This window comes from Bufo bufo, chromosome 1, assembly GCF_905171765.1.
Source record: "Bufo bufo chromosome 1, aBufBuf1.1, whole genome shotgun sequence".
In the NCBI taxonomy this organism is placed as follows: Eukaryota; Metazoa; Chordata; class Amphibia; order Anura; family Bufonidae; genus Bufo; species Bufo bufo.
Window position 1 is genome coordinate 705331773 of NC_053389.1, and position 72089 is coordinate 705403861.

The following is a 72089-nucleotide window of genomic DNA, read 5'->3' on the forward strand; positions in this document are numbered from 1 at the left end:
AGTTAGGCGCACACTGATTGGCCCTGTCAGCAAGGATGTCCATGTAATAGACAAATATTGGACTTCTGAATACGATGAGTTCATCCCACTCCAGCAGACTGAGTCATTCTCCCAATTTATGAATTGAAATAAAAAATGTAAGATTTCCTATGCTTATTTTACTAATAATCCAAATTCTTTTCTGAACACCATGTAGAATTTTTGTGGTATGTCTCCCTTCTAAAAAATCCCTTTATCTTTTTGTTATTTAAATATAATTCTTTCTAATTATGCTTAAATTCACGGCCTCCCTTGGAACCATGAAATCAGCTAAGCCATTTTGCACAAAGCAGGCCATTGTGATATTAATGCCACTTAAAAGTTATTCAATGCTTCATCCAGAATTATTCAAATCACTTCTGACCATATTTTTAACTTTCTTGAGCATAGTTTAAGTACTGTGAGCATAAAAAATAATTCATACTATCATTTTATTTTAAAAAAAAAGATGAACTTTCCTACAATTAATTAAAAATACTAAATCCAAAGGCTGAAGCTTCTTTCCCAGTTGAGTGTAGTGCATTCCATAAGCATGTCAATGAACTATTGGAGAGAGGCCCTAGAGTGGAGGACCACACTATGAACTGATGCCGTCTTTGTGTTTGGGCCTCTTTCACCTTTGCGTCCTTCAGTCATAATAGTTGCCTGTTACTTGTTATGAAGAGCTAGGAGCCTGTGTGTCATCTGAATGCTTCGGTTTCTTCATTCACCAAGAACAGACCTAAAGTGTTAAGTTTGGGTCTTGATTAAGATTTCTTCCAACTGTTTGTGTGCATGAAACAAGCTCTCAGCATGTTGGGGAGAAGTGGTCTTTTACCCAGATTACATCCAACTCTCTCTATAGTGCTCTTTTTAGCATAGGGTGTGAAAGGTCAACCCATGAGATTGGATGGACCTACTCAACCAATTACAGTTCTACAGTGACTCAACAATGAAATCTTTTGGTTACTAACAAAAGATTTTACAGGCCTGGTGTAAAGACATGGAAGAGGCATTGAAACACACACAAAAAAACCTACAAGAACTAGCCTAGATTTAAAAGGTCTATTCTTATATTAATTTAACCCATTCTGGGGTGAATAAAATAAATGTAACATAATTATTAAGTTGTGACATTAGTAAAAGTCAATAATAAGAATATTTTTTGCTGTTAAATTTGTCTTTCAAATTAAATTACATTTTTTTAATTTGTTAACTTTGCAAACTTCATAATTTAATTTTTGTTCCGTTTTTTTTTTTTTATATCATGAGTCAATTATATTCACACTCATTGATATTAAGTAATTATGTCATTACTTTTACACAAAGGACCTCTTTGCTGGCTGTAAAATAAATAAAACAATCTCATAAAAAAATGAGCATTAGGCTCAGGCATTAAATGTAAATCCCATAAGTAAATTAGAATAGAGGGCTAATGTGCAGACATGACACAACAATTCGAAAACACGCTAAAGCACAAAAATAATTATGTTGACTTGAAAAGTCTTCTGGTACTTCCATAAAATCATCAACAAATGCTATGTTTAATGTGGATCAATCATAAGAAAAGAGATTAAACACATTTTTATTATTTCAGTGAAACATTCCTCATAGTGCTAGGAATAAAATAAAATACATTAAATATTTGTGGAGGGCTTTAGCTTCTTAAAATAGCAACTTTTTATTTAGTTGAATTTAATTAAGAGCCCACTTCAATCTCTCACTGTCTGAGCAGTAAAACAAACAAACAAAAAACACAGCGGGGGTGCCCTGCAACTCAGATGTAGATGAGGAGAACCCTACAAGTAAAGTGACACCAATTTTTTTAGCTAAGTAATGTAATAAGAATAGATAAGAACATAGAAAAAGCAGGGATCTACACTGTAAATTGAATGTTTAACCTGTTGTTCCCAGTGAGTAAAGTATAATATATATGGCTCCATGATGGCACTGTGCTTAGTAGTTCTGTTTGGGCTAGAGGCCTTGATATCCATGCCTGTGATATTCATTATCCCCTTAAAGGGTTTGTCTGCCCCAGTGGTACCTGTAAAAAAATTTACTGTATACTTACCTGTTTTACTACAGCTCAGTTCTGGCTTTGTGGCTTCACTGCACTTCCAGCCTTGTCTGTCAACTTCTTCATGGACTTGGTCACTTGCTCGGTTACTGTCCTCAGCAATGATGGGTCCACAAGTGGCACATGATAGCTGGCACATGTGCCACTTGGGGACATGTCACCACTGAAGCCAGTCATTGTCTGCAGAAGCACACATGACCCAAGAGCCACAGAGCCGGAACTGAGCAGAGGGGAGATATTTTCACAGTACCATTGGAAGGGGCAAGGGATTGAAAGAAATCCAGGATAACCACTTTAAGGATGGGATCTATTCGGACTCCAGGAGCGTGATTTTTTTTTATTCTCAGGAACGTTTTCATTTCTCCATTTGCATTACACAATTTTTTTATTTAGGCGGGTCAGTACAATTACAAAAGTACCAAATTTATATATTTTTTAAAATGTTTTGCATTGTATGGTATTGCAGTGTATTGTGTCAGTTAAAACTGACAGAATGCCTAATAAACATTTATATATGTCGGGTCTTGAGGGTTGTTGAAATACCCCTGGCTGATATTGCAATCGCTCTTGTTGCAGGTTGTCAATGGGGTGAGAGAAAATATTATTATTATTATTTATTATTAAAGCGCCATTTATTCCATAGCACTGTACATATGAAAAGAATCAGAATCAGAATTAGCTTTATTCGCCAAACACGACAGTCGATCGTGCTCGGAATTGGGTTAGGCACAGGTACAGGCATAGTACTAGGGGGTGGAAGGGGGGGGTTATGCAATGGGCACATCAGGGGCGAGGGATTATGGGCGGGAGATGGGGCGCGACGAGTTCAGCAGTCTGACGGCCGTTAGGAAGAAAGTGTTCAGCCTCCTCGATGTCCTTGCAGGGATGGCCTGATACCTGCGGCCGGACTTTAGACGTCTGAAGAGATGATGGCCCGGATGGGAGTGGGGTATACATACATAAGGGGTATACATACATAATACAGAGAATTGTACTAAGCATGAACAAGACTAATTACAGACTGGTACATAAGGAGAGAGGGCCCTGTCCTTGAGGGCTTACAATCTACCTGGTATGGGAGAAGGACACAGTAGGAGAGGGTAAAGTTGGTCAAGATATATACTGGAATTGGATTTTACTGATTTTAGCATTAAGATTGGAATGAGGGCTATGTAACACAGCTGGCACCCACATGAGATGGTGCGGGCACAGCTCTGGATCCCCTACTATCAGTGTACTGTAATAGTATCCCAGCTTATGGGAATTACCTTCCTGCTGTAACATTGCAGATGTATGGCGACAGTAACACTGAGGCAGGTGGTACAATTTAACCATTCTTTACTGAAGATAACAGTATGATTCAACAAATAACATGACAAATGCAAGCAGAACATAGCCTAAATGTCTTTTAGAAACACTATTTCATACCGCAGCAGGGGCGGGCTGGGCCGGGGGCAGGGAGGCAATTGCCCCCCAGGCCGCCCTAAATAAACGGCCGCTGGGCCACCCGTCTTTAAAAAAAAATTATTAAATTTTTTTATTCTTCAGTGCCGCACCGCCGATCACCACAGGCGTGTCCCTCCCCTGTTCTTCTGATAGGCCGCAGGCACTAATGCCTGCAGCCTATCAGAGGCCGGCTCAGGCAGCGCGATGACGTCATTTTCATCGCGATGCCTGACCGGGCAGCACACAGCAGGGACACAGGCCGGTAGAGGCTTGCATCGCTGCTGATGGAGGTAAGTATTAGTGTTTTTTTTTTCTTCTTTGCAGGGGGCTGGCACTATGGGGGGATTTTCTGGCACTATAGAGGGGGGGAACTGGCACTATGTGGGGGCTTGCACTATAGGGGGAGCTGGCACTATAGGGGGGGGCTGGCACTATGGACGGGATCTGGCACTATGGGGGGGAGCTGGCACTATGGGGGGGATATGGCACTATGGGGGGGATCTGGCACTATGGGGGGGAATCTGGCACTATAGCGGAGCTAGCACTATGGGGGGGCACTATAGGGGGAGCTGGCACTATAGGGGGGCTGGCACTATGGGGGAGCTGGCACTATGGGGGAGCTGGCACTATAGGGGGGCTGGCACTATGGGGGAGCGGGCACTATGGGGGGGCTTGCACTATAGGGGGAGCTGGCACTATGGAGGGGAGCTGGCACTATAGGGGGGGCTGGCACTATGGGGGGGCTGGCACTATGGGGGGGGCTGGTACTATGGGGGAGCTGGCACTATAGGGGGGTTGGCACTATGGGGGGTACTGGGGGGGGCTTGCAATATAGGGGGAGCTGGCACTATGGGGGGAGCTGGCACTATGGGGGGCTGGCACTATAAGGGGGCTGGCACTATGGGGGAGCTGGCACTATGGGAAGGGCCTGGCACTATGGGGGGAGCTGGCACTATGGGGGGGCTTGCACTATAGGGGGAGCTGGCACTATAGGGGGGGCTGGCACTATGGGGGAGCTAGCACTATGGGGGGCTGGCACTATGGGGGAGCTGGCACTATGGGGGGCTGGCACTATGGGGGGGCTGGCACTATGGGGGATCTGGCACTATAAGGGGGCTGGCACTATGGGGGAGGGCTGGCACTATGGGGGGGCTGGCACTATGGGGGAGCTGTCACTATGGGGGGGCTGGCACTATGGGGGGGAGCTGGCACTATGGGGGGGAGCTGGCACTATGGGGGGGAGCTGGCACTATGAGGGGAGCTGGCACTATTGGAGGAGCTGGCACTATGGGGCATTCCTTACTGGCACATTATGGGGGGGCACCATGGGAGAGAGGAGCACTATGGGGGGGCTCTAAAGGGGCTTTTTTTTAATTATTGGCACATTCTGGGGGCACTATAGGGGAGAGCAGCACTATGGGGCATCTGATGTTACTATAGGGGCATTATTTTGGGGCACTATGGGGAAGTGGGGGCTCTAAAGGGGCCTTTTGTATTGGAACATTATGGGGGGCACTATGGCATTTGGTGGCACTAAGGGGGCATTTTTTACTGGCACATTATGGGAGGCACTATAGGAGAGAGAGGCACTATGGGGAATTATTTGGGGGCACTATGGGGGAGTGTAGCACTATTGGGGCATATGGTGGCACTAAGAAGGGGCATTTTTTTTTACTGCCACATTGTGGGGGAGAGGAGCACTATAGGGGCATCTACTGGGGGCACTAAGGGGCATTTTTTTACTGCCATATTATAGGGGACACTATGGGGAAGGGGGAGAGGAGCAATATGAGGGCATTTACTGGGGCCCTATATAGGGGTATTTTATACTGGCATACATTATGGGGACATTAGCTCAACTGCGGGCACTAAGCGGGGGTATTTCATGTACTGTCATATTATAGGGAAAATTAGTACTACTAGGGGGTATTATGGGGAGCTTTACTACTACTGGGGGGCTATGAGGAACATGATTACTAGGGCACTATAGGGGCATTATTACTACTAAGTGTGATACTACTAGTATCAGCTTAGCACAATTATTTTTGAGGGACATTATCTTTATACTATTAGTGTCTGGGCGTAGTTATTTTTTAGAGCACTGTGTGCCAATAATTGTTTAAGGGGGCACTATCTGTGTGGTAGTAGTATTCCCAGGGGGACTGTTTCTGCAGTATAGTATTGGGGGTGGCAGGAAACTAATGTCTGTTTCTCAATCTCTGCAGAGACGGAAGATGGCAGAAAAATCATCATGGCGGTCTGGTCTGAATGGAGAAGATGAGGAAAGAGAACGTCTACATCAAAGGTGACATCACTGGATGTAAGAGGTATATGGTGCTATGTAGGAGAGGAGATGCTTCAGCCATTTTCAGAAGGAGGATTCAGAGCTGGGTGAGGACGACGAAAGGGGCCAGCAGGCCACGGGCGGGTGGCAGATGGTGGGGGGGACCACAAACCTTGAGCAGGATCAGGGGAGGGAGGAGAGCGGAGGAGCTTCCTGGCTGTAGCTTGTTATATAAGCAGGCAGTGCAGCCAGGACAGACCCTCCCCTCTCCGTATGATGTGTAGACAGGCCTCAACTATAGAATGTCAGCTGTACAGTGTGTGTTGGGAGAGGCCTATTATATGTAGGAGGGGCTTTTAATAATGAGCGGGGCTAAAAATGGGCCACTTGACTGGATTTGCCCCCCAGGACTAAGGCTGCCAGCCCTCCCCTGTTCCGCAGCAATGCAAATCAGTAAATATTCTCTCTAGGATATACAGTTGCCTTGCAAATGTATTCACCCCTCTTGACATTTTTTGTGTTTTGTTACATTACAGCCTTAAGTTCAATGTTTTGTTAATCTGAATTTTATGTGATGGATCAGAACACAATAGTCTAAGTTAGTGAAGTGAAATAAGAAAAATCTATAAATAAAACTATTGTTTAGAAATAGAAAACAGAAAATTGTCATGTGCGTATGTATTCACCCCCTTTGTTAGGAAACCCATAAAAAGCTCTGTTACAACCAATTACCTTCATAAGTCACATAATTAGTGAAATTATGTCCACCTGTGTGCAATCTAAGTGTCACATGATCTGTCATTACATATACACACCTTTTTTGAAAGGCCCCAGAGGCTGCAACACCTAAGCAAGAGGCATCACTAACCAAACACTGCCATGAAGACCAAGGAACTCTCCAAACAAGTAAGGGACAATGTTGATGAGAAGTATAAGTCAGGGTTAGGTTATAAAAAATATCCAAATCTTTGATGATCCCAAGGAGCACCATCAAATCTATCATAACCAAAAGGAAAAAACATGGTACAACAGCAAACCTGCCAAGAGATGGCCGCGCACCAAAGCTCATGGACCGGGCAAGGAGGGCATTAATCAGAGAAGCAGCACAGAGACCTAAGTTAACCCTGGAGGAGCTGCAGAGTTCCACAGCAGAGACTGGAGTATCTGTACATAGGGCGACAATAAGCCGCACACTCCATAGAGTTGGGCTTTATGGCAGAGTGGCCAGAAGAAAGCCATTACTTTCAGCTAAAAACTAAAAGGCATGCTGTGAGTTTGCGAAAAGGCATGTGGGAGACTCCCAAAATGTATGGAGGAAGGTGCTCTGGTCTAATGAGACTAAAATTGAACTTTTCGGCCATCAAAGAAAATGCTATGTCTGGCAAAAACTAATCATATCACCCAAAGAACATCATCCCCACAGTGAAACATGGTGGTGGCAGCATCATGCTGTGGGGATGTTTTTCAGCAGCCAGGACTAGGAAACCTGTACCACTCTGTATGTGATCTGAGGCTAGGATGGAGGTTCACCTTCGAGCAGGACAATGACCCCAAACACACTGCTAAAGCAACACTTGAGTAGTTTAAGGGGAAACGTGTAAATGTGTTGGAATGGCCTAGTCAAAGCCCAGATCTCAATCCAATAGAAAATCTGTGGTCAGACTTAAAGATTGCTGTTCACAAGCGCAAACCATCCAAATTGAAGGAGCTGGAGCAGTTTTGCAAGGAGGAATGGGCAAAAATCCCAGTGGTAAGATGTGGCAAGCAGCTCATAGAGACTTATACAAAGCGACTTGGAGCTGTAATTGCAGCAAAATGTGGCTCTACAAAGTAGACTTTAGGGGGGTGAATGTGGGCATGTTCTGTAAATGTTCTGTAAATGAAATGATGCAAATTCTCAAACAATCCATGTTAATTCCAGGTTGTGAGGCACCAAAACACAAAAAAAGTCAAGGGGTTTGCAATGCACTGTAATTCATCACGTCTTACACCAGGTAAACTCTATACTTGATGATTAAAGGTGGATTCAGATGGGCTGATAATCGGGCATATTGTCATGAACAAACGTTCCTGCAAATGCTCATCCCTGACAATCTGCCCATCTAAATGAGCAGCCAATCACCCGATAAATGAGCAGCCAATCACCCGATGAACCAGCGTCATGATCCTGTTTTCATCCTGTTTTATCAGCCTGCATCTTTATAATAGAGATATTAAGGTGGCCATTCTTCTTCAATAGCTGATTGTTATTCAATTTGGAGAATATGTTTAATCTGATTTAAGAAAAGATGGTACAATTTAGCATGGTGAGAACTTATTGATTACATATCATAAACATAGGGTAATTCTGGGAAAAATAAGCAGATCCTGTTAAAATCAGCTGCACCTATTCCAGACTGGCATCAAGGTGACCAGCCCATACACACTGCATGAATGTCAATCAAACTTGCTAATATCAGTGGGAATGACCAACTATCTAATGTGTATGGTGGTGTTGAGTATGTTGAATTTCAATATGCCCAAACCTTTGTTCTCAAAGCCGGTCTGACAGTGACTTATTTCTTTCTCCTGATTGATAACACATTGCCAACTCTGCGGAACCAAGCATGCATGATTATGGAGGGGTGGAATAGCTGTCAACCTAACAAACATCTAAATTCAGCCTAGATTATAAAGATTTTACTTTAATCAAATAGACTACGCTAATCTCTCCACTTGAAGGAGTATATTTCTTATTGTTGATTTTTCATTAGGATTACCATATTCCATAATACAGATAATCACCCAGAGTCTCTGTACTCACAGTCTAATTTCCTAATCTCAGAAAATCAAATATATTTCTAATTTCATATTTTTGGAATGGAAAAAGAAATTTGAGTACCCAGAGTAAACCCATGCCAACCAATGATCCACCAAGCTGCCCAGTCGACAAACCACATTCTCATTGTGATGAGTTGTCGTTGTCTCACTTGACTATTCCTAGTTCAGAAACTGACTATACTATCATCTAATCAAACCCCTGGCCACAACTTAATCCCATTCTTGTGGCAACATGACCACCACTAAGATTACTGCACCAAATCTAGAGTTGCATAGTATTAAATGCACGACCATGGACAGCTTGTCCTAATTTTCTGATGTTTCTAATGGAAACCAAACTGATGACAAAAGAGAAAACATATCAGAGCTACAAATGTGTTTAAATTGCAGCCAAATCCCACTGTAAAGGTTAATGTGATTTTCTCATCCTGTGTGAATGGGTCCACAGATCATTCTATTGCATGAACACTTATAGAATGAGATTAGCAAGCAGGCAATGTCTGACACAAAACAGGCAGATGAAACTCACTCAGGTAATGAAATGGGTTCTGTAATCTCTATAAACTCTATTATAACTCAGTAGTTACTCTTGTCCTCTTCCCCCCAAGAGAAATGGCAGAATGACAGGAGACAGCTGCTGTTAATTACATTTTCTTCTTACATCTGAATCTCACCTTCTTACTGAAATACTCAGAGAACTAGGACATTTGTAACCTACAGAAACAACCTCTGTGTTTCTAAAAGAGCTACTACTATCTCTCCATTATTATTATTGTAGTTACAACCTGCATCAGTTGTGAGATACTCCTCTTCTCAGATCCTATGAGGAGCCAATTCTGTCAAGACTTGAGCAGATTCATGATCTAAACAAAGTGGAAACAAACTTTAGGTATTAGTGCATTATTTCACTAGTGCCTCTATGGTGTTAATAGGATTCCACATCATCATGACTACTGGTATTAGTGTACAAAGTGGTTGATATGTTGAAATTATTTGTGGCTTGTCCACAGTTTCAATATAATATACAGTTGCAAGAAAAAGTATGTGAACCCTTTGGAATGATATGGATTTATGCACAAATTGGTCATAAAATGTGATCTGATCTCCATCTAAGTCACAACAATAGACAATCACAGTCTGCTTAAACTAATAACACACAAAGAATTAAATGTTACCATGTTTTTATTGAACAAACCATGTAAACATTCACAGTGCAGGTGGAAAAAGTATGTGAACCCTTGGATTTAATAACTGGTTGAACCTCCTTTGGCAGCAAAACCTTCAACCAAACGTTTCCTGTAGTTGCAGATAAGATGTGCACAACGGTCAGGAATAATTCTTGACCATTCCTCTTTACAGAACTGTTTCAGTTCAGCAATATTCTTGGGATGTCTGGTGTGAATGGCTTTCTTGAGGTCATGCCACAGCATCTCAATCGGGTTGAGGTCAGGACTCTAATTGGGCCACTCCAGAAGGCATATTTTCTTCTGTTTAAGCCATTCTGTTGTTGATTTACTTCTATCCTTTGGGTCGTTGTCCTGTTGCAACACCCATCTTCTGTTGAGCGTCAGCTGTGGTGTGCTGTGCCTCTTTTTATCCACACATAGTGTTGTGTGTTTCTTCCAAACAACTCAACTTTGGTTTCATCTGTCCACAGAATATTTTGCCAGTACTGCTGTGGAACATCCAGGTGCTCTTGTGCAAACTGTAAAGGTGCAGCAATGTTTTTTTTGGATAGTAGTGGCTTCCTCTGTGGTATAGTGGCTTCCTCTGTGGTATCTTCCCATGAAATCCATTCTTGTTTAGTGTTTTACGTATCGTAGATTCGCTCACAGGGATGTTAGCATATACCAGATACTTTTATAAGTCTTTAGCTGACACTCTAGGATTCTTCTTTACTTCATTGAGCAGTCTGCGCTGTGCTCTTGCAGTCACCTTTACAGGACGGCCACTCCTAAGGAGAGTAGCAGCAGTGCTGAACTTTCTACATTTATAGACAATTTGTCTACCGTGGACTAATAAACAGCAAGGCTTTTGGAGATACTTTTATAACCCTTTCCAGCTTTATGCAAGTCAACCATTCTTAATCATAGGTCTTCTGAGAGCTCTTTTGTGCAAGGCATCATTCACATCAGGCAATGCTTCTTGTGAAAAGTAAAGCCAGAACTGGTGTGTGTTTTTTATAGGGCAGGGCAGCTGTAACCAACACCTCCAATCTCATCTCATTGATTGGACTCCAGTTGGTTGACACCTCACTCCAATTAGCTCTTGGAGATGTCATTAGTCTAGGGGTTCACATACTTTTTCCACCTGCACTGTGAATGTTTACATAGTGTGTTCAATAAAAACATGGTAGCATTTAATTATTTGTGTGTTATTAGTTTAAGCAGACTGTGATTGTCTATTGTTGTGACTTAGATGAAGATCAGATCACATTTTATGACCAATTTGTGCAGAAACCCATATCATTCCAAAGGGTTCACATACTTTTTCTTGCAACTGCAGTCAATAAGAGACTGAATTCTTAGATTTTGGAAAAAAAATAGACTGAACATGACTTAAGTTCATAAAAGATTACTAAATTATGATTTTATTTATATATATATATATATATACATATATACAATTGTGCCAATTGGGCATCGTTTAAATGCCACGGGCTACCTGAGCATTGTTTCTGACCATGTCCATCCCTTCATGACCACCATGTACCCATCCTCTGATGGCTACTTCCAACAGGATAATGCACCATGTCACAAAGCTCGAATCATTTCAAATTGGTTTCTTGAACATGACAATGAGTTCACTGTACTAAAATGGCCCCCACAGTCACCAGATCTCAACCCAATAGAGCATCTTTGGGATGTGGTGGAACGGGAGCTTCGTGCCCTGGATGTGCATCCCTCAAATCTCCATCAACTGCAAGATGCTATTGTCATGAGGGTATCAAGAGCCACGTCTGACTCCGTTATACCCGGGTTCAGGAAGTCGCAGCGGGTGGCTGCGCGCTCTATATCTAAAGATCACGTTGTTTCTTAGTGATTGTTTTCTGTGTTTGCCTTGCTATCCTTTTTGTCTCTCTCAGGGATCCGTAGCTTCTCCTCCTCAGCTGTTTCTTGTCTGCCACTCCCTACCTCCTTATATTCTCCCCTCACACTTCTCTAGTTGCCAGTTATAGAGCTTCCTGCCTGGACATCTATACTGACCCACTGGAGTGGTTAATCCTGGTTGTCGTTCCTGAGTGCTACCCTCCGGATCCCTGTTGGGCTTATTGTTGTCTCCTGTTGTCGCCCACCTGGGAATATATGTTGAGTCTGTGTTGTCTGTCCTCCCCTTGGTGTTTTCCCTTAGAGTTAAGTGGTGCGGACTAGTGTTCCCATCGCCCTGTTCACTACCTAGGGCTCAGCTCAGGGAAAGCCAGGGCTTTAGGCACGTGATCGGCGTACGGGTGAGGAACCCGTCTAGGGACGTCAGGGCAGCCAGGTGCCAGCCGCCAGGTGAGTCAGGGGTCACCATCTTCCCTCTCACTTGGGCAGGGCCTTCCTCGTTCCCTCCCTCTGTGTCACGTATGTTATAGCCACGCCGACCGTGATAGCTATCCTATCAATATGGGCCAACATTTCTAAAGAATGCTATCAGCACCTTGTTGAATCAATGCCACGTAGAATTAAGGCAGTTCTGAAGGCAAAAGGGGGTCCAACACCGTATTAGTATGGTGTTCCTAATAATTCTTTAGGTGAGTGTATATATATATATATATATACACTGCTCAAAAAAATAAAGGGAACACAAAAATAACACATCCTAGATCTGAATTAATTAAATATTCTTCTGAAATACTTTGTTCTTTACATAGTTGAATGTGCTGACAACAAAATCACACAAAAATCAAGTCACACTCAAAATTAAAGTGGAAAAACACACTACAGGCTAATCCAACTTTTATGTAATGTCCTTAAAACAAGTCAAAATGAGGCTCAGTAGTGTGTGTGGCCTCCACGTGCCTGTATGACCTCCCTACAATGCCTGTGCATGCTCCTGATGAGGTGGCGGACGGTCTCCTGAGGGATCTCCTCCCAGATCTGGACTAAAGCATCTGCCAACTCCTGGACAGTCTGTGGTGCAACGTGACGTTGGTGGATAGAGCGAGACATGATGTCCCAGATGTGCTCAATTGGATTCAGGTCTGGGGAACGGGCGGGCCAGTCTATAGCATCAATGCCTTTGTCTTGCAGGAACTGCTGACACACTCCAGCCACATGAGGTCTAGCATTGTCTTGCATTAGGAGGAACTCAGGGCCAACCACACCAGCATATGGTCTCACAAGGGGTCTGAGGATCTCATCTCGGTACCTAATGGCAGTCAGGCTACCTCTGGCGAGCACATGGAGGGCTGTGTGGCCCTCCAAAGAAATGCCACCCCACACCATTACTGACCCAATGCCAAACCAGTCATGCTGGAGGATGTTGCAGGCAGCAGAACGTTCTCCACGGCGTCTCAAGACTCTGTCACGTCTGTCACATGTGCTCAGTGTGAACCTGCTTTCATCTGTGAAGAGCACAGGGCGCCAGTGGCGAATTTGCCAATCTTGGTGTTCTCTGGCAAATGCCAAATGTCCTGCACGGTGTTGGGCTGTAAGCACAACCCCCACCTGTGGACGTCGGGCCCTCATATCACCCTCATGGAGTCTGTTTCTGACCGTTTGAGCAGACACATGCACATTTGTGGCCTGCTGGAGGTCATTTTGCAGGGCTCTGGCAGTGCTCCTCCTGTTCCTCCTTGCACAAAGGCGGAGGTATCCCGTGGTACTCCCCGAGCAGGGCAGTGCATACGATAATGGACACTGCATGTAGAGATGCCTCCTTCCCGTAGGATGTACTGCGTCCAACTTGACCCCTATGCTCCATCCCTCCTGTTACAATAGTGCAGATGATCTAGAACAAGAAAAAGAAAAAATATTGATAAGGCAAGAAATATTTTAATTCTCTATGTGTACACACCGGACACCGAGATGCAAACCACAAGTCCGAGGAGGCAAACCACACTTCATAAAATATCCCCAAGATTATATTCCACGTTCAATCCATTGGGTCTCAAACTGCCCAACCTATGTATCCACTCTAGCTCCTTACGCTTAAGTAACCTGGATCTATTACCACCACATGTAGGTTGGGGTATATGATCAAGAATCCAGCACCTCAGGTCACCCTCCCTGTGTCCAGCCTCAGCAAAATGTTTGGATACCGGCAAGTCAAGACGTTTTTTTCTGATGCTATACCGGTGATTGTTGAGGCGGGTTTTTAACTTGGTAGATGTCTCACCCACGTAAAGTAAATTGCATGAGCAAGACAACACATATATGACGAAACTGGAGTCGCAAGTTAAATGAAACATAATATCATAAGTCATGCCTGTGATGGGATGCATAAATTTCTTCCCCTTGCGAATATACCTACAATTGATGCAACAAACAACCCAGCCCGGGCTGCGTCAACGTGGTCTGTCTAGAGGCCCCCTTGGACCCAATATCAGCCTTGACCAGCTGATCTTGCAGGTTCCTGGAACGTCGGTATGAGAACAGCGGTGGGTGTTTAAACTCAGGAATGTCCTTAAAACAAGACCCCAGTATATCTCAATGTTTCCTGATGATTCTGTTGATGGAGGGACTAAGTTCATTGTATACTGAAACAAACTGAATCCTATCAGATTTTTGAACAGTTTTCCGTTTGGACAACACATCACCCCTATCCAGGCTGCGGACCCTGTCCATGTGTTCTACCAACAACCGATGGGGATAACCCCTATCTGAGAATTTGGTGACCATGGAGTCTAGGGCCAAATTGAGTTTGCTCTCATCAGTCACAATACGTTTTAACCTGAGAAATTGAGAAAAGGGGAGCGACTGAATCATCCTCCTAGGGTGGGAACTATTATAGCATAAAAAGGTATTGGTGTCAGTGGGTTTAGTGTACAATTCTGTGTGCAACATACCTCCACTCAACATAACCCTAGTATCCAAAAACTGGATCTCAGTGTTGGAATATACAAGAGTGAATTGCAGATTTTTATCATAGTTGTTCAAAAACCCATGAAAATCATTCAACTCGGTCTCACTGCCTGTCCATATGAGGAAGATGTCGTCGATATATCTCCACCACCTCAGAACATGTCTGAAGTGGTGGGACAGATAGACGACATCTTCCTCATAACACTGCATGAAAATATTTGCGTACGTGGGGGCTACGTGAGACCCCATAGCCACTCTGCGTTTCTGCAAATAAAAAACATCCTGGAAAATAAAATAATTATAATGAAGAATGATGTTCAGCAAATCAACAATGAACTCCGATGCATGAGAAGTATAGGATGACACCATAAGCATTTTTTTAACGGCCAGGATACCTCTTTCGTGTACAATCGAAGTGTACAACGAGGTCACATCAAAAGAGGCAAGTAACACAGGGGACACATGTGCCAAATCAATCTCCCCAAGTTTAACCAGAAAATCTGATGTATCTTGTATATAGGAAGAACCTCCTATTGAAAAATCATGCAAAACCTTATCCATAAAAACGGCTATGTTCAGGGGTCGAGTCGAGGGGGAACGCGTGGGAACGGCGTTCCTGCACTTTTTTCATGGCAGGAACGCCGTTCCCTTTCAGGGCAAAAGGACCAGGAGGGGAAGCGGTGAAATCAGATTCACAGGGGGCGGAGCGGAGGCGAGGCCCTGCTTGACTCGCACTGTGCAGGGCAGGCTAAGTGAGGAGGGAAGGGGAGCGGCTTCAGTTGAGGACGGAAGACTCACTGACTGACTCCCCCCCCCCTCCTGGCTGAGAGCTCCCCTCCTCCTATCCTGAGCCTGCGACTGCCGTGGCGTACCTACCATATAGGCAGACCACGCAGCTGCTATGGGGCCCGTGAGGAAGGGGGGGCCCTGCAGTGGAGGAGAGTCCCCGCCCCTGTCTATCTTCCTAACTGTCTCCCGTCTGCTAGCCCCGCCTCCTAGCTCCGCCTCCTGCCTGTTAGCTCCGCCCCCGCCTGATTCCTCTGTATTGCCACAACCAGTAATGAAGTAAGTGAGGACTTGTAGGTGAGGACAGTGCAGAGGTGTATGTGTGGAGGGGGGTCACTCAGCTTTCCCAGGCTATTCCTCTGCACATATGCCATTCAGAACAGGAGGGAAGCTGGGTGTCACTACATTATGTAATGTGACTCCGCTTTCCTGATATCCTGCATGGCACAAGTGCAGAGGCATGAGAAGATATGAGGGTTGTGTTACTCAGCTTTCTCATGTCTCTCCACATGTGCCATGCAGGAGAGCAGAAAAGCTGGGTGCTATTACATCATGTGATGTCACTCAGATTTCCTGCTATCCTGCAAGGCATAAAAGCAGCTAATAAGAACATGGAAAGGCAGGGGGGAGGGGTCACCCAGCTTTCCCAAAGACTCCTGTCTCTGCACATGTGTTATGCAGGATAGCAAGTAATGTCACTGTATCCCAGCTGTCCTGCATGACACAGAGGATGGGGGTAGGGGGACACTCACTTCATCAAACTTTTCTCATGTGCATGTGCCATGCTGGACAGCAGGAAAGCTGGGTGGTATTACATCATGTAATGCCCCAGATTTTTGTCAATATATGCTGAACACCGCCGGGACCTACCAGATCCCATTCGCTATAATGGGTCTGTTGGGTTCCAGCGTGAGTACTGCTGCACGAGATGGGGCAGGGGAGAAGTTAGGGAGGGTAGTGAGAGGAGCCAGGGCGCATAGTGGGAGGGACTAGGAACGGGCATGGGGGCCCAATCTAAATTCTTGCTATGGGGCCCAATGATTTCTGTGTACGCCCCTGCACGGTGACTGTCTGCTGAGGTGAGCGTGGCTGGACCATCCGACCGGACCGGGGTCCTGGTGGTCCGGTCCAGACCAGTCTAAGTGTCTGTGACTGTCCCTGAGTGAGTCCGGGGGCCCTAACCCGCCTGGTGGGAGCGCCGGTGGCCAGCAGCCCCAGACCAGACCAGTCAATACCCCCTCTTTTATCTCAGTCAGTACTCTCATCAGATGTGACTGCAGGCAGCACAGCAGCAGGCCAGAAGAGATCGATCAGCCAGGATTAATGTGCACAGCCTGGGTGGGAGGCCCCCCTTACCCTGGCCTTAGGCAAGTGACAAACTGCCCCCCCCCCCTCCTCAATCTTAGGCAAGTGACAAACCCAGCTCTGCTACATCTACAATGAGCAACTACAACAAATGTAATGCCAAACTGCAGTTCCTCTATGCGATTGTGATGCCTCAGATAGCTTCCACTGGACCCACAGCCTGTGGGTCCAGTGGAAGCTATCCAAGGCATCACATAGAGGAACTGCAGTTTGGCATTACATTTGTTGTAGTTGCTCATTGTAGATGTAGCAAAGCTGAGTTTGTCACTTGCCTAAGACTGAGGGGGGTCAGTTTGTCACTTGCCTAAGGGGGGGGCCTCCCACTGTGCACATTAATCCTGGCTGATCGATCGCTGCTGCTCTCACATCTGATGAGAGATTTCCTAAGGGGGTATTGACTGGCATTAGGGACGGGCTGGTGGATGAGGGCAGCCACCCGGTCCTGCCTATGGATCACCCAGTTTGCACTTAGCTATGCCCAGGCCCCATGCCAGGGGGTCCCTGATGTATTAACTGACCAATAACATGGAGATCCCAGTGCCAGCTGCCTTGCTGGTGGACGATTGGCATATACTTCTGCTGTGGGCCACAGCAGAAGTATATGCCAATCGTCCACCAGCAAGGCAGCTGGCACTGGGATCTCCATGTTTATTTCATGTTAATTTTGCAGTTGTTTGTGTAAACTGGCACTTTACAATACATTTTCCACTGAATTTTCAGCGAAATATATATTTTATTTTTTTTGGGGGGGAGGGTGGTTGCAGTGGATCTTGGGTAAGTTCCCACACTTTTTTCCCCAGGACTTGACCCCTGGCTATGTTGCTGAAGATGGAATCAGACCCCGAGACAATGGGATGTCCCGGGGGATCAACCAGGGTCTTGTGAATCCTGGGTAATACATAAATCACCGGAGTGACAGGATGTGCCACCTCAAGAAAATCACACAGATCCCTGTCGATGGTGCCAGCCGCCATAGCATCTGTCAAGCATTTGCGTATAACACCTGCAATCACAAATCTGGGGTCAGAATCTAACACCTTGTAAACTTCCTGGTCCCCCAGTTGTCGCATGATCTCTTGAATATATTTGCTGGTATCCTTCACAAAGCATCAATTTCAATAGTGGTCAGGTTGGGGTGTCTGAAGTCAAGATCTCCCTGGGAGGATGACCTGAGCTCAGACACTTCCTGCCTGACCGCATTGATATAAGCTTCAACTGCTGGTTCATGGAACACATAGACAGGGTCCGCAGCCTGGATAGGGGTGATGTGTTGTCCAAACGGAAAACTGTTCAAAAATCTGATAGGATTCCGTTTGTTTCAGTATACAATGAACTTAGTCCCTCCATCAACAGAATCATCAGGAAACATTGGGATATACTGGGGTCTTGTTTTAAGGACATTCCTGAGTTTATACACCCACCGCTGATCTCATACCGACGTTCCAGGAACCTGCGAGATCAGCTGGTCAAGGCTGATATTGGTTCCAAGGGGGCCTCTAGACAGACCACGTTGACGCAGCCCGGGCTGGGTTTTTTTCCCTATCTGGGTTGCGTCAATTGTAGGTATATTCGCAAGGGGAAGAAATTTATGCATCCCATCACAGGCATGACTTATGATATTATGTTTCATTTAACTTGCGACTCAAGTTTCATCTTATATGTGGTGTCTTGCCCATGCAATTTACTTTACGTGGGTGAGACATCTACCGAGTTAAAAACCCGCCTCAACAATCACCGGTATAGCATCAGAAAAAAACGTCTTGACTTGCCGGTATCCAAACATTTTGCTGAGGCTGGACACAGGGAGGGTGACTGGATTCTTGAACATATACCCCAACCTAGAAGTGGTGGTAATAGATCCAGGTTACTTAAGCGTAAGGAGCTACAGTGGATACATAGGTTGGGCAGTTTGAGAGCCAATGGATTGAACATGGAATATAATCTTGGGGATATTTTATGAAGTGTGGTTTGCCTCCTCGGACTCGTGGTTTGCATCTCGGTGTCCGGTGTGTACACATAGAGAATTAAAATATTTCTTGCCTTATCAATAATTTTTCTTTTTCTTGTTCTAGATCATCTGCACTATTGTAACAGGAGGGATGGAGCATAGGGGTCAAGTTGGATGCAGTACATCCTCCGGGAAGGAGGCATCTCTACATGCAGTGTCCATTATAGTATGCACTGCCCTGCTCGGGGAGTACCACGGGATATATGTCATATTGTTACATTAGCCTTTATGGTGTTGTTTTTTATTGTTTTGTTCTCTTATAAGTTGATTCCCCCTGTGTCACCTGCGCACCGGCTGGAGGAGATCCCTCATGAGTGTAATTATGTCCGCACGACCACCAGGACAATACCCCTTGGATAGCCGTGGGATCTGTGGTGGTCCTCGGGATTTGTTCCGGAGTGTGGGAGTGGGAGCCCTGTGATGGGGATTATCCCTACCTGTCGGCGGCTTAATACTCAGCAATAGAGCTGGTTTTAGTGATTGGCAGTGTGGACCCGTAGACTAAGGGTGGTTTTCCATTAACTAAGATGGCGCGTGTGTGCCTGAACCATACTGGGCATGCGCAGAATATTCAACACACTGAGGCTGCTTATTGGTGCGGTAGCTGGGGAACGTGCATGCGTCGGCAAGTGCCTATGACGCATGACGTCCACGGCTGCATGAGCTTCCCTATTGGTGCTACTCTGAGCAGGCGCAGTGTGATATACACAACGCCGTGATGCCGCATGGATTGTGCGCCTCACCCTATTGGTATGTCTGCGCTATCTTTTCTTTTGCTCCTCCCCCTGTATGTTAGATCATCACTTATCACATGACATGGTCAGTTTTTGTATATGAATAATATGTTTTTGTCACAAGATTAGTACAGTATGTATCACGATCGATATGTATGACCATGTCCTTACTTTATATTGTATTTTTTTCATTGCATTATTTTTTTCATTGTATAATTTTGTAACACACCCACCGGATGGATTGTGGTCACATGATTTGTATATTGATTGTTTCACCTATATATATATATATATGTCACCATTTGTATGAGTTCTCTGCTTGAAAAAGGCTCTAGTACTGAGCCGAAACGTTGCACCGCACGGGTGATTAAAGGAGTCATTTGTTCTTAATCTACTGGAGTGCCGTTCATTTTCTGGACTATATATATATATATATATATATATATATATAAATTTATATCTATAGAGAATATAGATATCTATAGAGAATATATATATATATATATATATATATATATATATACACAGTGGATATAAAAAGTCTACACACCCCTGTTAAAATGTCAGGTTTCTGTGCTGTAAAAAAATGAGACAAAGATAAATCATTTCAGAACTTTTTCCACCTTTAATGTGACCTATAAACTGTACCACTCAATTGAAAAACAAACTGAAATCTTTTAGGTAGAGGTAAGAAAAAAAATAATAATAATATGGTTGCATAAGTGTGCACACCCTTAAACTAATACTTTGTTGAAGCACCTTTTGGGGTATGAGTCTATCAGCATGGCACATTTTGACTTGGCAAGATTTGCCCACTCTTCTTTGAAATAACACTCCAAATCTGTCAGATTGCGAGGGCATCTCCTGTGCACAGCCCTCTTCAGATCACCCCACAGATTTTCAATCGGATTCAGGTCTGGGCTCTGTCTGGGCCATTCCAAAACTTTAATCTTCTTCTGGTGAAGCCATTCCTTTGTTGATTTGGATGTATGCTTTGGGTTGTTGTCATGCTGAAAGATGAAGTTCCTCTTTACGTTCAGCTTTCTAGCAGAAGCCTGAAGGTTTTGTGCCATTATTGACTGGTATTTGGAACTGTTCATAATTCCCTATAGCTTAAGGCCCCAGTTCCAGCTGAAGAAAAACAGCCCCAAAGCATGATGCTGCCACCACCATGCTTCACTGTGGGTATGGTGTTCTTTTGGTGATGTGCAGTGTTGTTTTTGCGCCAAACATATCTTTTGGAATTATGGCCAAAAAGTTCAACCATAACACCTTTTCCCACATGCTTTTGGGAGACTTCAGATGTGTTTTTTGCAAAATGCAGCCTGGCTTGGATGTTTTTCTTTGTGCGCTTCATGATACCGCTGTTGTACACTAAGGCCTCCTGCACACAACAGGAAATCAGGTCAGTATCTCACGGTCCGTGTCACGTGTACATTCAGCAGACTTCCCCCCTTGATGCTCTCCCTTGCCGTGCGCTAGATCACGCATTGAAAGGGCTCTTTTAGTTAAAACAACACATTGCCGAGCAGATGCTTCTGGCAAGCAGTGCGTTTGGAGACATCACCGGCCACGGGCATGTGCATGTGGCCTTATAGTAATGGAAAAAATATGTTTTACAAATTTTTTTTTAATAATAATGACCTAAATAGATAATAGATCATCTTTATTAAAAATATAAATTTTTTGAAATTACATTTTTGAATAGATAAAAGACATACTCAATAGTAACAGTATAAGGCCTCTTTCACACGACCGTATGGCTTTTTCAGTGTTTTGCGGTCCGTTTTAAACGTATCCGTTGTTCCGTTTTTTTGTTTCCATTGTGTTTCCGTTTCCGTTCCGTTTTTCCGTATGGCATATACAGTATACAGTAATTTCATAGAAAAAATTGGGCTGGGCATAACATTTTCAATAGATGGTTCCGCAAAAAACGGAACGGATACGGAAGACATACGGATGCATTTCCGTATGCATTCTGTTTTTTTTGCGGACCCATAGACTTTAATGGAGCCACGTAACGTGATTTTCGGCCAAATATAGGACATGTTCTATCTTTCAACGGAACGGAAAAACGGAAATACGGAAACGGAATGCATACGGAGTACATTCCGTTTTTTTTGCGGAACCATTGAAATGAATGGTTCCGTATACGGACCGTATACGGAACGCAAAAAACGCCCCGCAAAACGGAAAAAAAAAACGGTTGTGTGAAAGAGGCCTAACAATGTTTTATTATTACAAAAAATAAAATAATAAAATAAAATTATAATTCAAATAATTCCCTTGAAAAAGGTCCAGGGGTGTGCATTATTGGGGGGGTCAGGTCTGCTGAGACGGGAAGGAGGGGTCATAAAGTTAAGTCTCTTATCACAAAATTTTTTCGAAAAGTGAAGGACTTCTTGTGGCTCCTGAGGCCCAGCAAATTCGTCAATCACCATGGCCAAAACAGTAAGGCACCGTGTTTGCCGTTCAATCTGGCAGACGACGCAAGGAAGGAGCTAGCCCTTTTAGAGCTTAGACTACTTTCACACTTGTGTTTTGGCTTTCCGTTTGTGAGATCCATTCAGGGCTCTCACAAGCGGTCCAAAACAGACCACTTTTGCCCTAATGCATTCTGAAGGGAAAAGGATCTGCTCAGAATGCATCAGTTTGCCTCCGATCAGTCTCCATTCCGGTCTGGAGGTGGACAACAAAACTCTGCCTGCAGCGTTTTGCTGTCCGTCTGACGAAGCCGAACCAAACAGATCCGTCCTGGCACACAATGTAAGTCAATGTGGACAGATCAGTTTTCTCTGACACAATCTGGCACAATAGAAAATGGACCCGTCTCCTATTGACTTTCAATGGTGTTCAAGACGGATCCGTCATGGCTATAGAAGACATAATACAATAAAATACATGACGGATGCATACGGTTGTATTAGGCTCCACTCACACATCCATGGTGTGTTGCAGACCCGCAAATTGCGGATCCGCAACACACCCGCCCGGCACCCCTATAGAAATGCCTATTCTTGTCCGCAGCTGCGGACAAGAATAGGACATGTTCTATTTTTTGCAGAGCTGCGGACCCGAAGATCGGGGCCGCGCTCCGCAAATGCGGATGCGGATAGCACACTGTGTGCTGTCCGCATCCATTCCATCCCCATAGAAAATGAATGGGTCCGCACCCATTCCGCAAAATTGCGGAACGGATGCGGACCCATTTGCGGACGTGTGAATAGACCTTTATTGTAACGGAAGCGTTTTTGCAGATCCATGACGGATTCGCAAAAAACGCAGGGTGAAAGTAGCCTAACTCTTCCTTCGCGTCTGATCGGTTCCTATTTAGATATTCAAGCACCATTGAATCAACATGTGCTCGAAGATCTACATTAGAAGCGATCAGCGGACGTTGGCGTCGTCTGCCAGATGAAGGGCAAACTGGAGCAGGAACAACCTGCTTTCTGTGGTGGCCACAGTGACATTTTCTATTACAGGACCTTGTTCTGTCGGCTCTAAAGGCAGGAGCGGTTCTGTTGTAGCAGATCCTCCAGCCATATTCTCCTGAGTATCTTCCTCCTGTGTGTCACTCGTTGGAAGTCTTGGCTCGGAATCCTCTATCGCCAGATTATTAATTGTTCTGTAAAATAAAGTTATAATTAAATTATAAAAATGTAAAATTTATATAAAAAATAAATATATTACCATATAAAACATTTAGCTCCATAATCATTTTCAAGAAGTTCATTTGTTTTGTATACAGATAAGTTTTTTTTTTTGAGTGATCCATCACCACTTTGCTGTTTTGCTTTTACTTCACGATGATATTGGTCACGGCACGTATTCCATCGCTTTTTTATCTGCTGTACTTAAAAGACAATAATATTTTATAAATTTATATTATTAATTTATAATACTTAAAGAGGACCTTTCATCTGTTTAGCCCTAGTCTAATTAGGGTCTTACCTTATAGGGCGGCCCCCACTGATGTCATCGCATATTTATTTATTTTTTCTAAGACCACCCCGTTTGTCCTCTGTTGTCCCCCGTTGATTTCGGCACCTTTTATTCTAATTAGCCAACTTGGTTATACTAGGCGGAGACTAGAGCGGTTCTCTTCTCCCTGGCTATGAGCGCATCCAATCAGAGCGCACCGCTCATAGTCAGGGAGGAGATCATTCTCACTGGTTATGAGGCACGGCCAGAGACACCATGGAAGCACTCTGTAGTGCTTCTGTGGGGTCCTGCTCGGTGATTCCACACATCTCGGACCCATTGAAGTGAGCCATTGTATGCCGGCCGCAATACGACCACGGCCAGGGCACAGTCGTGTGAATGAGCGCTTATACTATAATGAATATATTGAAATACTCACAGATTTTTTCTTTTTTCTGGCTTGATGCTGAAGACCATGATGATGGGACTAGCTCTTTTGCTATATCTTCCCATGCACAGTCCTTTTTCAGATGGTCCAGATATTGTTCACAGCGGATGTTCCATAGGGTTGGGTGCTCCTGGATCAATATTATCAATTTCTCGACGTCATAGGAAGCCATCTTTTCACTTATGTACTCTTGTCTCCTGCTTTCTTCACTGCTTTCCCGAGTTCTAAAGTTCTCAGGGGGCAGGCCTATTTTTTTTCTACTACTGTGGATCCGCAATTGCGGATGACATGCGGATGACATTTGGCACCTTTCCGCATGTCATCCGCATTTTTGCGGACCCATTGAGTACAATGGGGCTATGGACCGCAATTTGCGGCCAAAAGTAGGACATGTTCTACTTTTGTTGCGGTTCCGCATAACGGACTGGAACTGTGGATGCGGAAAGCATACTGAATGCTGTCCGCATCTTTTGCGGCCCCATTGAAATGAATGGGTCCGCAACTATTCCGCATCTGTTCCGCAATTTTGCGGAAGGGATGCAGATAAAAATTGCGGACGTGTGAATGGACCCTTAGATGGTAGTAGTTGTCACCATACAGTGATGGGGTTCCTCTCCCTCACTACCAGGGCTGGTACAATGAAGAGGGGGGTACACGGTAAAAGTAACTTTACAGGAGCCGATTATCGTGTAAATTATCGTTAAATTGAGCAAAACTGCACGATTATTGAGCAGTATAAAAGCAATGAGTGATAGAGCAACAGCCAACAACTGGTAGATTTCTTGTTGATTCGATCATTTGTGTGGCCACAAAAGTCATCATTGGATGTTAACAACTTCATATGTGTAAACAGGAACCGTTCACTGCACGCACACTTACACCGTGGGTGTGTTTTAAGCACACCACTCAAATTTCGCTTTGTGTAAAGGCAACAGTCTGCTTTACAAACGATGGAAAATGCGATCAAAATTACGATTTTTTGAACGATAATTGGCGCATCTAAAGGGTCATTGTTGAAACGTTCACTATATCGAGAAATGACTCGTTAGTCACTCAATCATACCGATCATCACCTCCTGTAAAGGTATCTTAAGAGAAGTAGATCCCCAGGGGCACACCTTGTGTGGATTCTCCTGGCAGATGGAACACCCACCAAAAATCGGTTAAAAGGGAAGACAGTTCAGCAAATAATGTGTCCCCTTTATTGTGCCTGGCATTACAGTTCACTACAGGTTCATCATTCAAGTGAATATGCTTAACCCCTTAAGGAGCTTTAAAGGGATTCTGTCACCATAAAAAATGCAGTGAACTCTGCAGGCAACATGTTATAGAGCAGGAAGAGCTGAGCAGATTGTTATTTAGTTTGATGGGAAAGATTCAGTAGAACTTGTATATTATTGATTAGCAGGATTGACAGCCTTTCTTCTATGATTGTGCATATAGAGATAGCTGTCAATCACTTATAGGACGACCCCCATGACTTCACTGATAGGAGCGCCCCATTGACTTCATTGATAGGAGCGCCCCCTTGACTTCAATGCCCAGAATAAGCATGAATGTAAATCAATAAAATACATGTTTTACTAAATCTTTTCCTATAAATCTATACATCACTCTGCTCAGCTCCTCCTGCTCTATAACATCCTTCATGTAGCTAAGACATCATGTTCAACATGACAGGTTCCCTTTAACACCAGACACAACCACTACTAAAGGTACAGAGCAGTGTCTGACCCCCTACTAATATAATATTGATGGCTTATCCTAAGGCCAGATCATTTATTCACGGATAAATAGAGATCCAAACCTGACCATATGCTTACATATATCATTCCTGGTTTCCTGTAAATGCCATAATTAGCTGGTCTAAAAGTACTCCCAGATTCTCACACAGATTATATGTAAGATGAAAATGGCTTCATGTAATAATGTTTTAGACAGCTGTGCCACAAGTTAATTACATTAATCCAGCTATTAGACACTCTAGCTGTACTTAACGCTAGAACGCCGCGTCTCAGCCAGAGCTGAGATAAAAACTTTGTCTTAAAGAGAACCTGTCACTATTGTTATTCTGCGCTTTCTAAGGTTAGCAGGAGCCACTTGTGTATGAAGGTGTGTATAACTGTGGGTAAGTGTATGTATGCATGTGTGTTATATGTAGATATAATGGGGCAGATTTACTTATACTATCCAAAAGTAAGACAGACTTACATTGAGGCTGATGCCTTCTTCACCATTGGTGATCATACCAATCAGATTAAAGGGGTTCTCCATTTTGGACAACGCCTACTTGTTAGCTGGATCTCTTAAGTTGATCACAAAGTATCCCCCTGAGACTCCCAGTGATCAGCTGAACTATGTGGGGAAACCTGGCAGTAAATGTTCAATTTCCCTGCACAGTGTCCATTCAAATCAATGGTACAGGATAGGACAGGTCTTTTATAGCAAGAAAACCTCTTTGTAACCACCCCTCACTTGGCCGAACCGGTAAAGGGAAGCTTACTTGCTTCCCAGTCCTCTTTCATTGTCACATGACGGAAGAGGATCCGGTCTCTGCCACAGCCAGTGATTGGCTGCAGCAATGTCAAACCGGATGCTTACAGCTAGTGAGCCCAGAGGAGCATCACAGGTCTGGAGGAGAAGGAGCGGGAGCCAGCACCAGGAGGCAGGTATGTAAGCTTTCCTGTTCAGATCTGGCCAAATCGGAGGTTTCCCAACCCATTCTCCACTTCCCCATTCTTGCACAACCCCTTTAAGGTTACCCACACCCGCTTGTTTTCTTGTTTTGGCAGAATCAGCCAATAATCTACAAGAATGTGCATAGGGGAAGCCCAACAATACTTCAAAGTCTGCCATCTAAGAAAAGAACTGTTATCAATGACCTAAATGCCCTCATACAAATTATTCACAGGCACTGGCAGTATTAACCACCACACAATTGTATGGGGCCTCCTCCTGCAAAGGGCACTGTGGGAGGAAATTATACTAATGCAGGGGACACTCCTGGGGTCCTTGGAGCACTACTGGAGACCATTACACTAAAGCTGGGGGCACTGATGGGGGCCATTATACTAATGAGGGTGCACTACTGGGGGACATTATACTAAGGCAAGGGCGACTATTGGGGCACTATAATGATACAGGTGGCACTTCAGGGGGACATACTAATGCAGGGAGCACTGCTGTGGGCATTATATTAATGCAGGGGGCACTGCTGCAGGACAATACAGGGGGAATTGATGGGGCATTATAATAATACAGGGGGGAATGCTGGGGGCATACAGCAGCCACACATATTTTCAGCCTATGCTTATGTTCACCAGGAGATAAGCCACCTGCAGAGGTGTCTGGCAATGGCTTTCTCTACTGTCCCCATCAAGAAGACATATATGTTTGGGTGAACCAAACCTATATGTGTATGGGCTAGTCGGGAGAGATAGCTCTAGACCAAATGATCAGGATACTTTTTAAGAAGAGGACAAATTCCCTGAGCATGGTCTCATACCCAAAGACATCAGTACCATAGCACTGGTGCCCTAGAAAAATTTTGATCTGGTATTCCGAGCGCTAGCATTGTAGAAGATGAACACGTACGTACATCATTGGCCACTATATTCTTTTATTATTATATTAATTGGAGTTCATTGTGCATAACATTGGCCCAGTAAACAGTCAATAAACTACAACTTTGATAGTACTTTTCATATTGTTGTGTTGTGCTAGGTTGTTTCGCCAGGCCTTACCCCGATTGGCCAATGTTGTCTTTTGTTCAAATTACACTTTATTTTTATGAGCCAGCTGTTTCAGATTGGCCAAAGTAAAACCTGCAGTTTATTTTTATGAGACAGCTGTTTTGTGATTAGTTGAGGGAAACCCATGCTGCACTTTTATGTCAGACTTGTGTTCTGATTGCCTAATCTTTTCCATCGGTGAATGCACTCCACAAATATGCCTTGCACTTTCTTATTAGGCTCGCCGTGAGATACATAAGAAGAGAATTTAAGACTAATCTATCACCAGATGCTTTCATTTCTGTTTGTTTAGTGTACCATGTGAAATGTGGAGGTGTGGGATTAAAAAGGTCCTCCGGTTTGCATCAGCATTCTTTAAAATAATCATTTACGACGGTAGCTGTAATTTTGTAATGTATTTTTTTTTACCTTCCTATCTTCTGTTCTGTGCTGTGGTCACATGACCATGTCCATGCGGTTCTTTCTCATTTCCTGTGATGCTATGTCCACGCAGGGGCAGTAGTGATAGGGGAGTGTCTATGTAACTAGCTGGGTGTAGGGGCGCACATACAGTCGCTGCTCCCTTACTCAGAGCAGTGTTTCAGGTGCAAGATTGTCAGGACCTTCTGAGATATCCGGTGCTGTCAATCAAGCAGCAGGGGGAACATCCTTACGCTTCAAGGAAACCTGGTTGCAGGTGCAGAACCCTGCTTGATGAGACAAATTGATTCTTATAAATTAATTCTTTCATCTCTAACCTATTTACATGAGCAGATTATTAGGACAATTATCAGGAACAATCGTTTGTACGAATGCTCATTCCCGATAATTAGCCTGTGTGAAATGTTCCACTGATCACTAGACAAATGAGCAAAAAAAAAGCTACTAGTTTGTGAGGTGATCTATTGTTTATGTAGCACATAATATTACTGTTTATTGGCATCACATTACCCTGTATAAACAGAGATATGCTACCAGCAAACAATGCATCTGCATGGGGCTGAACAATCATAGTAGCGATCATTCATCCCCATACAGAGGGAATGATTACTACATGTAGATGTAGACAATGATTGAAGATGAGCAGTTTATTCCTGATCACTGCCCAGTGTATCTGCCCATGTAAACGGACCCTGATGTGTGGTCACATATACTCTTTTGAGTTTGCAGGACCCATTTAACAGGTGTGGTATGTGTGCTGGGATTTGAACACAGCCTTATTATTGTAAAACACTGATTTAGCCATGCATTTAACATATCTGTCGATCAAATGCTCATTTGGCCAGAGCACCCTGTCCTTATGGTTTAGCTGAGCATGCATGTGGGGGAGGGGAATAATCCAGGGGGGGGGGGGGGGCAATTATAAATCCTAGATGCACTACAGGGGCAATTATAAATACTGGGGGAATTAAATACTAGTGGCACTACTGGGGGCATTATAAATGCTGGGGCCACTACAGGGAGCCATTATAAATACTGGGGGTACTACAAGGGGGCATTGTAACTTCATTATTACTAGTGGGGGTACTGTTATTATTGGGCATAATATGGAGGGCATTGCTACTAATGGGGCACTATTGGAGAGCATTACTATTGTGGGTACTGTAGAGGGCACTATTACTAATGAGGGCAAGAGGGGCAGACTGAGAACTTAAAGTGTCTCTGGAAAAAAAAAAAGAAAGTGACCCCAATGTTGTAGGTGAGTCCAAATTTACAAAAGGTGAGGCAACACAAGTAGATGGGGCAATACACGTTGGCAGGTTCAGTAATACCATAGTACAGCACAGAATACCTTACCACAGAACTAAATACTAAAGTGCATCACAAAATACCTTCTTAGAAGCTCTATCTCTGTAGTGGCCATCAATAGCTGCCACGTTCTGTCCTCCTCCTCCAATTGTCTCTAATATGGATATGGAGCAGGGGGTTAGGAGGTGAGATGTGGGCCACAACAACAAGCAAGCCCTACCTTCAGCATGATGCCTGGACTTCCTCTAATAATGACCCCTATACTTCCCCAGAGTATCTACCTGGCCAGCGGTAATGAAGAGGGCTGGGGTGGCCCTATGGGCCTATAGCCAGTCCGCCCCTGGAGGGCACTCTTATTACAATTGGTGGGACTTTTGGGAGCACTTTGGGCACTATATTTATGGCACTGTTATTTCTTTTGTATAGTATTTGGGGGCATTGGGGAGCAGGGTATTATTGGTGGCAGCAGGGTAACACTGTTGGGGCACTAGGAGGGTGAGGATGATAGAAAAGAGAGGAAAGTAAGATATCTGTGTGACAAACTCTGAACAGACGAGATATGGCTGAAATGGCAGTGTTTTCCAAATGGAAAAGATAAGGAAAGAGAATGTCATCATCAGACAAGACTTCTCTGCATGTAAGAGGTACGTAGCGCTGTATGTAATATCCATTTCAAATTTGCCTTTAGCAATAGTGCTGGGGTGAGAGATTGGATTAATAATTTGGCCCAGGGGTATGGGGCTCCACGTCAATTTTCCCCTCAGGCAGCAGAAAATGTAGAATTGTCCCTGGTCACAGCTTTCTGCTCTTTATCCCCAAATATGTCCATAATTTTGTCTATAGGAAATCTATATAACTAAAAATTGGTTCCAGCAGATGTCTGTTAAGTCCTAATTTTACTGCACAGCCTACTTTGTATAGTTTGGGGAAAATTTATCAAAATAGTGTAATGGAAAACTGGCTTAGTTGGCCATAGCAACCAATCAGATTCCACCTTTCATTTTCCAGAGGAGCTCTGAAAAATAAAAGCTAGAATTTCATTGGTTGCTATGGCCAACTAAGCCAGTTTTCCATTACACCAGTTTTCATTTTGGACATGGTAGGGCTAAGGGGAGACTGGTGGACCTCTTATCAACTACTATAGACATGATACACTATGGGGGTCATTTACTAACCAGAAATACTCCTATATTAGGCGTATTTCTGGCTCAGATTGCGGAGCAAAGGTCTTTTGCTCCTCTATCTCTGACTATTCCCAGCTCATGCCAGGGCTAAAGTGTGGTTGGCGTGGGCGGGGAAGGGGTCAGGCCGGCAGGCCGATCTCATTTACCATTGAAAATTATCTAAATGTAAGACAGCAAGGAAGCTGTCTTACATTTAGAATTGGTGGAGGATCTGCCAAAGTTAGGCCTCCTGCACACGGCCGTTCAATGCATTGGGGACCTCAATTTGCGGTCCCAAATGCACAGGCAGCGTGCGGCAGCCGGGATGGAACGAGACCCATTCAACTTGAATGGGTCCGTGATCCTTCCGCACCGTAAAAAAATAGAACATGCTCTATTTTTTTGCGGTGTGGAGGTACGGACAGAAACACCACGAAAGCACTCCAAAGTGCTTCAATGGGCCGCAATACGGCCACGGCCAGGCAACGTCCGTGTGCATGAGGCCTTATGTAGACGCCGGCGCTTCTTCATAACTCCGGCGGATCCACCGCCAGGTATAGGGGCTATTAAGACAAGCTTCTGAAATGCCGATCTTAATAAATGACCCCCTATGTTTGTGCTAATACTTTGCATTTTAGAAGCATTTATCGTTTGCAAGACCTGTTGTAACTGACTAAAGGAGCTATGGATCCTTCAGCTCTGGTGTACTAACACAATGGTTAATCTGCAGTTGGGTAGTTTGAACTGTTAAATTGTAAGAATATCTCTTTGGTTATCTACATCGAATACACAGAGAAAGGGAAGTAACTGCTTGTCGTGAAAAGTTAATTTTTAGCGGTGTTGCCCACTCATGAACAGCGAGTCTTAAAATGCTTCTCAGCGTTTTTATTAAACATAAAGTTAATTAAAGACACATTTATTCCATCTTTAGAGTTGCTGAAATAATGCTGAGTTAAGATATCCAGTGTAGATATTGTTGTACTTATTGTGTTTCATGTATGTGGATATTCTAGTAATCACTGTGCATTAAGTAGCATACAGCTCATTATGATGCGGTCACAAGGGGGTCAGGTTTTTTATATGGGGAGAAGAAGGAGGAGGGGGACTGAAGATATTTTCTAAGAAAAGAGAGATGTAAAAACTATTTTGTTCAAAATAAAGGAGGAATAATCGTGAAAGGCTCTTGTTGCTGGTTCACATAGCTGCTTAGATACTTGTTTGCAGGAGTATATGCAGGAAGGTAACTTTTTTTTTCCAAAACCCAAAAATCTTGTTGGCTAAATCAGTATTCCAAACTGTTAACCCTTTCAAAACCAGGATTTTTCCATTTTTGTTCTATACCCTCCCAAAACCATACCTTTTTATTTATTTTTTCATTCACATAGCCATATGAGGGCTTGTTTTTTTTGTGGGAAAATATGCACTTTGTAATGGCACTATTTACAGTTGCATACAATGTGGTTGGAAGTAAAAAAAAAAAATTCAAATCGGGTGAAATTTGAAAAAAAATGCAATTCCGCAACAATTTATGGGTTTTGTTTTTATGGCATTCCATATACCAGTTACTTTCATTCTCCAGTACAGTTATGGTGATACCACATATGTATATTTTTTTTCTTGCATTTCTATACTGAAAAAAAATAAAAAAACATTTTTTTTTAAATTTTAGTCCCCATATTCTGCCTCCTATAACGTTTTTGCAGTTATGTGCATGGAGCTGTGTGGCTTATTTTGTTTTTTTGTGGGGGGACCTGTATTTTTTATTGATACCATTTTAGGGTGTGAACTACTTTTTGATCACTTTTTAGTACATTTTTTTGTGGGAGAAGAAGCAACAGCAAATTTTCCGCAAGGGATAAATATTTTAATATTTTAATAGTTAAGGGTGTTTTCACACCCAGCGATACCCATGTATTTTTTTATTTATATTTTATTTATATGGTTTTCACTTCACAGGTGTGCCCTGTCAGGTTTAATAAGTGGGATTTCTTGCCTTATAAATGGGGTTGGGACCATCAGTTGCGTTGAGGAGACGTCAGGTGGATACACAGCTGAAGGGCCAACAAGTGCTAAGCATCTCTGGGAACTCCTTCAAGACTGTTGGAAGACCATTTCAGGGGACTACCTCTTGAAGCTCATCAAGAGAATGCCAAGAGTGTGCAAAGCAGAAATCAAAGCAAAAGGTGGCTACTTTGAAGAACCTAGAATATGACATATTTTCAGTTGTTTTACACTTGTTTGTTATTTATATAATTCCACATGTGTTAATTCATAGTTTTGATGCCTTCATAGTCATGAAAATAAAGAAAACTCTTTGAATGAGAAGGTGTGTCCAAACTTTTGGTCTGTACTGTATATTATTATTTTTTTTTCATTTTGGTGAAAGTGGGTGATTAAAATTTTTATATTTTTTTTACATTTTTCTTAAACATTATTTTTTTTTTTATACTTTATTATAGTTCACATAGGGATATGGTTCACATATGAAAAAGGGTATACATAATACAAAAACATTTGCAATAATACAAAAACAATTGCAATAAGACGAGTTGCACACTGGTACAGAAGGACCCTGCCCTTGAGGACTTACAATCTACAGGGTAAAAGAGAAGGACATAGTAGGTGAAGGCAGGGGTGCACCACCAATGAGGCGAGGTGAGGCGATCGCCTCAGGCAGCACCATGTAGGGACAAGAGGGGGGCAGCGGAACGGCCATGGGCAATGAGCACTTTCATTGTGGCTAAGGGGTTAGGTTAAGGAATTGGCATTGGGGGAGGGGTGCCATTTCAGTTTTCACCTCAGGCATCAAAAAGGCTAGATGCACCCCTGGGTGAGGGTAAAGCTGGTCATAGGGGCATAACATCAGCAGGGTCACTGGTTGTAGGCTTGTCTGAAGAGGTGGGTTTTCAGATTTCTTTTGAAGGTTTCAACTGTAGGTGAGAGTCTGATATTTTGGGGTAGAGAGTTCCAGAGTATGGGGGATGCACGGGAGAAACCTTGGTGTCGATTGTGGGAAGAGGTGAAAAGAGGAAAGTAGAGAAGAAGGTCTTGTGAGAATCAGAGATTACATGTAGGGATGTATCGGTAAAGTAGCTCAGAGATGTACGGAGAGGACAAATTGTGGACGGCCTGGTATGTATTTGTTAGTAATTTAAACTGAATTTGCTGGGCAATGGAGAGCCAGTGAAGGCATTGGCAGAGGGGAGAGGAAGAGGAGTAATCTACGCGTGCACTATCTTTATACTGTGACCTCACTGTGCACATTATTCGACTACTATTACATCAGTGTGTAAATTATCCCTGTACTGTTGTACTAAAAAACCAAAATTATAGGTCCAAGCAAGGAACTATAGGTAATTCAAGTAATATTAAGTAATTCAGGTCTGATTCCTAGTACAAATTCATTTTATGACATCTTATTTGCCCTAGGTACTTAAGATAAAAGAACATACATGTCCACAAAGCTCAACCTTTCTAAAGTGGACTTCTCATATGTACTAACTTTTATGGTTGGTTGTTGCAGAGCTCATTGGAAAATGTACAATATATCACTGCCTTGTGCCCCAGAAAAAGTCCTCTTTCACCTTCTGTTCTCTGAACTCCCATTTTGATTTTTATGGTGATACCTCAGTTTTAGCTACCAGGATACTACATTCAGCTTCACTGAAATCCATATTCCTAATCCACATTTTTTTTTACAGTACCTCAGTAGGTAACCAAATTAATAATATGTACAGGCCTGGAGAGTTTTCACATAGAGAATATAAGAACCGTGGTAAACTTCCTACATAACTTATCTCCATATCATCTTACAATTGAGATGAGCCCTGGATCTGAGTAGGCTGTAGCACACTTTCTTATTATAAAGTCTCAGTTGTTAGACCATGTCCTTCATTTTTCACTGTTTTAGTGCAGTGTTTATTTTATAGATATGATCACCATACTGTATTTGTACTGTAGTCATAAGATGCTTTACTATAGCTTTGGATGACAACTAATATAGCATTGGACAACAGCTATAGCTTTACTGTTTCTGTATGGCCACAATTGTCCTACATGAAACTATTACCATTTAAAAAAATTACATCCTTGTTAAATACGCCTATCATTCTGTGAATAGTATATGGCCGCCCAGATGCATCCTGGGTTGAAATTACTTTTTATGACTCCTGGACTGGTCACATAAAACATTATTAATAACATCTATCCTAACAATGACTGTCATGTATCCAATGTTTTGGTGATCCAAGCAGCAAAGTAATTTTTCAATAAGTGCAGTAAGTAGTATCTCCCTATAGTGCTAGACATACAAATGGACTATGCACTTTAATAGAAAAATTTAATGTCCAGCAGTTTGGGAATGTTAGACTTTGCTTTTCTGCAGTAAAGCACATTCTATGGTTATTGTCTGGGCAAACAAATCAAAAATGTTTGTGATTAAAATATTGGTTTAGTTCACTTGTTTTATTAGGCTACTTTCACACTAGCATTTCTCTTTTCCGGTATTGAGATCCATCATAGGATCTCAATACTGGAGAAAAACTCTTCCGTTTTGTCCCCATTCATTGTTAATGGGGACAAAACTTAACTGAAACGAACGGAATGCTCCAAAATGCATTCCGTTTCATTTGGTTGTGCTCCCAAACTGGAGAGCAAACCGCAGCAAGTGTCATGGGATGCAGAGCAAAACAATAGAAAACGGATCCGTTCCCCATTGACTTTCAATGGAGTTCATGACGGATCCGTCTTGGCTATGTTAAAGATAATACAACCGTATCCGTTCATAACGGTGGATGGAGACATACATGACTTATTATTATGATTATTGTTGATTTAAAATGCTGTTAATTACAATCTACAAGGGAAAGGAGAAGGAGTCCATAGGAGGATGCTGTCCGAGTAGTACACCAATTTTACAGACTGACAATAATGCGCACAAAACCGGAGAAAAAATAATTGATTTTAGAGGAAAAATTGATAGAAAACATTCTTTCCTGTATATTTACTTGTATATAAAGTGCATGTGCTTCCAAAAATTACAAGGAAGAGGCACTCCGATACAACCTGTATATCACATAAAGGAGGGCCTCATTCACATTGTGGTACAATTGTTCAGGTAGTGGGACTCCTACACTCATAAAGCCTATGCACTAAGTGAAAAGGGCTGCCAAAAATTACAAGGAATCGGCATTTCAATACACCCTTTGTTACAGATAAAGGAGGGAATCATACACAGCCTTGAAAAATTATGATTGATGGCCTGCTGGTGACCCTCAAAAACATTTGAAGCAAGGGCCTGCCTATCTGACCATCTAAAACATTAGGGGCGAGGGCCTGCTGCCGCTATGGTTACTCTAGTTAACCTGGGCCCGATTACACATCCCCGTGACGGCAACAATCCATTAGGATGTCTGCCCTATCAACTTTCGATGTTATTTTCAGGGCAAACCACGGTGACCATGGGTAACGGGTAATCAGAGTTTGATTCCGGAGAGGGAGCCTGAGAAACAGCTACGGCTACCACTTCCAAGAAAGGCAGCATGCAAGCAAATTATCTATTAGATATAATAGGTGAGGGCCTGCAGGTGAGCTGACCCTGTAAAAGATTGTAGGTGAAGGCCTGCTGGTGAGCTGACCCTCTAAAAGATTGTAGGTGAGGGTCTGCAGGTGAGCTGACCCTCTAAAACATTATATGTGAGGGCCTGCACGTGATCTGACCCTCTAAAAAATTATATGCGAGGGCCTGCTGCTGAGCTGACCCTCTAAAACATTGTGGTTGAGGGCCTGCTGCTGAGCTGACCATTTAAAAAATTATGGGAGAGTCCCTGCAGCTTAGCTGACCATTGAAAAAATTTACATTGTTCAAAGCAGGCCGGGACACCTGAATTCTTCAACTAGGAATAATGGAATACGACTCCGGTTCTATTTTGTTTGTTTTCGGAACTGGGGCCATGATTAAGAGGGATGGCCGGGGGCATCCGTATTGCGCCACTAGAGGTGAAATTCTTGGACCAGGAGCAAGACGAACCAAAGTGAAAGCATTTGCCAAGAATGTTTTCATTAATCAAAAAACGAAAGTCAGAGGTTCTAAGACGATCAGATACTGTCGTAGTTCCGACCATAAACGATGATGACCGGTAATCCGGCGGCGTTATTCCTATGACCTGCCGAGCAGCTTCCGGGAAACCAAAGTCTTTGGGTTTCTGGGGGAGTATGGTTGCAAAGCTGAAACTTAAAGGAATTGACGGAAGGGCACCACCAGGAGTGGAGCCTGCGGCTTAAGGATTGACAGATTGATAGCTCTTTCTCGATTATGTGGGTGGTGGTGCATGGACGTTCTTAGTTGGTGGAGCGATTTGTCTGGTTAAATGAACGAGACTCCTCCCTGATAACTAGTTACGCGACCCCGGTGAGGATTGTGTTGAGCAGACTCTTGGATAGTGAGACTGGACTTATAGGTGAGGGCCTGCTGGTGAGCTGACCCTGTAAAAGATTGTACGTGAGGGACTGCTGGTGAGCTGACCCTGCAAAGAATTATATGTGAGGGCCTGCTGGTGATCTAACCCTGTAAAACAATATATGCGAGGGCTTGCTGGTGAGCTGACCCTCTAGACACCGTCTATTGCCGTACACTGTATGTCACAGATATTTTTTGGATGCGCACACTTTACACAGGAGATGTGGCGCAGCTAATGTCACTGTCTGCAGCAGTCACAGTCTACGTAAAAAGGACACTGTATGTCACAGATATTTTTTGGATGCACACACTTTACACAGGATATGTGGTGCAGCTAATGTCACTGTCCGCAGCGGTCACCGTCTATTGCAGTACACTGTATGTCACAGATATTTTTGGGATGCGCACAATTTACACTGGAGATGTGGTGCAGCTAATGATGCTGTCTGCAGCAGCCTAACTATTGTACGCTATTTAGCGCAGGGTGTACTAAAAATAGATATTGCTGCAACACACAATAGTCCTTAGAAGGACTTTTGGGTCTGTAAAGTTTTAGCTATTCAGCGCAGGTTGCGCTAAAAGTATAGATTGCTGCTGCCACACACAATAGTCCTTAAAAGGACTTTTGGATCTCTGAAAAGTTTTGGTGGTAATAATATTCTTAAATCACTCCCTACAGTGTCTGTCCCTTCCTCACCACAGCTCTCCCTGACTAAGATTGAGCCGGACATTGCGTAGCAGCCAAGAAACGTGAGGGGCAGAGACTCGATCATTCCGCTCGAGCACATGCAGTATTCGGCAGAATACCACCATGTGCTGAGCATCGAGATGCTCGAGCCGAACAGGTGTTCGGCCAAGCATGCTCTATCATCACTAATTGTAAGGATTGTCCAAGATTTTGGACAACCTTTTAAGCTTGACAGTTAGCCATGTCCTTTCCAAGTAACCCCAACACTAAATGTTTTTGCCCAAATATGTTAATGTACGTGCTTAATCTGGCCAAATGCTTGACATCACTGTTAGCCAAATGCACGTTCAGCTGGCAGCTATCTGTCACGCTTTGGTGTGGGAGGGAAACACCACACCGAGCATAGGAGAGAAGGGGAGGACAGGGAATCAGGCCTGAGAACTAGGGAAGGAAGATGGACACCTCCTAGTGAAAACCCTAACCAAAATCCTGACTGACTACCAGTATGAACAGACCCAAAAGGTAGGTGAGTTCATACGCAGGACTACCTAGAGTCCTATCTAGCCCTATAGGACCCTGGAACTAATGGCAGGGATGAGACTACCTGTTCGTTCAAAATGAAGGACGAACAGGAGTCTCCCTCAGGCCTAATTCAAACAATTGGAAAATGCAACACACAGATAACCAAAACAAAATACAAAAGGAAAAGGAAAGACTTAACTGCAAAGGGGCTATGGAAGCACCAGGAACTCAGCCGAGATCCAACCACCAACTATCCACAGTTCCAACAGAAGCTATAAACTGCGCAGCATTGTGGGAGAAGCAACAATAAATAAGGTTGCGCTAAAAATATAGATTGCTGCTGCCACACACAATAGTCCTTAAAAGGACTTTTGGATCTCTGAAAAGTTTTGGTGGTAATAATATTCTTAAATCACTCCCTACAGTGTCTGTCCCTTCCTCACCACAGCTCTCCCTGACTAAGATTGAGCCGGACATTGCGTAGCAGCCAAGAAACGTGAGGGGCAGAGACTCGATCATTCCGCTCGAGCACATGCAGTATTCGGCAGAATACCACCATGTGCTGAGCATCGAGATGCTCGAGCCGAACAGGTGTTCGGCCAAGCATGCTCTATCATCACTAATTGTAAGGATTGTCCAAGATTTTGGACAACCTTTTAAGCTTGACAGTTAGCCATGTCCTTTCCAAGTAACCCCAACACTAAATGTTTTTGCCCAAATATGTTAATGTACGTGCTTAATCTGGCCAAATGCTTGACATCACTGTTAGCCAAATGCACGTTCAGCTGGCAGCTATCTGTCACGCTTTGGTGTGGGAGGGAAACACCACACCGAGCATAGGAGAGAAGGGGAGGACAGGGAATCAGGCCTGAGAACTAGGGAAGGAAGATGGACACCTCCTAGTGAAAACCCTAACCAAAATCCTGACTGACTACCAGTATGAACAGACCCAAAAGGTAGGTGAGTTCATACGCAGGACTACCTAGAGTCCTATCTAGCCCTATAGGACCCTGGAACTAATGGCAGGGATGAGACTACCTGTTCGTTCAAAATGAAGGACGAACAGGAGTCTCCCTCAGGCCTAATTCAAACAATTGGAAAATGCAACACACAGATAACCAAAACAAAATACAAAAGGAAAAGGAAAGACTTAACTGCAAAGGGGCTATGGAAGCACCAGGAACTCAGCCGAGATCCAACCACCAACTATCCACAGTTCCAACAGAAGCTATAAACTGCGCAGCATTGTGGGAGAAGCAACAATAAATAAGGAAGGTAAAATAACCACAATAGCAACACCGGGAGGCAAGAGGTTTTGTCATTGCCAGAAACAACACAGACGCCTATTGATCAACAAGGAAACCTGTCAGATCAAACCACGTGTTGCCAGTCTCACATATCTCCTGTCACTCACTGTCGCCAGGACGTCCATATGTCTCGGTATGTCCGTGACACTATCTTTCCCTATGATCCTCTATATTTGCATGCTTGGTATGGTCCAGCATGCATATGTAGTAAATGAGGAGAGAGATGATGCCTACCTTTATCTCCCTCAACATCAGCATCAATGAAGAGTCGGAAGGGTGTCATACATATTAGATGTTAGCCCTAACCCTCCGAAATTGGTGTGTTTGGCCGGAACACATCTAAAGTGTATGGGCAGCTTTAGAGAAAAAATGTACAGTATGTATGTAGTGGTGCTGTGTAGGGAAAAATCTGTACTGTGCAGAGTATCTCATGTGTTTATCTCGGTCAATGTAATATAGCCAATGTTGTGAGATTACACCATGGACATGGACAATCATCATGGTTCAAAAGTCTCCACAAAGCATTCTTACGTTACAGCATTTTTTCCACACCTGCCTACAACGTTTGCACAATTTTGTATATATATATATATATATAGTAGTTGTTCAAGTACTTGTTTAAGTTTTAAACCTTTGAACAACAAACGTTTAGCTGAGTGAATTATTGAGAGAACTTTTTTTTTCCATTTTGAAATTAACAGACCATTTGTCTGGCAAAAAGATTCCTCACTTGCTCTCTTGTCATACATTTTATACTGGATACCTGCCCATACTTCTGGAGTTGAGGGTGATGAACGATAATTTTAGCGTATTCAGGAGCAACCTTAATGGCGAGAAACTGACCAATAACGGCTTTTCATTTGATTGTTGCATGGTTTCACACCACTCGATAATTTTTCACTTTTGCACGATGATAGGATTTTTCAGATGATTTTCTACTTGTGTAAAGGGTCATGCATTATACCGCAGACATGTATGCTATCAAAGTGCATTAGACTGATCTCTCGTCTGATTCTTTGTTTCCTGAACTAACAATGGCAGATAAAGGAAGGTGGAACCCATGAAAACAATGTTGGCTTTCTAAAGACCAGGTGAAAAGAAATGCTTCCAAGGTCAATTCTGTCACCAGGTGGTGTATTTAATTTAAAAGGAGTGTTAACCTTGTTTACACAAAATAACACCAATATGCAGAGAAAGCAGTAAATCTATTGTCGTTAAACAGCAGGAAGGCTGTTTTCTGCTGGCAGACTGCCCATAAGCAACATGAACTCATCTGGCAAAGACCAGGCATAGACAGGGAGGCCGAGGTCCGGGCCTAGTCATTCTGGCAGCCTGTGTACAGAATGTTTGTGGTATGCCCTCTCTACCCTCCAGTTGACTCTTTAAATTCTTGTCAAATATATTTAGAACAAGAGATGTCCACTTGAAAGGGAAACGTTTCTTAATCACTTAAATGCAGGAGTGTGGCAGTCTTCCAGGTCTTTAAGTTGTAAATGCAGAACTCGGTGTCTGGCTGCAAGGAGCTTTACAATTGTGTATCTTTGCTGAAATGTGTGGGTTTGTTTAAAACTCTTGAATTAATACCAACTAGAGGAAGTGATGTCTTACCCTTTTTTTTTCCTCCTTTTATTAGGCTGGAGAATAAATCACAACTCAAAGTTGTCACTTGTCAGAGAAAGTAAACAAGTTTAAGTGAAATAATTGAGGCAGCCTTTACTAGGTGCTCGGTGGAAGGTCACCTGTGAGTTTATCTGCTTGTGTTTAAAGCAATTGTCCCACTTGCACAAAGAAAATATTTTGCAACAGCTTTCCAACATAATTGCTTTCCTTAAGCAAATGTGTCGTGTCTAATACGGGAGGTAATTGTGCGGTCTGTGAAAATAAATATTTTTCATTCACAGGAACTCTTAAATCTGCTGACACGTGACAATCACTTATTTCCTTTTTCTCTCAGTCTACGGTCTACGATTTCAGGTTCACAGTTTCTTCACATTATAACTGTACCTTTGTTTCACCTGCTGGATCGCTCAATAAATGCTTTACTTGATCGAGCTCAGGCATTAAGCAGTTTTGTAGGGAGCTAAAATACGGCTTCCACAGGTGGCACAGGGCTTAACTCTACCTCCAAATGTATTCAGAGCATACACAGAGGTTACATATAGTTACATAGTTACATAGTTGATACAGTTGAAAAAAGACATACTGTAAGTCCATCAAGTTCAACCAAGGTTGTCATCAGTTGTTAAAAAAAAAAAAAATGATATGCCCCATGGGAAGCTATATGTACAAAGGTGTATGTACAAAGGTATTTTCCTCAAGAAACAATAGCTCTGTACAGACAGGATTAGATGGAGCATGACAACAGGTTGAATGGAGGTCGTGTGCAAGACAAACTAACATAGTAATATGCAAGGATACAGTATATCTCTATATTAATCCAGGGCCACAGTTTTAATGAGACTCTGGTTTTGGAGACACTTTAGTAGTCTATTAGGACATTGCATTAGCAACAAACATAAATGAACTGATAAAGTGGCCCTGGAAAAAAACAAAAAATGGCCCTATGTTGTAGGCTGGTCCAATACAAGGGCAATACAAGTAAGCAGAGACAACAGAAGTAGGCAGGGCCTGAAATTCTGTAGTGCAGAATAAAATACCGCCCCATGAGAACCAAATAGCATACACAGAGGTTACATATAGTTACATAGTTGATACAGTTGAAAAAAGACATACTTTAAGTCCATCAAGTTCAACCAAGGTTGTCATCAGTTGTTAAAAAAAAATCATATGATATGCCCCATGGGAAGCTATATGTACAAAGGTGTATGTACAAAGGTATTTTCCTCAAGAAACAATAGCTCTGTACAGACAGGATTAGATGGAGCATGACAACAGGTTGTATGGAGGTCGTGTGCAAGACAAACTAACATAGTAATATGCAAGGATACAGCATATCTCTATATTAATCCAGGGCCACAGTTTTAATGAGACTCTGGTTTTGGAGCCACTTTAGTAGTCTATTAGGACATTGCATTAGCAACAAACATAAACGAACTGGGAAAGTGCCCCTGGAAAAAAACTAAAAATGGTCCTATGTTGTAGGCTGGTCCAATACAAGGGCAATAAAAGTAAGCAGAGACAACAGAAGTAGGCAGGGCCTGAAATTCTGTAGTGCAGAATAAAATACCGCCCCATGAGAACCAAATAGCACAATGAAGCACAAAATAGTGCTGATACGGTTCAGGAGGACACCTTTGTCAGATGGCCAGGTGCATATTAATCTGATGGTCCTAGCATTAATTAAAGATGAGAGCATCAGATCATTGTGTACCTGGCTGGCAGCGGTAAAGAGAGCTTGGGCAGCCCCTGAGTATCAGTAGTGATGGACAAACATTGGCCGAGGCGAACATGAAAAACTTTCAGCTCATATTTGCAGCCACCAAATACTTAGTAGAAGTGTACAAATAGTCCCACAAGGGGGGGCGGGGCTTGCTCATGGCGGAGTAGGACGCACGTTAGTGAAGCTCTCCCGCCATCTCCGCTTATTAAGCTATTTCTACCTACATTCCTGCTCGTTCACGTTCCCTGATGGGCCGTAAGACTGCCAAGGGGGTACAGGAGCCTGCTCAGCAGCCGGAGGGGTCTGGGATCGAGAAGTTTTTTGGATCCCAGACGAGTGGCACAGGGCCGGCAGAGACGCCCAAGATGGCGACCGGGAAAAAGGCGCCTGCGACCGCTGTTAATCTGAGCCCGCCACATGAAGAAAAAGAACCAGAAAGCCCGGCGGACGGCACTGCAGAGGGCGAATGGGATATCCGCACGTTTCTGCAGGCTCTCCCTACCAAGGACGACCTAGCCCAATCGGTGCAGAGGTTGGAGCAGACATACCGCTCAGAGATGGAAACCCTGAAAGGGGAAATCAAGCACCTGGGCACCAGGGTCGAGGCTGCTGAAAAGACACAGGAGACCTTTCAAGACCAACTAGATGATCAGCACAAGGTACTGTCAGCGCACTCGCAACAGATCAGCCACCTGTTATCACATGTGGATGACTTGGAGAACCGCCATCGCAGGAATAACCTGCGGATCCGAGGGGTGGCGGAATCAATAACCACGTCTGAACTTGAGGCAACGATCCAGACCTTTTTCAGCACACTGCTGGGCGAAATAGCACAATTGCCGGTGGAGTTAGACCGTCTGCATAGGGCCTTAGGGCCTAAACCTACGGACGTCTCCAGACCAAGGGACATTGTGTGCCGAGTGCACTTTTTTAGAGTGAAAGAAGAAATACTAAGGGCGGCGAGGCAAGCGGACACTCTGGAATTAGGAGGTTCTGTGGTACAGATTCTGCCGGACCTCTCTAGACGTACCCTCCAACTTAGAAGGGCGGTAAAGCCTCTACTCACCTTGCTTAAAGAGAGAGAGATACCATATAGATGGGGCTTCCCCTTTCAGCTGCATGTAAGGAAAGATGGCAGATCGGCGGTCTTCAGAGATCCGGAGGACCTCCCCAAGTTTCTGGAGACTTTGTCGCTTCCACGCGTATCACTACCGGAGTGGCCGTTGGTTATGGAGCCTGCACCTGGACCACAAAGAGAAAGGTGGTCTGAGGTCTCCCCAAGGGCTTCTAGGCAAAGGAAGTCGCCATGAAGCTGGTCTTTCTAAACGTGGGACTAATTGCCTTTTTGCAGTGGTCGTATAATAGGCCACTAATATAAATCATAGCCTGCCTCATGCTAATGTGGTAATGGTCGACAGGCCTTCCTGTTATGTTCACACATATAATGTGTGCTATGCTCAGGACAGCATGAGAGTTGAAGGTTATTATAATATGGGTCATGTTGTTTTCAATAAGTTTCAGTCAGTAAATGGGTGGGCCATAAGGGCCTATACAGTTTGCTTAATGCAGGATTTATGTTAACACTATTTCTGTGTAGCTTTTTGTTTCTAAATATCAGATGATAATATCATATGGAGATGGGGGGGGGGGCCTGCTTTGTCATCTAGGGCTTCCTCTTCTCCCTTAAATGGGTGGGTGGTGGAGGGTTGACTTATTCCACTGCCTATTGATAATTGGAAGTATTGTTATTTTCGTTGCCCCATACCATGGGGATTTATCTGTTATATATGTGGTTTGTATGTCCTCCCTTTTGTGTCTTGTCTTCCCTAGGGCAGTGGTTCTGTCCTTATATGTTTGGTATCTAATAACTTACAGAAACACATCTCCTATCCGATATGGGGCCCATTAAAGTATGCTCATATAATGTTAATGGTTTGAATGAGCCGGCCAAGAGGAATCAAGTACTATATAGCCTTCACAAACAGAAAGTCGATATAGCCCTCCTGCAAGAGACCCATTTTAAGGAAGGTCACGCCCCTTCATGCAAAAATAGGTACTTCACCACATGGGCTCATAGTAATTATGCTGAATCTAAATCAAGGGGGGTTGCCATAGCTATTCATAAAAATGTACCCTGTAGTGTGCTGGATACCCGCCGAGATGACCAAGGTCGTTACTTATTTCTGAAAGTTAATATTGCCTCCAGATTATTGATTCTTGCTAATATATATTGTCCCAACACAGGTCAGAGTGGCTTTGCGAATTTAGCCTTCGCCGCATTGGAGGACTTTGCGGACGGCGCAAGGATTATCCTAGGTGGTGATATCAACCTCCCCCTAGAAGCTAAACTAGACACGTCCTCGGGTGAGTCCTCCACTTCTCCTGGGGTAGCCCGTGGTTTTCAGAGACACCTACAGGCGTTGCGGTTGGTGGATGTGTGGAGAATACTGCACCCAACAGGAAAGGATTTTACATTCTTTTCTATGACACATAAATCATACCACCGCCTGGACTATGTGTTTGTCTCACATGACTTATTAGACCTACACCCGACTGCAGCAATAGAACCTATCCTATTTTCTGATCACTCAATGACTTGGGTAGCTTTAGACCTGGGAGATCCCACTCATTCAAGGAGCTCTTGGAAATTGAATGATAATGTACTGAAGGACAGTGTGTGTGTGGCTGACATTAAGAAGGTAATTGAGGAATTTGTGGAGGTTCATACAGGGGACTCCTCCAGATCCACTATTAAATGGGAGGCGCTTAAGTGTGTGATCAGAGGTCGTCTGATTTCTCACGCGTCCCGACTCAAGAAAATGAGGGCCGCTAAGATTGTCGAACTTTTGAGGAAGGTAGCGGATCTGGAGAAGTCTCATAAGAACAATTTGGATCCTGCGGTGTTTCAGGAGCTCTGCGACACTAGAAGTGAGTTGCGGAAGCTCATTGACCAGAAATATTTGGGAGCCAGAGACAAATTGAAAAGTTTGTTTTATGGACTAGGCGATAAGAGCGGCAGACTCCTGGCGAGGGCATTAAGACCACGCACGGCATCCGGTTATATCTCCTCACTAAATTGTAGAGTGGGGGGGAAGGTCCATGCTACAGAAGACATTTTGAGGGAGTTTCGGGCCTACTATGAGGAGCTATACAGCTTGAAAGGTAAATATGCAGATTTGGCTCCTGATATTAAAGCCCATAAAATAAAACTGTATCTAGCTGAGTTGAAGGGACCTAAACTTTCGTCTACAGACAGCTTGGATTTGGAAAGAGAGGTGACCGATCAAGAGATCAGAGGGGTGGTGAAGTCGTTGGAGGTTGGTAAATGCCCTGGCCCCGACGGATTTACACCCCGTTTTTATAAAAAGTTTTTGGCAGAGATACTGGGTCCTCTGAAGGCTATGTGTAATTCCCTAGATCATGGAGATGTGTTCCCGGCGCAGGCAGTTACGGCACATATTTGTGTCATTCCTAAGCCGGGAAAGGATCCTATGGCCTGTTGTAATTACCGACCAATTTCTTTAATTAACGTGGACGTGAAAATATACGCGAAAATATTGGCAAATAGGCTAAGGGGACATATTCCTTCCCTGGTGTCAGCAGACCAAGTGGGGTTTGTCCCTGGTAGGGAAGCTAGGGATAACACCATCAGATCTTTGGCTCATATTGCAAAGGCTAGAACTAGTGGGTCGCCTCTGTGTCTCCTCTCAGTCGACGCGGAAAAAGCGTTTGACCGCGTCGACTGGGATTTTCTTAGGGAGACCTTGCTGGCGTTTGGGTTGGGACCTAACATGCTACTCAGAATAATGGCGCTCTACAATAAGCCGCGAGCTCAGGTGAGAGTAAATGGCGCTTTGTCTTCCTCTTTTGAGATCCACAATGGGACTCGCCAGGGGTGTCCGCTGTCGCCATTGCTATATATTCTGGTCATGGAGTTTCTGGCAAGGGCACTGAGAGCCAATGCATCAATTAAAGGTCTTTATTTTGGTACATTGGAATCCAAAATTGCAATATATGCAGACGATTTACTGGTTTACTGTACGGATCCAGTTGTTAGCTTACCAAATATTACGAAAGAGTTCTCTGTATTTGGGGACCTGAGCAATTTTAAGGTGAACTTTCACAAATCTGAGATACTGAATGTCACGGTACCACACACCACAGTGCAAGCCTTGAAGCTAGCTTTTCCGTTCCAGTGGAAGACGGATTACATCTCATACCTGGGGGTGGCCATCCCTGCCCAGTTAGAGGATCTTTATCGGCTGAACTTCTCTATGATAATAGAAGAAATTAAGAGGGATTTGGTGGTTTGGAAGCACTTACCCCTGTCGTGGTTTGGTAGAATACACGCGTTAAAAATGAATGTGCTTCCTAGGATTCTTTATGTTCTAAGGACCATTCCCATTCCATTGCCAGGCGTGTTCTTTAAAACCATAAGATCCTTGTTTATAAAATTCATATGGGCCGGGTCTACCCCTAGGCTGGGGATCAAGTTCCTCTTCAGAACTAAGGATAGGGGAGGAGTAGGAGTCCCTGATATCAAACTGTATCATAGAGCGGCAATTCTTGCATACATATTAGACTGGTTTCACAATAGCTCTAGTAAAAGATGGGTCAGGTTTGAGAGAAGTGAGATAGAGGTTCCCCCCCAAAATCTTCTATGGATCCCAAAAAATTTGCGTGGTAATACACTCCCGAGTATTACAGCTGGAGTACTGCAGGTGTGGGACAGGTGTGCAGCTGCGCTTGGCTGTTCATCCTTCCCAAGCCCTATGACACCAATCTTTGATAATCCAGCTTTCCCGCTGGGTAAGGGTAAGAGAGAAATATTGGGTTTTCAGAAGAAGGAGGGACTAAGGGTAAGTCAACTGATCTCGGGAACCTCTGTCCGTACTTTAGATGACCTGACGGGATGTAACAATAGTGGGGCGTGGATCCTATACAGAGGTTTGAGGAATTATGTGTTATCCCTAGGCCCGTTAGAGGCCCTGGCTAGGGATTTGTCCCCCTTTGAAGCAGTTTGTTCACAGTCATCTCCCCCTACGCATCTGGTGTCTCTGGTGTATGGGCTGCTACAGGAGAGTGCTGGACCTACCTCTGCCTTGCCTTATGTGAGGGCTTGGGAGAGTGAACTGGGTAAAGTGTTCTCTAAGGATCAATGGGAAAAATCATTTGTGCTGTCTCACAGGTCCTCCATATGCTGTGGGATACAGGAGAAGAATTTTAAAATACTTTCTAGGTGGTACAGGACCCCTGCTGTTCTACATTCCTTTTTCCCGGAGTGCTCTGATCTGTGTTGGAGATGTTTGGAGGAGGTGGGTACAATGTCCCATATCTGGTGGCGGTGTAGGAAAATTGCTCCCTTTTGGTCGGCCTTGAATGAGCTGTACAATAGTATGTTGGGTGTGACATCTGATTGGTCGCTGGAGGAAGCTCTGTTATCAATGTTCGATGGATCCGTTCTGGTAGCCAAGAAGGGCCTCCTGAGATTTTTTATGCAGGCGGCTCGTCTGGTGTTGCCTAGGCATTGGAAATCACAGGACACTCCAAAAATGACAGAATGGTTGGAGACGTTTGAGAACTTACGGAGAATGGAAGAATTGATTGCAGAGGATGCGGGACTGGATCAGAAATATCTGAAAGTGTGGAGGCCATGGATTCTGTTTAAAGGGTCCCAGAGGTTTATGGATTGGCTAGATCGGTACAGATAGATTGTAGATGCTTGCTTGCTTTGAAGATACTTACAGTATGTCTTTACCCCTTTGAGTTTGTTTGTGTTGTCTAAGTTCGTCTCCCCCCGTTTGTCCTGTTTCATGTTCGTCCATAGGCTTTAAGAAACACTCTTTGCCAGGGGTTCTATGTAAGTGAGAGCTTCTTGCTTAAATTAATGTAACCCTATTGATATCGCTTTTAATTATGTTGTGTTTCGCACTTTATAATGGTACATGTTGTTACATTTTTTATGCCTGAATAAAATAATTGAACAACAAATAGTCCCACAACATGGACAGTGACATACTAGATGGGGATCAATGACAAAAATTCCAACAAAAAAAATATGTATCTTAATCAGGGGACATTTTTATACGTCTTAGAGGGAAAATCTCTGAAATGTGCCCTGTCGGAGCCTAGAAATTTTTTATTTTAGGCCACAGGAGTACGGGCCTTAAAAATTAGGCATTCACCTGAAATAAAAGAAATTCTGAATATGTGGCTCGAGGTACATTATGCGGTCAATAGATAAAAATTTTACTGTAGGCCACTGGACTACAGGCCCCAAATATTAGGCTTTCACCGGACAGAAAAGATCAAGTGATTATGTGGCCGGAGGTATATTACACGGTCAATGGATATCAATTTTACTGCAGGCCAGTACAAATACAGGTCAAATACATACGTTTAACCCCTTAAGGACCGGGCTCATTTTCACCTTAAGGACCAGGCCATTTTTTGCAAATCTGACCAGTGTCACTTTAAGTGCTCATAACTTTAAAACGCTTTGACTTATCCAGGCCATTCTGAGATTGTTTTTTCGTCACATATTGTACTTCATGACACTGGTAAAATGAAGTCAAAAAAATTATTTTTTTTGCACAAAAAAATACCTAATTTACCAAAAATTTGAAAAAAATTAGCAAATTTCAAAGTTTCAGTTTCTCTACTTCTGTAATACATAGTAATACCCCAAAAAATTGTGATGACTTTACATTCCCCATATGTCTACTTCATGTTTGAATTGTTTTGGGAATGATATTTTATTTTTTGGGGATGTTATAAGGCTTAGAAGTTTAGAAGCAAATCTTGAAATTTTTCAGAAATTTACAAAAACTCAATTTTTAGCGACCAGTTCAGGTCTGAAGTCACTTTGCGAGGCTTACATAATAGAAACCACCCAAAAATGACCCCATCTAAGAAACTACACCCCTCAAGGTATTCAAAACTGATTTTGCATACATTGTTAACCCTTTAGGTGTTGCACAAGAGTTATTGGCAAATGGGGAGGAAATTTGAGAATTTCATATTTTTGTCAAATTTTTCATTTTAACCCATTTTTTCCACTAACAAAGCAAGGGTTAACAGCCAAACAAGATTGTATCTTATTTGCCCTGACTCTGCCGTTTACAGAAACACCCAATATGTGGCCGTAAACTACTGTACGGCCACACAGCGGGGCGTAGAGTGAAAGGTGCACCGTATGGTTTTTGGAAGGCTGATTTTTATGGACTGGTTTTTTGACACCATGTCCCATTTGAAGCCCCCTGATGCACCCCAAGAGGAGAAACTCCCTAAAAGTGACCCCATCTAAGAAACTACACCCCTCAAGGTATTCAAAACTGATTTTACATACGTCGTTAACCCTTTAGGTGTTGCACAAGAGTTATTGGCAAATGGGGATGAAATTTGAGAATTTCATTTTTTTGCCTAATTTTCAATTTTAACCCATTTTTTCCACTAACAAAGCAAGGGTTAACAGCCAAACAAGATTGTATCTTTATTGCCCTGACTCTGCCGTTTACAGAAACACCCCATATGTGGCCGTAAACTACTGTACGGGCACACAGTAGGGCGTAGAGTGAAAGGTGCGCGGTTTGGTTTTTGGAAGCCAGATTTTGCTGGACTGGTTTTTTGACACCATGTCCCATTTGAAGCCCCCCTGATGCACCCCTAGAGTAGAAACTCCATAAAAGTGACCCCATCTAAGAAACTACACCCCTCAAGCTATTCAAAACTGATTTTACAAACTTTGTTAACCCTTTAGGTGTTGCACAAGATTTAATGGAAAATAGAGACACAATTTCAAAATTTCACATTTTTGGCAGATTTTCCATTTTAATATTTTTTTTCCAGTTACAAAGCAAGGGTTAACAGCCAAACAAAACTCATTATTTATGGCCCTAATTCTGTAGTTTACAAAAACACCCCATATGTGGTCGTAAACCGCTGTACGGGCACACGGCAGGGCGCAGAAGGAAAGGAATTCCATACGGTTTTTGGAAGGCAGGTTTTGCTGGACTGTTTTTTTTGACACCATGTCCCATTTGAAGCCCCCCTGATGCACCCCTAGAGTAGAAACTCCAAAAAAGTGACCCCATTTTAGAAACTACAGGATAGGGTGGCAGTTTTGTTGGTACTAGTTTAGGGTACATATGATTTTTGGTTGCTCTATATTACACTTTTTGTGCAGCAAGGTAACAAGAAATAGCTTTTTTGGCACGTTTTTTTTTTTTGTTATTTACAACATTCATCTGACAGGTTAGATCATGTGGTCATTTTATAGAGCAGGTTGTCGCGGACGCGGCGATACCTAATATGTATACATTTTTTTTTATTTATGTAAGTTTTATACAATAACTTCATTTTTAAAACCAAAAAAATGTTTTAGTGTCTCCATATTCTAAGAGCCATAGTTTTTTCAGTTTTTGGGCGATTATCTTGAGTAGGGTCTCATTTTTTGCGGGATGAGATGATGGTTTGATTGGCACTATTTTGGGGTGCATATGATTTTTTGATCGCTTGCTATTACACTTTTTGTGACGTAAGATGGCAAAAAATGGCTTTTTTTACACTGTTTTTATTTTTATTTTTTTACGGTGGTCATCTGAGGGGTTAGGTCATGTGATATTTTTATAGAGCCGGTCGATACGGTCGCGGCGATACCTAATATGTATACTTTTTTTTTATTTATGTAAGTTTTACAGAATGAGTTCATTTTTGAAAAAAAAAAAATCATGTTTTAGTGTCTCCATAGTCTAAGAGCCATAGTTTTTTCAGCTTTTGGGCGATTATCTTGAGTAGGGTCTCATTTTTTGCGGGATGAGATGACGGTTTGATTGGTACTATTTTGGCGTACATGCGACTTTTTTGATCACTTTTATTACCTTTTTTGGGAAGTAAGGTGAACAAAATTTCAATTTTCTCATAGTTTTTATTTTTTTATTTTTATGGCGTTCACCGTGCGGGGAAAGTAACATGACCATTTTATAGATCAGGTCGTTACGGACGCGGCGATACCTAATATGTGTAGTTTATTTTATTTTTTTAATTTTTATTCAGTGATAAATGTTTTTTTTTTATCTTAACTTTTTTCACTTTTTTTTACATTTTTGTGACCCAGACCCACTTGGTTCTTGAAGATCCAGTGGGTCTGGTGTCTGTATAATACAGTACAGAACAATATATATTGTACAGTACTGTATTTTACTTACACTGAACAGATCTGTGCTTTTAGCACAGATCTGTTCAGCACCATGGACAGCAGGACGCCTGAGCAGGCGTCCTGTTGCCATGGGAACCCTCCCCGTCTGCTCAGAACTTCGCAGACGGGGAAGGGTAAGGACGGGGCTGAGGGGGGCTCTCTGGGGGCTCTCTCCCTCTCCATCGGGGGGCTGCAAAGCCACAGCAGCCCCCCGATGGAGAGGGAGGGAGCTCCCTGACCAATGACAGTTAACTTTTTCCATACAGCGGTCCGTACGGACCGCGGTATGGAAAGGGTTAAACGGCTGACATCTTCACAGATGTCAGCCGTTTATACCAGGGTGCCAGCAATGTGCTGGCACCCTGGTATACCCACTAGAAGCCAACGATCGTTCATGGGGAGGCGGGCGGGGGATCGCGATCCCGCCTGCCGCACCGCCCGCCTCCCGCAACGCCCCCACCGCCTGCGACACCCCCCCCCCCGCACCACCCTCCGGCATAAAATCGTGCAGGGGTGCAGGGGGGGGTGAAAAATAATGATTTTAGCCACTCTAAAGTTTCTGATCCCCGCGGTCAGGGACCGCGGCGATCAGAAACTGCAAAAAGCGCAGCAAACCGCAGGTCTGAATTGACCTGCGGTTTGCTGCGATCGCCGATACGGGGGGGTCAAATGACCCCCCCCCTGCGTTGTTACGGGATGCCGGCTGAATGATTTCAGCCGGCGTCCCGTTCCGATTAACCCCTGCGGCGCCGGAATTCCGAATTTAAGTCAGGACGTACCGGTACGCCCTTGGTCCTTAAGGACTCGGGAAATAGGGCGTACCGGTACGCCCTGCGTCCTTAAGGGGTTAAAAGAACTAAAAATATTAAATTGGATTAAAAACATGGCTAACGAAATCTCTCCTCTTGAAAAAACCCCTAATGATAATAGTTGAAATTCGATAACACGTGGTTGTCACTGGTGTTGAATTCCTTCGAGGCCCCAACTATTAGGCATTCACCGTACAGAAAAGTATGTGGCTGGAGATATATTACACGGTCATTGGATATCAATTTTACAGCAGCAAAACCGCAAACAAATGCTGCACTACACAAATGCACTATATAGAAAGTATATTATTGGTATATAACACCCCTGCCTTAATCACTTTTTTGGGGGGGCAATTGGTATATTACACCAGTTGAAATTATTTGTTCCAATGTTGTTTGTCACTATCTGTAGCTGAGGTAACGCAGCTAAACCGCAAACAAATTCTGCACTACCCAACTGCACTATATAGAAAGTATATAATTGGTATATAACATCCCTGCTTCAATCAGTTTTTTTGGGAGGCAACTGGTATATCACACCATTAGAAATTATTTGTTCCAATGGCGTTTGGCACTCTGTGTAGCTGAGGTAACGCAGCTAAACTGCAAACAACTGCTGCACTACCCAAATGCACTATATAGAAAGTATATTTGTCACGGCCTATGGTGTACGCTGTGACACTGTTGCCACACTTGCGGTTGCCTGTGACAAGGTGTTGCTGTGAGAGCATGTGGTGGCAGTGTCTCAGCCTTCTGGGTGATTGCCGTGACATGGTTGCCACGCATGCTATTGCCGGTGGTTACGTGTTTGGTATGCTTGTGTGTGCACTTCCCCTTTAAGTTGTAGCCTCCCTCTGTCTGGTGCTGTAAGGGTTAACTCCATGACTGGGTTTGGTCACTTGGATTATATCTTCTGTGGTTTCCTCGCTGGAGTCAGTTGTACTTCAGCTGTGGTTGGTGCTGGAGCTCTGTTCCAGTCCAGGGTGTTCCATCTGTCCTGTGAGAGCCACCCATGTGGTCATATTGTCACGGTGGGGAGTGGGGGAAACCCTCCACTGTGCAGTGTCAAAGGGTAAAAGGGGATCAGCCTGGCCTCAGATAGAGACTCCTGTTCCTCCACGACTGGGATCAACAGATAGTCTCTTCCCTGCTCCTTGGTGAGAGATTACCAGGGCGACTTAGGGTCTCTAGGAATCCTGAGTATGAGTCGTCCTACCATCGGGGTCCGCTCATATGGTGAGGAGTCATGGAGAGGATTAGGGATGCTGTAGGAGGTGACCTGCTCCCTTATTTCTCCTTTTGGCCAGGCTGATCCCCTTTTACCCTTTGATACCGCACGGTGGAGGGTTTCCCCCACTCCCCACCGTGACAATATTATTGGTATATCACACCCCTGCTTCAATCAGTTTTTTTTGGAGGGGGCAACTGGTATTTCACACCAGTAGAAATAATTTTTTCCAATAGCCTTTGTCCCTCTGTGTAGCTGCAGTATCGCAGCAGAACTGCACACAACTGCTGCACAATACAAATGCACTATAATATACTTTCTATGTCAGAAAGTATATTAGAAGTATATTACACCCCTCAGTATGTCACACCTATCGATAGCACACCTATACCAGTCCTTAAAGGGAACCTGTCATGTGGATATTTGATTATAATCTAACTAATTATATACAATCATTAACTACTAAAAAGTACCTTAGATGTATTCACTTACTGGTGTGACAGATGGTTACCTCATAATATACACACAAAGATGCCGCATGCCGCATGCTAATGAGCTGATTGGAGTCCACCGTGATGTCATTGAGTCCAGCGTATATTTAATTCAGAGCTATAGCCACTCCCCTGCCCACCTGCTGCTGATTCCTATGGAAACAAACTGTCATTCAGCAGCAGGTGGGCGGGGAGAGTCAGGAGCTCATGAATATTCATGACTCATCATTATCAGCTGGAGCGTTTCAATACAAGATGTTGGCAGATTGACTGGGTCAATTAAAGAAAGTGACCCAGCATTGTGCTAAGAGAATCAGTCACTTATTTATGTTGCCCTTAGTTAGGACACCATAAAACTGGTGACAGGTTCCCTTTAAGTATCAGCCCACCGGAAAATTTTCCTCTAGGGTCTATGGCCAATCCATCCTTGGAAATAAACCTTTATAATACCGGTAATATTTTTAAAGGAATGGGAAAAATTTAATTGTCTGTTTCAAGTGGTAAGGAGCCAAAATACAGCAGTATTGTTCTCCTATGGAGGTTTGTGCCTCTGTGTGCAGCTGTCTGGTTGTATGGAGGTATTTTTGTACACACTTGATATATATATACAGTATCTCACAACAGTGAGTACACCCCTCACATTTTTGTAAATGTTTTATTATATCTTTTCTTGTGACATTAATGTCTAAACCGCTGCCAACAAAAGTGAGTGTCACCTGCTCGTCAGCAGGAGACCGCTGCTATTATATGCAGCGATCTCCTCCACAGTATGGGAACTGAGGGGAGACCTGTTTCTGTGGTTTGCAGAGATCTTCAGAAGCTATTGTGTCACTGTACAACCCCGAGTTATCCATTCTGTTACTGATGTTTCGTAACATCTGCCACTTGCCTTTTTCTTGTGGTCATATCTACAAGCTGGTATAGATTTCAGATGTAATTTACAGAAAAACTATGGTACCAAGTTATTCTCCTTGCCAGCGTGCTTAATTGCAAGATAGCCAGATGCCTCCTCTTCCTAGTTGGTTACTGTACTTTTACACCTGGTATGAATCATCTCATCTTTTAGCATGTCCTGCTTGCAACTACGCTCACAGTCTCCAGCTATGTTCCTGATTTTTCTACAAGTTCTATGCTTCAGTGCACGAGCTGCCATTTGATGACTAACCAGAAAATCCAACCAGAAAAATTCATCCTTCCTGTGGGGATTTAGGGCTCATTCAGACGGCCGTATGCTGTCCGCAAAAATACTGAATGCTATCCGTTTTTTTGCGGATCCGCAAAAAAACGGATCTGCAAAAAAACGGATAGCATTCAGTATTTTTGCGGACCCATAGACTTCAATGGGGCCATGTCCTGATTTTCACGGACAAGTATAGGACATGTTTCATTTTTTTTGCGGATCCGCAAAAAAACGGATAGCATTCAGTATTTTTGCGGACAGCATACGGCCGTCTGAATGGGCCCTAAGAGTGAAGAACTATGCAACCCAGTCTAGCCACAGTCAAACCAATTGCGGTTTACAGGATCCACTTCTCCAGTTTGTGCATCTGTACAAAGTGACGATTGCTACTTACTTTTTACACACTTGTGTGCAAGAGGCTTAAGTGAACCATAGTCTCCCCATGTATTAATAAGTATTTGGCAAAGTTGTGTGCTCAGACTCGTAAGAACCCTGTATGCCATTCATTGGTACCTCTGAGAAATGCAACACATTGAAGCAATGCTTCTAGGATAGAACACCCCTCAAATACAGAACGCAATAAAGCATTCCACAAAAAATTGGGATTTTGCATAAAGAATCATACATATGGTAGACCTGTCTATAAGGAGCTTGAATGATGCCTATTCCCAATGCTGTCACACTACAAAACTAACAACTGTACTACATGTAGCATGTAGCGATCAGTGGGGATCTCAGCACTCAAACCCCTACTGATCAAAACTTTTGATATGTCTCTATGACATATCAATTTTTTAACCCTTTAAGGACATGGCAATTTTCAGTTTTTGTGTTTCCATTTTTTACTCCCAGCCTTTCTGGAGCTATAACTTTTTATTTTTCCATTCACATAGCCATGTGAGGGCTTTATTTTTGCGGTACAAGTTGTACTTTCTAATGGCACCATTTACTGTTGCATGTATTAGGAAGCTGGAAAGAAAATACAAAGAAGGCGGACATATTATTATTATTATTTTTTTTAAGTTACTGATGCATTAAGGCCAAGGGGTGATCTAGAAGTGTAGTCACAGTGTAGTCACAGACTGACCTGAGATCAGTACTGGAGGAACAAGACCCAGGAGGGGTATCCAAGCTTCAAAGCAGAAGCAATTTCAGGCATGGAGCTGAGGTCAGAATCTGGAAAGAACCATTAGACTAAACATTAGGACTATGAAAAGGTTTGGTCAGGAACAAGGTTGGGATCACAAGTAAATATAGTATAGAACACCATCATGAATGGATGAGATCCAGGGACGTAAACAATTTGATCACCAATCAAGGAGGCAGCCACAGGAGACAGCCACATTGTGGCCTGGAAATGGACAACTGCTGTTCAACGATTGAGAGACCAAGGAGGAAGGAGAATTAGGTTGCACAGTACAACCACCCATGTAACAACTGACCAGGACTGGACCACTGGAACAGATCCGGAGTTGTAGTGGGTACTGGTGAGTAATACTCACTACATGTACCATATTTGGATCTGTAGAAGGAAATCAAAGTACTTGAAGTAAACTCCTTGCTGGTGGTGCCCATGACAGGGTACAAACTAGGATGTCTAAATCTTGGATAAAAGAAATTCCATATCAGTGTCTTGTTATGTCTGTTTATAGACTCAGAGGTCTCAAGATTTGATTTGTTTCTTCATGATCTCATCTGAGTTCTTCCATTTTCACGAAGCTATATTACATGCAATATTCTATGCATGATTACATATATTTACACAGGGCCATTGACTTTGCTGGAATCAGATGATCACATAGGATAGAGACTGCTCTGACTATTAGCTGATATAAGTATTTGTCTCCACTGTGAAATCTGGAAGGCGTGATAGATTAATCATTCCAAGCAATAGAGCTAGCAAGCAATAAAACTCTAAATTGTAGTACCACTGTTGAGGTTGCCTGGAAAGGCTATCAATGGTCAGAGTTTAAATGACCATTCAAAGCTTAATGTACTTGATATGTTCAACTCCCCAGCAGGATATAGCTGTAAGTAAATTACCAATTCATTAAGGATTGTTGATTAAGTAAGTGCTTTGACCAGAGGACATAATAGATAAATTATTATAATGTAAACTGACTGCATTTGGTTTTAGCAAACTGTGATAAGCAGAATCGGGGAGCAAAACAGCCAACAGGGTAATAATGTGACAATTTGTTTTCCACGGAATTGCTTGTTCTGTCTCATTAATTAATTTACTTTCATTTTAACCCTTTGCCACTGGAAAGATATCAATTATACATCCAGCACAAGTGGTCCCTAACAGCCTTTTATGTCGCATACATTAAGACATAGGCTGAAAATTCTCAAGACTAAAAAAATATTTATACAATATGTAAAACTAAAACATTACAATGAAGAAACATTTATAAGTGAAAACTCTAAGGGTATGTTCACATAGCTTAAAATTAACACTGGAAAAATCCAATACTTTCCTGTCATAAATTCAAGGCTGAGCCTCTGGTTTCTGCCATGGGTTTGTAGTTTGCTATGCCGAGGAGCAAGCAGTGGATCAGCCCTGTTCAGTGGGGCATATCTTCATGCAGCTACATGGCCATGATTTCAGCACAAATTTCAAATCAAGATAGGGCAAGTCCCACTGAATGGAAAAACTCCACAGCTGACCTGCTGTGGTTTTCACCCAGATGACAAAATCATTCATCTGAGGACATCCTTGGAGGAGCACATGTCTCCAGGAAGTGTGGGTCTAGATGTGTCTCAATATTTCAGATTCTCTCTTACTGTATTCATTCATTTTCTGGCTTACTATGCTTTTCTTTCGCTGTCTTTCAAGATTGCAGAATGCAGTTTCACGATAATGAGGCTCCTTTTATATGTTTCATATGACAGATATTTCTGTCTGGATGCTGTCCAAGTTTAGATGGAACAGCACCCAAACTGAACACCAACCCAACCAACTGAATAGGTAAATTCAAATGAGTGATTCTCCACATGGACCATTGGTCCATACAGTGACAGTTAAAGCGTGTTCTATCTTTGTCTGATTTTCCTGCTAGACTCACATATTCAAATGAATGGGTCTGTGGAAGAAAACAGATTGCATGTGGTCTCCATTGATATTCAGTCTGTTAAAAACTCATCCATATTTCCAGCAAGAATACAGATGAGTTTGAATTTGATCAACGGGCCTTACCTGCAAACCAAGGGGGTCATTTATTAAACAAAAATACACCTATATTAGACATATTTCTGGCGCAGATTGCGGTGCAAAGGTTAAAAAAACTGGGTGTGGTGTGGGTGGGGAAGGGGACGGGCCGGCAGGCCCATCTGATTTACCATTTTCCACTCCTATTTAGGAGTAGAAAACAGCCTAGATGTAAGACAGCAAAGAAGCTGTCTTACGTTTAGAAGCGACTGTGCCTCCGCCAAAGTTATGTAGATCTAAATGTCTAAATAAATGTGCCCCCAAAAAGTTTTAGACAAGATGTTTTTTTTTATGTTTAAAGATGTATTCTGAACAATATTTAGCATTGGGCCCATTTACAGCAAAAACAGTCTAAGGGCAGGTTCACATCAGCGTTACCAATACCGTTATTGTTTTCCGTTATAACATAGTTAGAACGGAAAATAAAAGAATTTGTAAGACGGAAATCAAAATGGAAACCTTTAGAGGCTTTCCGTTTTGATCTGTCATAATAGAAGTCTATGGGCAAGCATAACGGATCCGTCTGGCTTCCATTATCCAGGACAGAAAAGAGAGCCCCGCCGACAGGACTTTTTTTTCCCCGACATGTATAATGGAACAAAACAGAACAGTTATTTCTGCTCAAAGAAATATAGTAGGATGGAGCAAAACGGAATGCCTCTGAAGGTTTCCATTTTGAATCCATCTAACGAATTCCGTTATTTTCCATTATAATGGAATTCATAACGCTGATGTAAACCTGCCCTAGTGCTTCATACGCATGGTAGAGCCCCATGCAAAAAGCTTTAGAGAAACACACAGTATGGTGGCAACACACAGCCCATTGTATGGACTCACAGTGAGCCACAATGTCCAAGGTATTCCATTTTCTGTAAGGGGAATCTACCTCCACTATTCATCATAGTACAATATTTTTTTCCTTCAATTTAACAGATAAACCTCCATGTGCCTCAATATGTGCCTCAGCGTGTCTCAGTATGAAAATGTCAGCATGCGGAGGTATAGTAGAGGTCCCGTGTACTTCCATAATGGTCAATCCCCTATTATGGGTCTGTGTAAAAAGGAGCTTAATAACAGTATATCAAAAACATCTCTGGTCTAAGGCCTCTTGCTCACAACTGTATTATTCTACTCAACTTCCAAGGCTCTTCATACAGCTACCTACACAGGGTGTAAGGTTCTTGGTCTGCTCTTTTAATTTTGCCCCCAAATCTCTTTCACCTGTACATTTCAGTTAGGGTGTTACAGGCGGTGTAGTGGTTGATGGACTTTTTTTTTTCTACTTCTTCTTCTTCTGTAAAATATATGTCACCAGAGGCTTATGAAAACGAGGTTACACCACAATAAATCTTCCATATAGTGCCTACAATGATATAGCATTTTATGCATTACAGGTGGCTGCGTACAGTAAGTAATCATGATTTTAATACATGGTATTATGTATTCGTTTCAGCAATTAGCCATACAATGCTGTTCTTATTCCTTCAAGATCATAACGTCGTTCAATATTGTGTAAGAATCAGCTTCAGCTCCAGATGATCATGAACAAGTATTTGCTTCATAGCCATGTAGCCAACTTGCCATGTATATGACTTTAGTGTATGACTAATGGCTTCAGTGCAATATGACCACTCAGCGTGTAACAATAAGGGCCTTGTCTTTGGATTATATCTGCAGATTTATAAGCGGGTGGCCTGAGGTGCATGTAAGGGTAGCTAAGAAGTTTCACACACATAAAAAGAACATTTCAGATCTATTTATGATCCCATACACTGTCAGGATATTGTGTTGCATGATGTAAAAGTTCTTTGTCCTGACTTGGACAGAAACAATGTTTTCAACTGAGTACAATTCACTGGGGAGAGTACTTATGAGGTTTGCAATTGTACTGTATTGGTCATGTAAGACAAACACTGCAGCTCATAAAGAGCTTCTACAGTGAAAGGATCTAGGATGGTCCAATCTGTCAGGGGCTGTTCCCCGGATGATGTATGTCATCAATGTCCACCTCTGTAGTAGGCAGTATAATGGCTTCCTATTCCATTCCCACAGAGAAGTCATCTGAAAGTCCACCCACATGCAGGTCATAATTTTCAGTCAGATAGCATCTGGAGTTTAGTGCTGGAGGCCTTTCCTCCAATTGGTCTTTAATTGGTGCAATCACTAGCTTGAGTTATTGGCAATATGAAAGGAAACATATTTGCTCTATGTATCTCACACAAGAGCATTCCCTTTAGATTGACTGATCTAACTGCGTGCAGGAGTCATTTAACTATTTCTATACCAGAGAATTCAGAGCCAATGCCGAAATCAAATTTTCTTGGGACTGATTTTGTGTAGGAAGTGAAAACAGATAGGAGAGAGGATCAGTGTTAGGCCTCATGCACACGACCGTATATTTTTTTGTACGCACCCCATCTGCATTTTTGGCAGACTAGACGCCGGCCATTCATTTGTAACCATCCGTAAAAGATGCAAGCGCATGTCCGCTCTGCAACAAAAAAATAGAACATGTCCTACTCTTGTCCGTATTGCAGACAAGAATAGGCATTTCTACAACAGTGAGGGACGTGCGAAATGAGAAAGTGTGGGGCGCACACGGCCGGTGTCTCTGTTCTGCGCATCTACAAAACGACTTAAAGTCGCGGGCACGAGGCCTTATATTGTTGAGGATATTATTAGAAGATTCTATGGGGAGGACTTGTAGAGAGCGAAGGAAGAACATGTTTGACCCACTCATTACGGGTCTCACGCACTTTTACATGGCCATAGAGTGCATTCTTGAGACTAATTATGGAGTGAAGGGCCTCTATCATACAGCCGGCACCCACCCACACCGACAGGGAGTTGAGATCGCACCGCCCCAGTCATTTAACCCCTTCAATCACAGGTGCCGCGATCAGCATTGATTGCGGCACCTGTGATTGAAGACAGAGGCATGCGGCTCCCTCTGCCTTCTGATCGGGGCCCCCGCAGTGAATCGCAGGGCTCTGATCAGTTGCCATCGCAGCCTGGATGCTGCTAAAGCGCTCCGGGCCTGCCATGGCTTTCTCCATACTGAGCTATGCTGTAATAATCCTATTCACCCTAATATAAATCTATTAGGGCGAATAGTGGAGGGAGTCAAAAGATCCCATGTATTAGCACCCTATGGGAGCTAACAGTAAAAAAAAATTAAAAAGTGAAAAAAAAAAAAACACCAATATATTAAAAGTTTAAATCACCCCCTTTCCCAGTTTTACATATAACAATATATAAACAATAAAAAATAAAGATATTAGGTATCGCCGCATCTGAAAATATTAAAAAATAATTCCTGTATGGTGAACGCCATAACAGAAAAAAAAAATGAAAAACACGCGATTCGCCTTTTTTTGGTCATCTCGTCCCGCCCAAAGAAATAGAATAACGGTGATCAAAAAGTTGAACATACCACAACAATGGTATCAATAAAAAATACAGTTCGTTATGCAAAAAACAAGCCCTCATACAGATCTGTAGACCGAAATATAAATATGGCAATAAATATATCAGAATATGGCAATGCAAAGGTTTTTATTTTTTTTAAAAGTAGTAAAATAAAAAACCTATACAATTTTGGTATCACCACATTCGTATTAGCTGCAGAACAAGGGCATCGGGTCATTTTTAGTGCACAGTGAGTGCTGTGATGTCAAACCCCCCAAAAACCTTAGTGGAATTCATATATTTTTTTTGCCAATACAAGACATGATGAATTAAATAGTAGCATCTGAAAGTTGCCTAGTGTCCCGCAAAAAAAAGGTTCTCATATAGCTATGTAAATGGGAAAAATAAAAGAGTTATGCTTATTGGAACAGGGAAAGGAAAACTCAAAAATGCAAAAATGAAAATAGCCCTTGTCCTCAAAGGGCCCTTTACACCGGCAGAGCATCAGACAGGTAATCGTTAATGTTCACTGGAATGCTCGTTAGCAATGATCTGCAAGTGTAAAGGTGATGCCAATTACACATTTCATCTTTTGTGCAGTCACCTAAATCATCATTTGTTGGCAGCAGATTGTGCCATCTAAACATGCTCTGCTGCCGGCAAACAATGACTCTGTATGGGGACGAGCGATGGCGTTAAATGTCTCCTTTACTGATGAGCAGATGATTGCTGGGATGGAACTCTTCCTTCCCTTCTATCATCTGCTCAGTTGAGTAGTCTAAGGCCTCATGCACACGGCCGTTGCATCACGGTTGCAGACCCTTTCACTACGGAGTGCTTCCATGGTGTTTATCCCCGCTCCTCTGTACCGCAAAAAAATAGAACATGTTTTATTATTTTACGGTGCGGACGGATCACGGACCAGTTGAATTGGTCTCGATCCATCCCGGCCGCTGCACGGACATTGCCCGTGCATTGGGGACCGAAAATTGTGGTCCCGAATGCACGGAACGGCCGCACAACAGCCACGTGCATGAGGCATAAACGGGACTTTAGGTGTCCGCACTAAGGATCCAATTACTCGTGGAACGAGCATTTCAGACAAACAAGCCTTCGTGTCAAACACTCATTAGCGATAATCTGCCCAAACAGAGAGGCCTAAAATTACAGGTGGAGAAAGAGAAGAGAAAATGCAGCATGCTGGGCATGTGCAAACTATTTAAAGGGGTTGCCTGGATTGCATATCATTTTTGCAAGAGGAAGCTAGAAAATGTCAGGGGAAGACAATACCAGCTAGATGCTTCCCTTGCAGTGCCCACTGCAGGAGAAATATAGTATTACACGGCAGTCATTCAGAAGTCTCACATAGTCTGCCAAATGGGGGGCTCGAGAGCATATCATTAGGGGTTGTCTTTGTGAGACAAGCCCCTTTAAATATGGTACAAGAGTGGAGTTAGATGGCGAAAGACAGAAAGCTTCACACTTGATTTCATAACTTCTCTACACCATTTGTTTTTGCTTTTTTTTTTATTATTATTTCTATATTTTCAGCAGCTTACTCATTTTTTATTAATCATTCAATTAAGCTGAAAACAAACTCCCAGACATGAATTCTGTATTCAGTGTTGCAATTACTTTCTCACATAGAACGATTTTTTTTTTTTCCAGGGCCTAAACTTTTGCCCATATAACATTTTTATCTACATTTCGATAGGCGATTAAAAACAATGTATTTTTTTTTTAAATCAAAAGACTGTTTTGTGGAGTGCAGTGGCACTGAAGTGCAGTTAATGCAGTAGATTATCCATTCTTTTTTTGGTTATTGTTTAATCTTTTCATTTGAATATTTAATGCCGAGGGAAATCACTGTGCAGTGTTTGTCAGAAGAAAGGCAGTTTCTGTTTCTAACTTGGGAAGAATGTCATTTGGGTTGAAAAGCACCCCTGTCCTATTGTTAGACTCCCCTTGCACTGATCCTTGCTTTTAACATCATAATGAAGGATGCTCTTTACTGGATTAACTTGAGAAGGGATTAACTCCTTCAAGACATCTTTGGAGGCAAGGTGTTTTGAGCCTTAAATACACAGCAATTGCATGCTTAACGTTTTCTTATTTTGAAAACTGCCCAGCTGGAATTCAAATTCTTTTCCATGGCATTGCCTTTTCTTGGTAGCGGAGTTTGGGTTCCTGCCACAGATGTTGAAACATTGTATTGCTCCTTTAGTAATGTGGCCAAATGTTTCAGATGCTTTGTCTGGAGTGCAGGGAACAAGGTTCACACAATATCTGAGATAATATCAGTAAGTGCCACTGGCTGACTCCCGCTGAATAGAACATTGATGTGTCTCTCCAGAACTCACAAGCTGTTCTCTTCTTCTAACTTTGCTTTTGGTAACAAAGTTGCATTCTTCCTAAGATGTTCTATGCATGCAAAATTCATCCAGAGTTAAGTTTTTGGGGGGTGGAGATATAGGATTTAGGTGCGAATTTTTATTTATTTATTTTTTAATTCTTTATTTAAGCGATAAACACTTGGGAGGACATTCATGAAGACCAGGCCACTTAGATGCAGGCCTTCGTCCTTCCTGCGCTGGCGGTTCATCTGCCTAGGTTTCGTAGCGGCGCTGGCCTCTACCTAACTTAGCTGGACTTTATACTTGTCTACATCTACGTCAACTGCCTTGCTGGCGTAGATTTAGACCATTTTATATGCCTAAAACAGGCGTAGAAAATGATAAATGAGACGGGCTGGAAGGCCCTTTTTCCCATCCATGCCATGCCCCCTTTTTTTAGATCTGGCGTGAGCGGGGAAAAGGTGGCATATTGCTGTACAAATAACCTTTGCGCCGCAATCTGTAACAGATATACGCCAAAAAGTGTGATATATATCGGTTCGTAAATGACCTCCTTTGTTACATAAAGTAACAAACACAGGAAGTACATGAAATTGGCAAGTGTCACATAAAGATAGTCCTAGAGGGTGGGTCCATAAGTGAAGCTGGGTGAGAATCCTGTGAGAAAAGAAAAAAGGGATAAACATACACAACATATACAAGATTTCATAACAGAACAAGATAGAACATGGTACTAGAGACGAGTGGATGGATTCGAAATAAATTGAATTCATTACAAATTTCCTAAAAACTTTGGTTTAGAACAAATCCCAATTTTTTGGGTCGTTGTCACCATTTGGGCACTATTTTACAGTTCAAAAGACAGAAAAGAAGGCAACTGCCACTGAAAAGGGATTATTTTTGGACCATTTTTAGAAGATTAGTCCCTATGACACTGGCAGGCCTGTTATATGTGCGCTTGTGCAGCTGAAGGCATCTGTGTTGGCCCCATGTTCATGTGCACCCGCATTAATAGGAAAAATTATGTTTTAATATCTGCAAATGAGCCTCTAGGAGCAACGGGGGCGTTGCCATTAGAGGGTGTGTTTTCTCTGCAACTGCCGCACCATCTCTACTTTGAATGACAAGGCATTAGGATGTTTTCACTGCCTGTCCCTCTCAATCAAAGTACAGATGGCACAGCAGTTGCAGAGAGAGCAGAGCCTCTAGGTGAAGCGGCAACGCCCTCCTTTCTCCTAGAGGCTCAATTGCATATATTACAACATTTTTCTCAGCAATGCGGGCACATATGAACATGGGACCAACACAGATGTTATCAGCTGCCAAGCGCACATGCAACAGGTCAGCCAGTTTTATAGGTACAAATCTGCTGACAGATGCCCTTTAACTTAAAGAGGTTGTTCCACTTCAGCAAGTGGCATTTATTATGTAGAGAAAGTTAATACAAGGAACTTACTCAGGGGCGTAGCTAAAGGCTCATGGGCCCTGGTGAAAGAGTTCAGCTTGGGCCCCCCTTCCCTCGGTGCTTTGTGGTCAGGGGCAGGGAAGCATATGGCCTTTGTGTTGCCTGAGGCAAAAAATTTAAACGGCAACCCCCCCCCCCCCTTCCCCATGCCAAATTCTTGACCTAACCCCTTCCCGCCAGACAGAGGTGTAACTTGACCAGCATGCACTTTCTATAATACTGGTGTCTTTTTATGTGGCACAAGGGTCCTTGGGCCCCATCAGGCTCCTGTTACCTCTGCACCCGCTATAGCTATGCCGCTGCACTTACTAATGAATTGTTATTATCCTTATTGCTTGCTTCCTTCCCTGGCTGGATTTATTTTTCCACCACATAATACACGGCTTGTTTCCATGGTTACAACCACTGTGCAATCCATCAGCAGTGGTTGTGCTTGCACAGTATAGAAAAAAGTGCTGGCCTCTGTGGTGGCGGGGACCACAGGAGCGCACATAGGCTGGTGCTGTTTCCTATAGTGTGCAAGCACGAAAACCACTGCTGGATTGAAGGGTAGTTGTAACCCCTGGATATGAGAAGTGTATAATGTGATGGAAAAATTAATCCAGTCAGCAAAGGAAGCAATATGGACAATTACAATACATTAGTAAGTGGCTTGTATTAACTTTGTCTACATAATAAATGCTATTTGCTGAAGACACACCACCCCTTTAAATAGTCACAACTGGCCATCATGTGTTTATCCATAGCCATTTATTGAATTTGTATGTGTTTAGATGGCCCTCAAAGACAGCACATATGAAGAACGAGTATATCAGAATTATTATTTACATTTCCTTTTTCCCCCATAGAGCTTTGCCGCCCTACCCTAAGTTGCTGATCTCCACAATAAGTAAATTATTGAAAATTTTTATTAAATAGATTCTGTTTTAATGTTTAATAATATGTTAACATATTTTTAAAGAGTTGTTGATAACGCAAGCCTTATAATAGGCCACACTTCTTTGTCTGTACAGATCATATTACTGCAGTTACATGCTTATCTATACACAGAGGTGATATAATTACAGGCAGGATTAGAATGACAGATAACAGGAGCCATCATTCACAAAATTTGATTGTCAGAGCTTATCTATTCTTTACTTGTACAATGAGCTCTACACAGGTCACAGAAGCATGCCTAGAAAACTCTCCCATAGAAGTCAGTGAGGTCCCCTCCTGACCATTGTTTTTATGACCCACGGGGCTGCCATAAAGCAATTTTCTTAATGCTTTCTAAATGTTAAAGGGGTTTTCTCTAGTGTTGGTCGAGCACCAAAGTGTTCGGGTGCTTGGGTTCTCCAGTAGAACACCTCGGACACCCGAGCACAATGGAAGTCAATGGAAGAACCTGAGCATTAAACCAGGCATCCCCTGTCTGAAGAGGGGGGGGGGTGTCTGGTTCATAGGAAAAGGTCATAAAAAGATGGAGACACCACTGAAATGGTTTGAAAACAGCATGGGGAGGATGTCTGGATGCATCTTGGACTCCCAGGTCACTGCTGGGAATGATGTTGTCCGAGTAGTATGCCACTTTTACAGACTGACAATAATACGCACCAAACCGAAGATAAAATCTATTTTAGAGGAAAAATTGTAAGGAAACATTCTTTCCTGCATATTTACTTGTATATAAAGGGCAAGTGCTGCCAAAATTTGCAAGGAACCGGCACTCCAATACTCTATTATACATAGAGGAGGGCATCATACACACCCTTGAAAAATTATTGATGGCCTGCTGGTGACCCTCAAAAACATTAGGAGCAAGAACCTTCTGGTGACCCTCTAAAACATTAGTGGTGAGGGTCTGCTGCTGAGCCGACCATCTAAAAAACATTAGAAGCGAGGGCCTGCCGCCGAGCTGACCATCTAAAAAAATTTGTGGGTGATGGGACTGCTGCCGAGCTGACCATCTAAAACATTATGGTTGAGGCCTGCTAGTGATCCTCAAAAACATTATGGGTGAGGGCCCGCTGCTGAGATGAACCTCTAAAACATTAGGAGCGAGGGCAGTCTAATAAGCATGTTGATATGATGGAGGAGGAGGACGAGAAAAGGGAGATTGAACCATATACACTTTATAGTGGTGGAAGGGGTGCATGGGAATACAGTGTATTCAATACACCATAAAAGCCACATTTAGAGTGCCTTTATGTTCAGCCACTTTCCACTGGTGGAGTAGAGAAGTCAGGGGCAAGCCAGGTCTTGTTCATTTTTATAAGAGTCAACCGGTCAACATTTTCAGTTGACAGGCGGATGCGCTTATCAGTTATTTTGCCCCCAGCAGCACTAAATACACGCTGTGACAAAACACTGGTGGCGGGGCAGGCCAGCACCTCCAAGGCGTAGAGCACCAGTTCGTGCCACGTATCCAGCTTGGACACCCAATAGTTGTAAGGCACACAGGGATCACTGAGGACGCTGACACAGTCTGCTACGTACTCCTTCACCATCTTCCAAAATGTTTCCCTCCTTGTGACACTAGGCCACGCATCAGGTTGACGGTGCTGGCGGGGTGTCATAAAACTGTCCCAGGCCTTGGAGAGGGTTGCCCTGCCTTTGTTGGAACTGCTGTGTGCTCCCCTCGTCTCCCCACCTCGGTTGGCCAAGGAACTATGTACTCTGCAACCAGCGTTGTCAGCTGGAAATGTTTAGAGCAATTTTTCCACAAGGACCTTTTGGTATTGCACCGTTTTGCTCGTCCTCTCCACCACAGGAAGAGAGATGAGTTCTCTTTGTAGCAACGGTCGAGAAGGGTTAACAACCAATAATCGGTGTTGGCCAAAATGCATACAACGCGAATATCACAGGAAAGGCATCCTAACATAAAGTCAGCCATGTGTGCCAGAGTCCCAACAGACAAGACTTCGCTGTCCTCATCAGGAGTGTGACTCTCAATCTCCTCATCCTCTTCCTCCTCTTCTACCCATCCATGCTGAACAGATGGAATAAAGCTTCCATGGGTACTACCCTCTGTAGCGGAGGCAACCTCCTCCTCCTCATCATCATCCAATTTGCGCTGAGAAGTCGAACTGAAGGTGGTCTGGCTATCACCCTGTGTACTTTCTTCCCCCATTTCCACTTCTTCCACATGCAAAACGTCCGCCTTAATTGTGAGTAGACACAGAAGTGGGATGGGTACGCTAATAATCACCACTTACCATCTGTGTTGATTCTTCAAAGTTGCGTAAAACCTCACAGAGGTCAGACATCCATGCCCACTCATCGCTTGTAAAGAGCGGAAGCTGACTGGAATGGCGACGACCATGTTGCAGTTGGTATTCCACTACTTCCCTCTGCTGCTCACAAAGCCTGGCCAACATGTGGAATGTGTAGTTCCAGTGCGCGCTCACGTTGCACTACAGTCGGTGAGCTTGCAATCGCAAGCGCTGCTGAAGCATTGCCAGACCGGCGGAAGCTGTAGATAACTTGCAGAAATGGGCACACACGCGGCGCACCTTCACCAGTAGCTCAGGCAAATTGGGGTATGTTTTGAGAAACCGCTGAACCACTAGGTTGAACACGTTGGCTAGGCATGGTATGTGTGTGAGCTTGCCAAGCTCCAAAGCCACCACCAAGTTATGGCTATTATCAGACACAACCATGCCTGGTTGTAGGTTGAGTGCCGAGTGCCACAGCTCAGTCTGGTCTCTTATACCTTGCCACAGCTTTGCGGCGGTGTGCTGTTTGTAACCTAAACATATTAGTTTCAGCACGGCCTGTTGCCGCTTCCCCACTGCAGTGCTACACTGCTTCTAGCTACTGACTGATGGCTGACTGGTGCTGCAAGATGATAATTCAGAGGTGGAAGTGGAGGAGGAGAAGGGGGGGTTGCAGCGACTAATGTAGGTGGTGGCATAAATCCTGATGGAAGTAGGGCCCGCAATCCTTGGCATCGGTAGCACCTGTGCCATCCCAGAATACGACTTGCTCCCGGCCTCCACAACGTTTACCCAGTGTGCCGTCAGGGAAATGTAGCATCCCTGGCCAAAAGTACTTGTCCATGTGTCAGTCGTAAAGTGAACCTTCCCAATAACTGCGTTGGTCAGGGCACGGGTGATGTTACGGGACAAATGCTGGTGTAAGGCTGGGACTGCACACCCTGAAAAATATTGGGGACAGAGTACCGTGGGATGGCCACCGCCATCAGGCTGCGGAAAGCCTCAGTGTCCACAAGCCTAAATGGCAACATTTCCAGGGCCAGCAATTTGGAAAGGTGCGCATATAGTACTATGGTCTGTGGGTGGGTGGCTGGGTATTTGCGCTTTCGTTCTAAGTCCTGGGGTATAGATATCTGTACACTGCGCTGGGACACAGAAGTGGATGTGGCGGGAGGCATCCGGGCCTGCGTCTTGGATGGGGGTTTGGCCAGCACATAACACAGGAGAAGAAGAGGCAGTGGTGTGACCTGCAGACACTGATTGTGGACCCAGGAGTTCGGCACACCTATTAGGGTGCTTTGATGCCATGTGGCGATCATGCTGGTGGTGGTGACGTTGCTAATGTTCATGCCCCTGCTAATTTTGGTATGGCACAGGTTGCAAATGACAATTATTTTATCGTCCGCACTTTCCTCAAAAAAGCGCCAGAATGCAGAACACCTAGCCCTTGACAAGGGAGATTGCCGCAAGGGGGTGCACCGGGGAACAGTTGCGGGCCTTTTTGGTGTGGCCCACCTTCTCCCTTTTGCCACCCCACTGCCTGTTCCAGCCTGTTGCGGTGCTGAGGATCCCTCCCCCTCTGTACTGCTGTCCTCGCTCGGCTTGCCGTCTTTTTAGGTTGGGTCAGTGACTTCATCGTCCAGCACCTCCTCTTTCACTTCCTCACTCTGGTCATCCTCCTGACTTGTTGACCTAACAACAACCTCAGTTATTGACAACTGTGTCTCATCGTCATCATCCACCTCGTGAAACACAAATTTTCGTTCCCTACCGTCATCTTCTTCTGACTATGGATGCTCCAGAGTTTGGGAATCAGGGCAAAAGATCTCCTCATGTCCCTCGACATGAGGCCCAACTTACGGAATGGCGATGAAAACAGCTCCTCGGAATATCCGAGTGTGGGATCACTTGTTTGCCAAGACTCTCCATGGATGATGGAATGAGTATCAGGGTGAGGATTCTGTTGACCAGACTCTTGGCTACCGAGACTGGACTTTGTGGAAGACAGGGTGGTGCTTAACCGACTGGAAGCATTATCTGCTGCAATCCAACCGACCACCTGGTCGCACTGGTCTGACTGTGAGAGTGGTGTCCCGCACTGCCCTGCAAACTGGGACATGAAGCTAGGTATCGTGGATGAGTGTGTTTCTTGTGCTCTGGCAGAAGGCACAGTTTCACCGCGCCCAGGGCCATGGCCTCTGCGTGCACCATCAACAGCACGGCCACTTCCCCGTCCCTTACTGCCCACCTTGCGCATATTAAATGGTATATATGCTTGCAAGTATGTCACACGTACAGTAGCACAGGTTTTGTAAGCGTATGCGCAAATAATGTACACAGAATGTCACAGATATTTTTAGGATGCGCACATGTTAAACAGGAGGTATAGCGCAAGTAATGTCTCTGTCACCACCGCCTAATAAAAAAATTACACTGAATGAATGTCACTGATATTTAGGATGCGCACACGTTAAACACGAGGTATAGTGCAAGTAATGTCACTGTCACCACCGCCTAGTAAAAAATTACATTGAATTAATGTCACTGATATTTAGGATGTGCAGACGTTAAACAGGAGGTATAGCGCAAGTAATGTCGCTGTCACCACCGCCTTATAAAAAATTACACTGATTTAATGTCACTGATATTTAGGTTGCACAAACGCTATACAGGAGGTATAG